Raw genomic sequence first — 72,089 nt, forward strand, 5'->3', positions numbered from 1 at the left:
TATATATATATATATATATATATATATACGCACATCACTATAAAACACAGAAGTCAGTATCACGCTAGAACAAAACAAAAGTATTAAGATTGTTGGATAGCACGATTGGGCTTAGAGACATATAGTCACATTTGGGGGGATGTAGCCTGATCAACTACGTTTTCCTGGAAGTGACTAGCATGTGCCTAAGTTTGGTTGTGGTGTTGCAACAAGTCTAAAAATGTAACAACCCGAAGTTGTTCATCGCCAAAACCCGTTCTACCCGAAAAATTCACCGTTATCAAATTCGTTCCGTTTTCACTTTGGATTAAATTATTTAGACTTATATGTTTATTATAATTTAATGAGTGTCCAAACCCCTTTGGAATTCATGAAATTAACCCAAAAGTGTTTATTTCAAAAAGTTAGAAACGTTCCCGTCGGGTTACGGTAACTTAATCGGGTGCTACCAAAAGCCCCGTTTAATGTCGGTATCGGGTAGAATTTCACCGTGTCCAAGTTTTAGGACCTATATAAATGTGTTTAAACACCCATTTGAAGCTTTTTCTTCCTCTCTCTACTCTCTCTCTAACATCTCTCCTAAATCCAAGTTTAAGGGTCCAAAACTCAAATTTAAGACCTCAAATCTCTAAGGTACTTTCCCTAGCTTGTTATGTAACCTCCCTAGCCTTCAAATTCGAGTTCAAAGCATGGAATAAGACCACATTCATGAGTTTACGGCCATGGAACCATCCTAGGCTGTAAACTCATATAATATGGGTTTTGGAGCACAAAAACCCTTCCTAAACACAAGTGGACCTTAGATATGGCTAGATGGCTTCATGGAATGGACTTATAACATTTAAAACATGGATTTTGAGACATTTGAAGGAGTTTACGGCCAAGGCACATGCTTGGGCCGTAAACTCATGTATAAGGGGTTTTTATGACCTTAAACTCTTCCAAAACCTCAACAAGACATGGATATGACTTCTAGAATAATTGCTTTAGCCTTGGAACACTTTAAACATGATTTTTGGGGGACTTATATGATTCTGCAGCCATGGCTTGTGCTTGGGCCGTAAACTCCTTAAAAATGGGTGTAAATTCAATTTCAAGGTGTTAGAAAGCCATCCAACACCACCAAAAGCCTTGGAATAAATCATAGGACCAACCAAAAATAGTTTAAGGACCTTAAACACATCAAAACCCTTCATTTTAAGATTTTACGGCCATAGATGGTGCCCCATGGCCGTAAACTCCAAAAACCCCTTCAAATCATCAAGCAAATGCATGTAAGGCTTAGGAATAAATCTAGCAATCACATGTGATTAGTTTGGAATCCAAAAACACAATTTTTCATGGGTATTTAGGAGTTTACAGCCAGGAGACCATGCTAGGCCGTAAACTCCCATAAATGTGTCATTTTGATGTTAAAAATCCATTCCAAGACTTTGATCCAAACCTAGAAAAATTCCCCTAAGTGTTTGAAGTCCAATTTGCACCATAAACCACCCACCATGAGTTTATGGCTGTAAACTCGTGGGGAATGGGTGTTTAGGCCGTAAACATCATTTAGAAGTTTACTCTTGGGGAGTAAACTCATTCCCTAAGTCCCTCGCACCATTACATGTCCTTAAACGCCACCCGGGTCCCTCCAAACACTTGTATCGGAGTGTTTTCGCGACTAGAAGTAATTGTCCTTATCAAATAATCAATCTAAATCCTAATTTGATACAAATGTGTATCTTTATATTATAATTAGGAACCTCGTGCTTTTGCAAGCCCCAGACCAACGTTTAGCATCCGAAATCGTCACATTCTCGTTCGGTGAGTTCATACCCCTACGCCCTTTTCCGTGTTTTTCAATGTTTTCAGGGGGGAATACAAGCAAACTATAACTGTTTTCAAATCATAATATTGATATGTTTCAAATATATCTGACAAACTTATAAACTCTTTTACTCCTTATGTATTATGTTGAGCATAAGGAATGATTTATCAATTACAACTAAATGTACTTTAGTTAAGAAAATAACCAAACTAATCAAATTATTATGGGAATAATTTGGGGTTCTTTATTGTTCGTTTTATCATGTACTGGTATCTATATAAAGTTATTAGATAAACTATGTCTGATTCAGTTTATCTCCATATCATTTGAATGTATTGTCAGATATTTTCACTGTATGTATCTATATTCACTGTATTACGTTTCATAATCCTTTGTATGTTGATATTGTATGAGAACCCTGTGAATAGTTTAGTACTAGTTTGTGAGATAGTCACTACCCTTTATGGATGATCAGTAAATCCTCCCCGGAAGTGTAACCAGAGTCTCCTGGAGGGAGAGTGAGGAATTTGTGAATAGATCTATTCGGGACTGACAATCCCACACCTTAACTGCTAGCTACAGTTAGGTGGGCACGCCTGGGGTGACAAATTTCTGGATATCATTCGACATCTGACAAGCGTCAAGGAGGTCTCGTTGTCGTATTAGCATGGTTACCCAACTCACAACATGTATTAATATAAGTTTATTCACAGCTTGGGTTTTAAAATCTTATATGTTGTTCGGGATAATGATCCCATGGTTTTGTCAAACTATTTTGTATCTAGTCTGGGATAGTAGTCCCATGGTTTTCAGTCTATTGAACTTGTATCTGGTACGGGATGTTATTCCCATGGTTTTCAATATGTATATATCTTATATCTTATACGGGATAGTAATCCCATGATTTTGTATCTATAACTTGTACGGGATGTTTGCCCCATGGTTTTTAACTATATCATATACGGGATAGTAATCCCATGGTTTTGAATCTATAATCATTACGGGATAGTAATCCCATGGTTTACACTTATATCTTGTCCGGGATAGTGATCCCATGGTTTCCAATCTATATCTATTTCGGGATAGTAATCCCATGATTTCGAACTATATTAAGTACGGGATGATAATCCCATGGTTTAAATCTATATCTTGTCCGGGATAGTAATCCCATGGTTCCCAATCTATATTTTCATATATATCAAATTATCTTGTGTCTAGTCCGGGATGGTCTTAAATCTGTATCTTCATATGTACCGAACTATCTTATATCTTGTTCGGGATAGTGATCCCATGATTTCCAATATATAGTTTTGTGTATTAAACTATACTATGTGTTATTCAATCTTACATTTAGGAAAATATGGGATTTTCATAGGGTAAAATACATCACATAATCGAATTGGTAACAAATGATAACGAAAGTAAGTTTACATAAGAAAATATGGGATTTTCTTGGATAACAAACCTTTTCGGAAAAATAAAGGAAACCGATACATTTTCATAACACAAAACCGCTTATGAACTCACCAGCTTTATGCTGATTTTCAAACCGCTTGTATTCTCAGGTCCACGTTAGACAGGTACCCGGTGATCTCTTTTGGTGAAGACGGAGTGCTCAGAAGACTCGTCTCAACTTTTGTTAATATGATGCATATGTATATCTTGTATAAATTTACTTTTGAAACAAATGTAAACTTTCATATATATGTAATGTAATGGTTGTTTACTGTGATTACTATGTACATTGGATTTGATATACAACGTGGAGTCCACCCCGGAAATGTTTCCGCCTTTGATTTTCTGGGTGTGACAGAAAACTTACCAACACCATCACAATAATGTTACCATAAGAATACTATAGGAGTAAAACATACGTATGTGAGAACTAAAAAGGGTCATTACTGATGGAGCAATAGTTGCTAAATGGATACTTTCCAGTTACATGTGACTAGGGCGTTATAGACTTAGAATATGTGATCTTTTCTTTACTTCATGTTCCTTGTTTGGGTGTGGATTTAAAGTTAGGGTCACTTATTCGATGGACTATCCTGCCCCGGTCACATGTAATTAGTATGCATTATGCAAGTATTGGTCTAACTCGTGACGATCATCTTATAAGTAATTTAGGTTAGTGCGCCTATTAATCTTCTTTTCCTCTTTTCTCGCATAGATATCATGGCTGGCTTCCACCTTCCAAGCGACCCGTACTACCCAAACCAGGACAATGGAGGATGGCTCAGCGAAGAGTCGGACGATGATCTCCCAATCCCTCTGGATGACCACCGAGCAGAAGGCTTTTCGGATAACTCCGACTCCGAGCCAGAAGTTAATAACCTACCTCCCGGAGCTCCGAACCCCAACCCTCGTCCGACATTTTGGGGTCCCACCCCTATGTGGGACATATCCTTGCACCGATGGAGCGAGGAGCAGGGCCAGCCCTTGCCTTACAATGGAGATTGAAGCTTCTACAACATAAACGAAGGAGGATCAACGGACCGAGTTCTACCCATCATGATCCGAAGGATCGCCAGGAATGTTGAGCAGGATCAAGAAGCCATTGGTCGAGTTGTAGAAGTGGATGCCAACTCGAATCTCAACACTGCCCACATCCGCCAACTCGAAGAAGCCGTGGACAGGACAAGGAGGACCAACGAGGCTCTGCAGCATCAACTAGCTGCATCTCGAGCCGAAGTTAGAGAACTCCGAGCACGTTAAAGGATTCATGATCGACACCTTCAAGAAGTTATGAGTCAGCTAGTGGATCTGAGGGTTCGCCCAACAAGTAACCGTCGCCAGTAGAAGACGTCTAGTACCCCACTCTTTTGTTTAAAGGACTAGCCTTTCCTCTCGATGTTCTGTAGATCTCTTGTCTGTAAACATTCCTAGCTTAAAAGTACTCTAACTAGACCTCTAAACTGCCAACATTTTCTCTATGGTTTGATGTGAGACCTACTGTTAGGTCAATTTTCATGAACTTGTGTTACATCATTTATACCAGTGTATTGGCAGTTGACTACTCTATTGCTATAACTCTCATTCTGATCTTGAATTATGTGAATTAATCCATGAAACCCTCTATTCATCCTCGCAATAGACTCTTACTATTACTATCATTTTTATGATTTTCCAGTGAATGATGCCTCCACGAAGGCGTTCAAACAGAGGAAGACCAGCAACTCAAACCTCTCCTCCACCACCACCTCCTCCTCCACAGTTCGATCCAGTGCTGTTTCAAACGGCTGTGATTGCGGCTGTAACAGCAGTCATGGCCCAAATGAACTCGGGTGATGCGAGCGGTGGAAATTCTAGATTTGGTGAAGTTCACCAACATATGTAGGGATGTACTTATAAGGATTTCATGAACTGTAAACCTACCTTCTTCAATGGTACCGGAGGAATTCTGGCATTGTCCCAATGGTTCGAAAGAACCGAAGCTGTATTTGAAATGTGCTCTTGCCCCGAAGAGAGCAAAATCAAGTTCGCTACTGCTACCCTCACTAACAGGGCCTTGACATGGCGGAACGGCCATGTCAGTGCACTCTCCTTGGTCACAGCCAATGCCATGGGCTGGGACACTCTAAAAGATCTCATGAGAGGGGAGTACTGCTCTAGGGGCGAAATTCAGAAACTCGAGGAGGAACTATGGAACCTCAAGATGAAAGGGACTGATATAATAGCGTATACAGCCAGGTTCAGTGACTTGGCGGCTATGTGTCCCAATATGATACCGTCCGAAAGCAAGAAGATTGAACGGTAGATCTGGGGTTTAGTGCCCCCGTATCGAGGAAATGTTCTAGCCTCACGTCCTACCACCTTTGACAGCACCAAGGAATTGGCCCAGAGTCTGATCAACCACGAAATCTCCTCCGCTCCAGCAACAGCAACCGCAACAACCACTGCACCGCCCGATGCATCTGATAGAAAGAGGAAGCGTTGGGATAAGAAGAAAGGCAAGAAAACTCAAACCCCCTCCAAGGACCAACAAATCATGACGGTCCATGCTGTCACCACTCCAGCCACCCCTGCACCACCAAAAGCTTATAGTGGGAATCTGCCCAAGTGTCCCAAGTGCCCTTTCCACCACAACGGCCCCTGCCGTGAATTGTTGTGTTCCAACTGCAGCCGGAAGGGCCATACTGTCCGATTTTGCAAGGCCCCTCCCAAACCTATCACCTAGGTTCCTGGTGCAGGAGTGACACCGACTTGTTATGGTTGCGGTGAAGCTGGTCATTTTAAGAAGAACTGTCCGAAGGCTACACATGCTGGGGGGAACTGGAAGATTACTCGCTATCGGTCACAATGAAGCGGTAGCAGATCCCACGGTAGTCACGGGTACGTTTCTTCTCAACAACTCCTATGCCTGTGTCTTATTTGATAGTGGTGCAGAAAGAAGCTTTTGTAAATCATAACTTTAAACACTTACTCAAACAAACCCCTCAACCACTATAAGAAACATTCTTCGTAGAAATGGCTAATGGGAAGACCGAAAGCTCTAACGAAATCTACGTAGGTTGTATCATCACGTTAGATGATCACTCATTTCCAATCGATCTCATACCAGTCTCAATCAAGAGTTTCGATGTCATTGTTGGTATGGACTGGTTGAGTCTTTATCGTGCCGATATCTTATGTTTTGACAAAGCCATTCGCTTAAATCTTCCGAATTGCGAAACTCTATTGATCTATGGAGATAAACCCGATACGAGTCTTCGTATCATCTCCAGTATACAGGCTCAGAAATACTTACGTAAGGAATATCGTGCCTTCCTTGCTCACGTCGTCGACACAAGCTAGAAATCGAAAGATCCAAAAGACATTCCCATAGTTTGTGATTTCCCTGATGTTTTCCCGGAGGATCTTCCAGGCCTACCTCCCAAACGTCAGGTTGAGTTCAAAATCGACCTAGTCCTAGGAGCTACCCCTGTAGCAAAGTCTCCCTATCGTCTAGCACCCGCTGACATGCAAGAACTATCCGGTCAACTCAACGAACTGCTCAGCAAGGGTTTTATAAGACCGAGCTTCTCACCTTGGGGAGCTTCGGTCTTATTCGTGAAGAAGAAGGATGTATCGTTTCGAATGTGCATTGATTATAGGGAACTCAATAAACTCACGATCAAAAATCACTACCCTCTCCCTCGTATCGATGATCTATTCGACCAACTACAAGGAGCGAGTTACTTCTCCAAGATTGATCATAGGTGCGAGTATCATCAGTTACGGGTGCTTGAGGAAGATGTTCGGAAGACAGCCTTCTGAACCCGCTACAGACATTTTGAGTTCGTAGTGATGCCCTTTTGGCTGACTAACGCCCCCGCAGTATTCATGGACTTAATGAATAGGGTGTGTCGACCATACCAGGATCAATTCGTTATCGTCTTCATTGACGATATCCTCGTCTACTCTAGGAGCGAGGAAGAACACAGGGATCATTTACGACGAGTCCTGGAAAAGTTGCGATCCGAAAAGCTATATGCGAAGTTCTCTAAGTGTGAGTTTTGGATCCGAAGAGTTGAATTCTTAGGTCACGTGGTTAGTGAAGAAGGAATCCACGTGGATCCCTCCAAAATTAAAGCTATTGAGAACTGGTCAGCACCGAAGATGCCTACAGAAATTCGTCAATTTCTAGGCCTCGCTGGCTACTACCACAGATTCATCCAAAACTTCTCTCGGATTGCAAAGCCTCTCACTATGCTGACACAGAAGGGTGTATCATTCGACTGGGAAGAGAAACAGGAGAAGGCATTCCAGACTCTGAAGCGAGCCCTATGCACCGCACCAGTATTATCCCTTCCCGAAGGGACAAAAGATTTTGTTGTATACTGTGATGCATCCAATCAGGGGCTCGGTTGTGTCTTGATGCAACGAGGTAAGGTTATCGCCTATGCCTCGAGGCAGCTAAAGACCCATGAGGTGAACTACACTACTCATGACCTCGAGTTAGGAGCGGTTGTCTTCGCACTAAAAATCTGGAGGCACTACTTATATGGAACAAAGAGCGTGGTGTACACTGATCATAAAAGCCTCCAACACATACTGAACCAAAAAGAACTCAACATGAGGCAACATCGATGGGTCGAGCTACTTAACGATTACGACTGTGAAATTAGATATCACCCGGGGAAAGCCAACATAGTGGCAGACGCCCTAAGTAGGAAGGAGTATTCTGGTCGAAGGACCAAGTCATTGACAATGACTATCCATTCACATCTATCCACACAGATCAAAGAGGCTCAGTTGGAAGCCTTAAAGCCTGAGAACGTGATAGGAGAATCCCTGCGCGGAACGGATAAAAATTTGGAGGTTAAGGGTGACGGAGCCTACTACTTCATGGATCGAATCTGGACTCCAAGCCATGGAGGTTTCAGAGACTTGGTCATGAGGGAAGCACACAACACTCGCTACTCCGTCCACCCGGGTTCAGATAAGATGTATCTGGATCTCAAAAAGTTATACTGGTGGCCGAACATGAAAGCGGAGATCACTACCTTTGTGAGCAAGTGCCTTACTTGCGCGAAGGTCAAGGTCAAATATCAAAATCCATCAGGACTCCTCCAACAACCTGAGATACCGGAATGGAAGTGGGAGCGGATCACAATGGACTTTATAACCAAACTGCCCAAGACAGCGGGTGGGTTAGATACCATTTGGGTCATCATCGACAGGTTGACTAAGTCCGCACACTTCCTACCCATCAAGGAGACGGACAAGATGGAGAAGCTCACTAGAACATACCTTAAAGAAATAGTACGACTGCATGGCATCCCTATATCTATTATCTCAGACAGAGATAGTAGATTCACCTCTAGGTTTTGGAAATCATTGCAAAAGGCACTAGGGACGAGGTTGGACATGAGTACAGCCTACCATCCGCAAACCAACAGACAAAGTGAGAGGACGATCCAAACCTTAGAACATATGCTGCGAGCTTGTGTGATCGAATTCGGCAAATCATGGGACACACACTTACCTCTTGTGGGATTTTCCTACAACAATAGTTATCATATGAGCATCAAGGCAGCTCCATTCGAAGCCCTCTACGGTCGGAAGTGCAGATCCCCTCTGTGCTAGGCTGAGGTGGGTGACACTCAGTTAGCTAAAGGGCGAGTTCCCGATAGCGCCCTCACTGGTCTGGAGATCATTTGAGAAACGACTGAGAAAATTGTACAGATACGTGCACGATTAAAAGCCGCTAGGGATCGACAGAAAAGCTACGCCGACAAACGAAGAAAACCCTTGGAATTCCAGGTGGGGGACCGAGTCCTTTTGAAGGTCTCACCCTGGAAGGGCACGATACGCTTCGGAAAGCATGGAAATCTGAACCCAAGGTACATAGGGCCTTTTGAGATTCTCGCTAGAATCGGCCCTGTAGCCTACAAACTTAACCTACCCCACGAGCTGAATAACATACATCCTACCTTCCACGTCTCAAACTTGAAGAAATGCCTGTCCGACGAGACTCTCGTGATTCCCCTTGATGAGATCGAGGTCAATGAGAGCCTCAACTTCGTGGAAGAGCCTGCGGAGATTTTGGATCGGGAAGTAAAACGAACAAAACAAAGCCGCATCCCAATTGTGAAAGTTCGGTGGAACGCCAAGCGGCGACTGGAATTTACTTGGGAGCAAGAAGATCAAATGAAACTCAAATATCCCCATCACTTCACTTAGAAGTATTGTAATTCTTACCTGTATGAATTTTAAATTTCGGGACGAAATTCCCCTAACGGGGGGATGATGTGACAACCCAAACTTATTGCCGTTACATAATCCCGTCTTCACTAACGGAATTCGTCGTTATATATTATTTTCCCGTAATGATTGGAGTCGTCAATAATTAAATATCTAGTTATTTATATTTCTTGATATTATCATAAGTAATTATAACTTGTAAGTGTTAACCCCGTTCAACCAAACAAAGCTATATACTTTTAACCACTTCACCCGGGTAAAAAGTTTTAACTCCGTTAAACTTTAGCATCAAGTAGCCGTGTACCGAGTGCAATACCCGAGGCATATAAAATAAGAGTGAACACCATTTGGACACTCTTTTACCACCCTGTCACACTCTCTCACTATTTTCTCTCTCTAGACCCGAACTCGACTCCAAAACCGCGAATTCTGACTTCCAAACGTAAGGGTTTCTTCCCTATCTTGTTCTAAACATACTTCATTGTAATTAGAGGCCAAAAATCATAGGATTTAGGAAACAAAAGGGAGTTTACGGCCTAGGAAGCCCCTTAGGCCGTAAACACCTAAAACTTTGCTAAAAGCCCCATTTTTCCTTCCTTTAAGCTTGTGTACTAATTAAGCGATTTACCTAGCTGAGTTTGGACATGAAAACTTAAGATTTTGAAGCCTAAAAAGGAGTTTACGGCCCAAGCTTATGCTTAGGCCGTAAACACCCATAAACCCTTGGTAAAGTCCCAAAAACTCATCTAGGGCATGTAGGAATTTAGCTATGACCCTAGGAAATATTTAAGGCCATTAAACAACACAATTTAGAGACAAAAAGAGGATTTTACGGCCAAGACTAAGCTTGGGCCGTAAACACCCAATAATTATGCCAAAAAGTCCCCAAAAACCCATCTAAGGCCTTCAAAAATTTATCTAAAGTGTAGGAAAGAGTTTTGGACCATTTAACGTGTCTTTCTGAAGAACAAAATGGAGTTTATGGCCCAAGCCTAAGCTAGGACCGTAAACTCCCCAAAATGTCACAAAATGAGGATTTTAACCCTCCAAATTGGTCCTAGGCACTTGCTAGAAAATTAGGGAAGTGAAATAAGGCCTTAAGTTGCACTTTTGGAGGAATACATGAGTTTACGGCCAAGCCTAGGGGGCTTATGGCCGTAAACTCCCAAGGAGTGGCCTTTGGGTCATAAACTCCAAGGGAGTGAACTCATGGACTCCCCCGCAAACCCCTCTTGGCCTCGTACCACTCCCGGGAACCCCTTCTAGGCCCTAAAACCCCGAATCGATGCTAGAATGCCTAAATACTTTAATGAAAAGCATAAAATGATTCAAATCTAGTAAAATACATATTTCATATGACATTAGGGTCCTAAAAGGTTCACAAGTCGTTATTTGGTACAAAACGCTCAACCGACACGTCCACCCGATTTACCCGATTCACTCGATTTACGCGATTTCAGGTGAGTTCATACTCCTTAAATGAACCTTTCAAATGTTTTTATATGTTTTAGGGGGGATACAAGTTGATTATACATGTTTATGGAAATTTATACAAGACAATTATTCATGTTACGGAAATTAATTACATGTGATTTACTATCCCTAGTTCAAATCACATGTGATTTATCACTATGCCTTAAATAGATTCTACATTTTCAAAACTATTTTGGGTAAATAATCAAGCTTTTAAATGCTTCTTTTGGACAATACTTTTATTAAAAAATATTCTTATAAAATGTAACCACGCTAATATAATTATATAAGTAAGACTTGAAGGACTTAGGACCGATAGCTCGCCTTATTTCCTGTTCTTGTTTCATTGTGGGCTTAGGGTAGTGGTTATCCGTCCGAATGTCATTGATTTCTTAGTTATATATCTTGTATATTAATATGTGATACGGTTATTTCTCATTTGATTAGATGCCCAAATCACTAACATGACAAGAACCATACACACTAAGTTAACTATAATAGGTATAGTTAATGCTACTACTACTACTCCTACTCACTATAGCTATTACTCTCTACACTATAATATGCACTATTACCAAACAATACACTAGTAAGAGAACACACTATGAACTATACTAAAAGACTACTACACTATAACAAAAGAGAAAGCACTAAACAGACGATAACACACTAACTCACTACGAGATACTCTACTCGCTACCCACTACGCCCAGAGTTTTCCGACAGGAAGACGATGCTATATGTATAGATCTATACAGGGTAGATGCTATTACATCCCGACTGTTAACTTCAGTCCGAGCCGCACAGGTCCATGGATGCCACTACTTCACTAAACTGTGCATGGCCGGGAAGGTCATGGGGTCCGCTATTACTCACATCATTGGTAACATACAAGAAATACACTATAACCGCACTAAAATACTAAAGTAAAGGTTAAGTTAATATCCCGAAGTAAACAAGCATCTAACACTAAAGGAAGTTGGTACCACTATTATTGACTTCAGGCATAACTTACTATATTGCATTATTTATTGGAGAATCACTATTATACTTTTACGATAAATGGTTTTCAAAGATGAAAATGACATATTTCTTAAAGGTTTTCACTTACAATGCATTTCTGGAAAATATAGGATTTTCTAGGTTTTACTACTACTTATGACTGTAAATTTCAGCTTTTCATACTATCAGTTCTAATGCTTTTTATACGAAAACTCACACTAAACTCTTATGAACTCACCAGCTTTATGCTGATATTCGTTTTCAAAATAACTTGTATCCTTTGGTCAAAGATAGACAGGTACAGGTGCAGCATTTTGGAGAAGGTGGAGCATACAAGATCCATCTCTTATTTTTGTATTATTTTTGGTGTTTTTTGAACATTACGAAACACACTTGTAATTAAACTCACTATGTAATTGAAATGGTTGTATGTTTCTTGTATTTACTATTATGCAATTGTGATGATACTGTACACTATGTCCTCCACCCCGAAACGTATTCCGCCGCTATCGGCTTTGGGGTGTGACAGCCCTAAACTTTAAAGTCTTTGTAAAGGATGAAGTTTCCTATTTCCTCGCCTATCCCTACCTTTGAGCTTGCACCGACGGCTATTGCCAACTAAAGCCCTAAGTTGATAAAAAGCAGGTGAAAGAGAATCCTAAGCATGATGTCTATCTCAGGGCCTTCAGTTCGTTTACCTTTTAGCCCTTTTATCTATTATGAGACTACCTTCGCGCCTAACCTCTTCAATTAGCATTCTTATTCTTTGTGTCACCTGCTGGAATATTCGAAATGCGAGGAACAACGTGAAAGGACTCTAAACAACCGGAAAAGACAAACTGAGGCTTATTGCTCAATGGAAAGCGAACTACACAAGACGAAATCATAGCCCAATATTGCTCTTTGCCATAGTAGGCCCAATTTTCACCCCCTTTGGCAAGACGAAGAGGGACAAGAGGTTATTCATAGTAAAGATATGGAGAAAGACAGACAGTCGGTCCATCCCCGACTCCTAAAGTGCAGATGAGGCACGAAGCGGCGAAGCAAGTGAATGCAAACTTTGGTAAGGTATGGAGTCCCTAGTCATTCGATATTCTTTTCGCGACAGGGAGAATTCATTCTTCTTTGGATGGACCAACCTAAACCCTAGAAGTTAAAAGCCGAGAGACATCCGTCTCAACATATACACGAGAAAACATAGGATGATCCAAGGCAAGAGTGCGCTCATCTGCATCAAGGAATCGTCCAAAGGTTCCCACAAGACCTTTAAGGTATGCAAGACTCAAAAATGGAAAAGGAAGGCAAGGAAGCCGAATCCAAACAGCAGAGAGAGGAGATTCATATCTAGGATGAAAATCAGGCAACCAACGAAATAACCTAAACAACGAGCTGTCAATAATATGAGATTCCATACTCCATACCTTAACCATATCCTCATGAGAGGATAGGTGGATCATCACATGCTTGGGATCCAAAAGCCCCACCACCGCATGCTGGGAAAGCCCCCAAGAGGTATTAGAGAAAAAGTAAAAAAGTCAATGTTGCATCCGCTTGTCTCATTATTGTCGAAATAATGGCCTACTTCTTCATATCCACCGCATAATGCATGCAATTATTGATAGACAGAAGAATCATGGTATACACTTTACTTGTGTGTACTAGCTAAAGAGTTACGTATGTATGGTGGAGATCATATTCACTCTGGTACCATAGTAGGTAAACTTGAAGGGGAAGAGAGACCTCTTTCAGTTCCTTTTTGCTATCTCAGAAGAGAAGGAAGGGTAGTCAGTTGGTTAACTTCCGACTCCTATACTTTCGTCAAGCAATTAGATCATTATTAAAGGTAATCTCTATTAAGATAAAGGCAAGGGTTGGTTTTCGTTTTCTCTTTATCGCACTTGGTTATTCCTCGTAAAATGAGTTTGGGGAGGGACTTAAATGTGAATGCGACCCATTCTTTGCTCTCCTTAGCATTAAGAAAATCGCAACTAGACCCACTCTCGCCCTATCTCATCATTCCTGGATTGACCAAATAGCTTACCTTCCTGCATGAAAGAATGGCTAGGCAATCAAAAATTCCATCTTTAGCCCAAGTTTGTCCATGAAGTGCATCCCTGTGGTTCCTAGGCGCACCACTGTCATATCCATTCTCTTCATTCCAGAAAACGAAAGTGTGAAGGGGCCCATCTCACTCATCTTATCTCCCCTTCCTCCAACTGCGCTTAGACCAACAGTGGCAAGAGCTTCTACTTTGTTCACAGCTTGAGCGGAATCAATTTCGAACCTTTTTTAGTAACTATGGTGATTCCTTCCCTTTATCTTCCTTCTTTCCTAGAGTTACTGGCTCATTTCACTCTCTTTAAATAAGAAAGACAGGGAGTCACTTGCTTGCTTTCCTCCAAATTAACTCGCTACCGGGTGTATGTAATTGAGTTGGTTCTGTATAAGCAGGGGTAGGGATGACGTTCGTATCCCGTAACTTATCAATAGAGTCATTCATCCCTATCTTGGTTGCATTCTTTATCCTGGAAAGCTAGTCTAGTCTTCGCCCCTGTCTCTGGGCAGCCTTTCATCATCTCGATGAGCCTTCCCCTTATACATGAGAGAGGTCATGATAAGAGTTTCCGAGTGAGGCGAGGGGCTCCTCTCAATCGACGAAGGCTTGAGTCCCCTACGGCCAGTACAATGCACTAGCCGCATCTTCTATAAAGCTAGCATCTATAAAGAAAGTTGTCCTTGTGGACTTCGTCTCATCTTTTTTTTATTAACTATATTCATGCTTCATGAAAAAAATTGAAGCAATCCACTTTGCACCTTTATCCCTTTCTTTTTTTGGGGGAAAATGCATTCTCACAACTTCCTATTGAATCAAAAAATTCCTACACCCATGCTCTCTGGAAAAAGTCTTCTCCAGAAGTTTTATACTAAGCCCACTTATTCTTATCCCCCTGTGGCTACCTTTGCTTTTCCCACAATCACAATCCCACTAGGCATAAAGAAAACAAAGGATCCTCGTGCCAAAGTAGACATCTTTCTTGGCTCTCCTTTTGTCCAAATCTTTTCTCTCTCATATATGATTCTTCTTTCAAACCATTTACACTTCCAGAGGTATCAGTGCAGCTTCGATAGGATAAGGTTTGAAGAGCTCTTACGCGGGAAGTCTTTCTCTCTCTCTTATTCAGCTCGAATCCTCGGTTATTTGATAAAGCTAAATTCGAGAATAGAATAAAGAATCGAATCATAGAGTTAAGATCTCTACCGAAAGGGAGAGGAGAACAAATCAAGATCGACTGACTTACAGGAAAGAAGTGAAATTAGACTACTTGGACAGGCCGATAGAGTGGGATAGATCTATTTCCAGAGGTGGAGACGGATAAGTAGCGAAGAGTGTTCAGTTAGATGTTTTAGATGCTGGAGTGAGTTCTTGAGAAAGAACAGAACTAGACTTCAAAGGAATAGTCGGAAGAAGATCAACCGAGAGTCCCCGTCTTTCATATACTCTTTATAAAGTAGTTTGAGGGCCTTAAGAAAGGTAGATCGTCGGGGTAAGGAAAGGGTCGATGTAAATTGATTTTTCATATATAGAGGCATTCCCCTTATAGCTAGCCTTCTTCTTCAGCAGATACTCTGCGTAGTATACCTATGGGCGGTGCATTTAATCAAACAAAGCCTCTCGATGTGCTTGTTGGTCCGCGTGTCTGCTTCTCTTTTGAACCGCAGTCTGCCACCGATAGGTGACCGATCGTGTTTCTTTAGAGGGTTGTATTCGAGTTATTCCACCAGGATTTATCCGAAGCGGTTTGTTTCCTATTATCTTATCTGGTGGTGAATTTCATGCCCCGTGGGTGACGACCCCGAGCTCTACTATCAGATTTCTGAGTGAGTACTCGTAGGGCTATCTTGCTGCATGGCCTCTTTTTTGCATTCTCCCACCACCTAACTATTTGGTAGTGTGCAGAACTTGTGTACACGGGAAGGGTGTTTACCAACTATGTCGTCCTCGGGGATGACATAGTAATCGCGGATGAGAATGTCGCAACCTGTTACAAGGAGTCCCTTGACCTCCTGCAGGTGGTTATTTCGAAAGAGAAATCACTAATATCAAGGAGTGGGTTCATGGAATTCACGAATAACTTTAGGGTTCAAGATTTGACAGTAGATCTCCCCCAGGTATCCATTAAAAAGCGTTATTAAACACTTTCCACCCCTATGGGTTGATGGTTATTTCTCACCGTTATTCGGTTCGTGATTTCCGTTTGCTTTGTAGGCTGGTTGGGTAAGAGATGACCACTCAGTCCAGAAGCTCATGGGTGTTTGGTGAGACTCCTTCGAGCCAAACTTAAGCCCCGGGAGCTGATATTACCCCTCGATGAGTTGTTCGAGACTGAGGAATCTAGATATTTCCTAGATTACTCTCTCCTTTATGGATGGATGCACCGGTGGTTAAACTACCTTAAATGATATCACCTTACCGCACTTTCTGCTTGGGTTACCCTCGAGGAACTGTTAAGGGTCCGATTGTCTCGTACTCCTGGAAGATGGTCGCGGTAGACGAAGACCTTATTCGCTTCTCTCTGGAAGTTGTTTATAGAAGTGTGCTTTTCAAGTTCATTAATCAGGCTGTGAAGTGAAGGTCACAGGGGCTATGACACCCGACGTAGTAATTTGGAAGCCCTAGTAGTAAGCAGAAAATAAAAAGCTTATTCATAAGCTCAAGATAGCCATGATGGAGTAGAGCTAGTCTAAGACAAGACAGACCGATCTATATTCTCTTGCTCGCGTTTACAAGGTTTCCTACTTACTCAATTGAGTTACAGTCGGGTTCTGCAAGAAAGCATCTCGACAGGCCCACAACCAGTGGTTGATGCCCCACCCGAGCTCTCCATACTCTATTTATCGGATACTTTTACCAACCCTGACATCCTAGAACATTAGCATACAAGAAGGGCATTTCTCAATTGAGTTAGTCACACATGGAGTCTCAGATGTGGAAGTTTTCTTCTGATTTCTTTGTCGTTTAGTTGGCTGCACTATAGGTCTCACCTAAGATCCTTAATCTATTTGAGGCTCTTGTTAACTGGTGCATGATAGAATCGATGGTCAGTACCTCTTTACTAGGGAAGGGGTTCCTGGGAGAGAGCTCTAGTTTGTGTGCATTTGAAGTAGACATGAGTGGTTGTCTTAGCGCACATCGTAAAGACCTTGCCTCAGTGCCTTTGAGGGATTCCTTCTCGCTTGCTTGCTGTCTAAGATCTTCGATCCTGTCCTTCTTTGATTCTTGCGCTTTGTCACACCCCCAAACCAAGGATGGCGGAAACATCCGGGGGTGGAGGACTTCATGTATAGTATCATAACCACAATTTCAATAGTAATTTAAGCAAACACAACCAACATATATATAATTGAAAAAGTTACATCACTTGTATGAATTACATGTTTCAAAATCAATTACAATATGAATTACAAGTTTGACGCCTTAACGTCCCATCCTCAAAAGCACTTCATTACCTGTTTAGTAATTTCCTGATAATACAAGTTGTTTGAAAAGTGTCAACACAAAGGTTGGTGAGTTCATAAGTTTTTGCTATAAAACTTAATAGAAGTCTTTCTCTTGTAAATGTCGCGTTTGTTTCAGAAAAATCCGATATTTTCCTTAAAATCCGTATAACGTAGCCTGATGACCAAAGACCAAAATGTATAAGAAATCATTCTTACTTAATAGAAATGTCATGAGTTTGAATTGATATAAAAAGTGAATTTAAATCAACCTAAAACCTACTTAGGTTTTATGAAATCCCATAAACTTTATGAATTGTTATCTCCCTATGTGAATCGCTATAATCATACTATGACTATATGAACCTGCCACGACGTTTCTCAGGCGTCGCGAAAATGAAATGACATTTGTCACCCGTAGACCTGGAGGTCCCACTGTTGCTAGCATCAAGTTGTGGGGTGTCAAACCCAATATAGATATATATACAAGTATCACGTTCTCCCTCCAGGAGATTCTGATTATAACTACCAGGAATTATATTCCGCACTCGGACGTACGGAGAGAGAATGTCTCACAGTATAGGTTAACAAGTTTACGTATAATGTGTGTGAGTGTAAACCTTTTCTGTATGAATGTACTCTTTTAGTACGAGTGTGTTATGCAATATATCATAAACTATACCTATTATAGTTTATCTAAAACGTTTGTAATATGTAAGAACTCTTTTATGGAAATGTATTAGTGTTATGAATTTATTAAACTATACTTTTTATAGTTTAATATACGTGTTCTAAAATGAATGAATAATATTTATTATGAATGACTTAGTTTCAGTTCATGATGATAAACTAACAAAGAAACACATTCAATAATTAGAACTTATGATTATACACTTTGCTCAACATAATACAAAGTGTTATGATATTTACATGCTGTTGGCTAACTTTAGCCATTCTGCACTGTTTTGGAAAAATCATAGAAAAATCATACGAAGTCGAAAACTAGATCCGTAAATTCTGACAGTTCACAAAATGTGTCTAGTTTACTCATAATTTTTATCACGATTTTTAATGACCTCCAACTTGGGTGAATAAGTCCATAATCACAGACTGGTCCGGATTGTTGTTTGAAATGATAGGCAGTTTTGTAAAAATCACCATAAATTGTAGAGAAATCGTATGGAGATGTGCAAGTAGTCATTTTAAAGCTAAGAACTTGAACTATTTGCACCTTATACAGTTTTGAAACCAAAAATGTTTAAGTTTCCCAAAACAGTCCGTGAATGGAGTTGAACTTTTCTGATGAAGGCTGTTAGAAAAACTTAGTTATGTTCTTGGTGTTTTAACTTGTATTCCCCCCTTAAAACTTGAGAAAACATGAAAATGTAGGGGTATGAACTCACCTTAAGTGATTTCAGTAGATGATGGTTGAAGAATGGAAGTGTTTAACTCAAGAACACTTGGAGATGCCTTGAAGATTTTCGAGAATCTAACATCATAGTTATGGAGTTTGTGTAAGCAATCAATGATTTGAGTAGAATGAAGTGAAATAATCATAAGGAGGATGAATTATTACTAAGAGCGGAAGAACACTTGAAAATCAGCCTTGAATCTCGAATTTGGTGGAGAAAAAGTTTGAGAGAAAAGTGGTGTTTGATACTTAGTGAAAGGAGAGCAAATGAGAGAAATGAGGAGAGAGGATGTTTGTTCCAGCTCTAAAAATGTGGGAATGAGTGGGAATTGAGTGTAAGGGACATTGAAGTGACCTAGGTAAGGTGGGGAGGTATGGCTGGTCATAGAGTGGGTGTGGGAGTGGTTGCTTGTGTCATAAGGTAAAGCTAAGTCAACACTCCACCTCTTTGTACTTTACCCACTTGCTTTCATCATTTAAATAAAGATTTTTATGAAAATATGATTAAATTGTGAATATTTAGGGTTTATTATGTTAAAATATGATTTTGGGTGAAAATCCCGCGTTAAAATAATTAAAAACGGGCCTTAAACGCAAAACTACACGAAAACCGGAAGAAAATGGATTCCCAGCGAGACCTCTCAGTCCTAGGCCGAGGTTCGGTCCCTAGGCTGAGACTCGGTCCTTGCTGAGGATTGTAGCCGGAAACGAATGGAGGCGAGGAAGCGAAGGGTGCGAACCGGAAGTGAGAGGAGAAGGCGAGGGGTTCGGTCTGGAGATAAGAGGCGAAAGTGTCAGTCCCGAAATGAGCCGAATGAACAGTAGATGAACAGTAGCTTCGGGTTCGGATGGTGCGCGAGGTTCAGCCCCGAGGGGACCTTCGGGTTTGGTTCCTCCTGGGCTCGGGTTCGGTTCCTCCTGGGCTCGGGTTCGGTTCCACCTGCTCTCGGGTTCGGTTCCACCTGCTCTCGGGTTCGGTTCCTCCTTCTCTCAGGTTCGGTTCCTCCTTGCTCTCGGTCCCTAAGAGGCTTCGGCTCTTATAAGAGGGTTTCGGTTCCTAAGGTCCATTTTTCTCGTTTTTACCCCGTTTTAAGCCGTTTTTGACCCGGTTAAGGGTCGGAATGACCCGAATGATTCTAAAAAGTTACGGGAAACTTTTGAGAGAGATTTCACATACATGGAGAGATTTGGGAGAGATTTGACATTCTTGGAGAGATTTCTCATACAAGGAGATATTTGAGAGAGATTTCACATACTTGGAGAGATTTGGAAGAGATTTGACATTCTTGGAGAGATTTCTCATACAAAGAGATATTTGAGAGAGATTTCACATACTTGGAGAGATTAGGGAGAGATTTGACATAGAGAGAGATAGAGTGAAAACGATTGAGAGAGGTTCCATGTGTGACAATTGTGAGTGTTTGGCTTCGCAATGCAAGGTTCTTGAGCCCCGTTAAGTCATGATTAAGGATCCTACACACCCCCGATGAGTATGCAACTTGGTTTTTATCAGTTTAGTTCATTGATTAGCACTAAGGCTCAGGAAATTTGTCACACCCCCAAACCAGAACGGCGGAAATGTTCGGGGGCGGAGGACGTCATATTCAGTATCATAACAGTTCATAGAAAGGAAAGTACACACCACCATATATATTAAAGTTTCCAAGATGTTTACATAATTGTATTCATTACATGTTCAAAAGATAAATACATAAACATCATTCAAAAGAAGTAATTAACGCCAGCGCGTTAATCCCAAAAGTTGATTCCCAAACCTGCTTAGCGGATTCCTGAGAATACAAGTTAATTCAAAGAAAAAGTGTCAACAATTAAGTTGGTGAGTTCATGAGTAGTGTTTTGAGAAAATGTACGCCATTCGAAAGTTCGTGTATGTTTTCCAGAAAGCGCAGTATTTCAAATGTAAAGAATGGTGATTTGTTGTGTTGAAAGTGAATGTATTAGATCCAGAAAATCCCATATTTTCCCTAATGGTTGAGATACGAATTGTTGTGTTTTCCAAGAAAAACCCTTATTTTCTTATAAAAGTATGAAATGCATATGAATGTTTGTGTTATAAGTTGTAAATAGTTGCACTAGGAAAATCCTTTATTTTCCTATTAGTTGTTTGGTTTGTATGCAGGAAAAAAACCCTTATTTTTCTAACATAACTGGCAGTCTCTAAGACTGAAAATCGCAAGAAACCGACGTTCTTGAAAGTTGTGTCATAGTTTTATATAATAAAGCTATACGAAGATCGCATTTGTTAGATGAAGAATAGTTTTAATAGCTACTCGTTCATAAAAGCATAATACCATAATAATTGTATATCCGATGAGTTTTATAACCATACTAAACATAATATGCATGTAACGGTGTTCTTCAGGCGTCGCAGCGTTATGACAACTGTCACCCCAAAAGACGGACTGTAGCTAACAGTCAGGGCGCGGGATCATGACTTCCTGTATAGATCTATACACATTTGACACGTTCTCCGAACGGGAGACTCTGGATATAGACAGGACTTGCAGCATTACTTTCTAATAAAGAAAAGTAACGTTTGTAGATATACACGTCTCATGGATTCTCAACTAAGTCTATATTAAAGTGATAGTTTTGTATGCAAAGTTTATCCTTTTTCACAATGTTTGACAAAGCAAAATCATAAGTTTTTAGAATGTATAAAACGACTTAACAATGAAAGGTACTTTGAAATTATTAGATACTTTGTATAATGTCTAATGCATGGAAAGTATGACAAGAGTTTTCCCATAATAGTGATGAGTTCCAAGTGATTTATTCGATAAACAAGTGAAGTGAAACTTTATAAAATACACGATAATACTCGTATGTTTACTTGTATCCCCCCCCCCCCCTAAAAGAGTATAAAAGCATTTGAAATGTATTTAAAGTGTGTTTGAAAGGGGTATGAACTCACTTGAAAGTTTGAAGATAGCAAGATGGAAAACCGGGCAGAGTTTCGTCTCGGGAAATGGATTTTCCTCGGGATTCTCAGGATTCCTCGGGAGTAAAATCGACCATCGGGACTTGCACAAAATGACCAGGGCTTCGGGGTAGTGCGAGCACGGAAAACGAGGTAAAACGCAAGAAAAAGGAGAGAGAATGAGCCCTTTTCCCAGGAACCCTCGCATCCTTTTTATAGGGGGCTGAGAAGCATGCGTACGCGGGGCGTACTCCCATACGCGGCGCATACGGGACGTCACTGCTGACCGCATCCTCGGCTGCAGCGCTTCGGACGGGACGGGGAGGGGGTAGCTCGCATAGGGGCGACGTGGACGATCCGAGACCGTGGCCTCGAGTACGCAGGGCGTACGAGGGTACGCGTTGCGTACTACAGCCCTAGGCTGACTCCCCTTCGGATAATACCGAATTTTTAATAAAAATTATATATAAATTATTTATCAACTTCAAAAATTCATATCTCCTTCATACGAACTCTGTTTTTGACGTTCTTTATATCCCCGCGAAGGTGAGACTACGATCTACAACTTTCATTTAGATTCCGTTGGCAAATTCCGAAATTATTTTTATTATTTATTTATTAAAATGACGTGATTAAGGAATTTCTTTAAAATTTCATAACTTATTCATACGATGTCCGATTTGGGCGTTCTTTTTATGCATGTTTGTAGTTCAACGACATCTATGACTTTCATTTAGACACCTAAGGTCAGAAAGCGTTTTATTGAAACTTTGCTTTTTACGCAACTTCGTATTGCCGGTTTTTGTCGGATAACTTAGAATGGTCATAACTTCTTCGTTATAACTCGGATTTTTGTGTTATTTATATGTTTGGAAACCTTAAGACGATACCCACCACATAGTGTACTCCAATTAGAGTGTTTGAATACTTCATTTTTCGATGATATTCTAATTCCTTTCTCAAAGAGGTTACAAGACCCGATTTTTTACTGACTTGAAATGACGGGCTGTTACATCATCCCCCCGTTAGAGGGAATTTCGTCCCGAAATTTTAATACAAAAGAAGAGTTTTAGGGGCTGAGGAAGAGATGTGGATACTTCTGTTGCATTTGATCTTCTCGTTCCCACGTGAACTCAGGTCCCCTCTTAGCATTCCATCGGACCTTTACTATTGGAATGCGACTCTGTTTAGTTCGTTTAACTTCTCTATCCATGATCTCGACGGGTTCTTCCACAAAGTTAAGATTTTCATTAAGTTCGATCTCATCGAGTGGAATTACGAGTGTTTCGTCGGACAAACACTTCTTCAGGTTTGATACGTCGAATACTAGATGTATTTTGTTGAGCTCAATTGGAAGTCGGAGTTTGTAGGCTACTGGACCAACTCTTGAAATGATTTCAAAGGGTCCAATGTACCTAGGATTTAGCTTCCCACGTTTTCCAAAGCGTATCATGCCCTTCCAGGGTGAGACCTTCAGTAGTACCCGATCGCCAATCTGAAATTCCAAGGGTTTACGTCTTTTGTCGGCATAGCTCTTTTGCCTATCCCTCGAGGATTTCAGTCGTTCTCGTATTTGCACGATCTTTTCAGTAGTTTCTCTGATGATCTCTAGACCAGTGAGGGTGCTATCAGGGACTAGACCTTTTGCTAATTGTGTGTCGCCCACTTCCGTCCAGCACAGAGGTGATCTGCACTTACGGCCGTAAAGGGCTTCAAATGGAGCAATATTGATACTAGTATGATAACTATTGTTATAAGAGAACTCAACCAAAGGTAAGTGAACATCCCATGCTTTACCGAAGTCGATTACACATGCTCGTAACATGTCTTCCAAGGTTTGGATCGTCCTTTCACTCTGTCTGTCAGTTTGGGGGTGATAGGCTGTACTCATGTCTAATCTTGTTCCCATGGATTTTTGCAATGATTGCCAGAATCTAGACGTGAATCTGCTGTCTCTATCCGAGATGATAGATATTGGCACTCCATGGAGTCGTACGATCTCTCGGATGTAGATTCTCGATAGCTTTTCCATTTTATCAGTTTTCTTGATCGGTAGAAAATGAGCGGACTTGGTTAATCTATCGACGATTACCCAAATAGTATCTTTGCCACCCTGAGTTTTGGGCAGTTTCGTTATGAAGTCCATGGAAATCTGCTCCCATTTCCATTCAGGAATTTCAGGTTGTTGGAGTAGTCCTGAGGGTTTCTGGTGTTCTATTTTGATCTTGGCGCAAGTCAAACACTTGCTCACATATGTAGCGATCTCTGCTTTCATGTTTGGCCACCAGTAGAGTTGTTTGAGATCTTGATACATTTTGTCTGACCCGGGGTGTATGGAGTATGGAGTCTTGTGTGCCTCTCTCATAACTACCTCTCTAAGTCCACCAAACTTGGGTGTCCATATTCGGTTCATGAGGTAGCGTGCTCCGTCACTCTTGATTTCTAAATTCTTGTCCATTCCCCTAAGGGTCTCACTTGTCACGTTTTCGGGTTTCAAGGCCTCTATTTGAGCTTCCTTGACTTGTGTTGACAGGTGCGAATGGATCGACATGGCTAACGACTTCACTCTTCGGCCAGAGTACTCCTTACGACTAAGGGCATCTGCCACGACGTTAGCCTTTACTGGATGATAGCGAATCTCACATTCGTAGTCGTTAAGCAATTCGACCCAACGTCGCTGTCTCATGTTCAACTCCTTCTGGTCGAAGATGTGTTGTAGGCTCTTGTGGTCTGTAAAGATAGTGCATTTGGTACCATATAGGTAGTGTCTCCAGATTTTAAGAGCGAAGACTACCGCCCCTAGTTCTAAATCATGAGTGGTGTAGTTGACCTCATGCGTTTTCAGTTGTCGTGAGGCATATGCAATAACCTTTCCTCTCTACATTAGTACACAGCCCAGCCCTTGCTTCGAAGCGTCGCAATACACCACAAAATCTTCGGTCCCTTCTGGGAGAGAAAGGATGGGCGCACTGCAAAGGGCCTGTTTCAAAGTCTGAAATGCAACATCTTGCTTTTCTCCCCAATTGTAGGTCACACCTTTCTGGGTTAAGGTCGTAAGAGGCTTTGCGATGCTGGAGAAATTCTGAATGAACCTTCGGTAATAACCAGCAAGACCTAGAAATTGGCGAATTTCCGTTGGTGTAGTTGGTGCAGACCAGTTTTTGATAGCCTTGATTTTTGATGGATCCACGTGGATTCCTTCCTTGCTGACCACGTGGCCGAGGAAGTCCACCTTTATAATCCAAAACTCACATTTTGAGAATTTTGCATATAGTCTCTCAGTCCGTAACGTCTCTAGAACTTGCCTCAGATGTTGACTATGCTCTTCTTTATTCTTTGAATAAATGAGTATGTCGTCTATGAATACTATCACAAATTCATCCAAGAATGGATGACATACCCGATTCATTAGATCCATGAATACGACTGGGGCATTGGTTAGTCCGAACGACAGCACTACGAACTCGTAATGTCCGTATCGTGTTCGGAAGGCCGTCTTGGGAACATCACTCTCCAGGACTCGCAACTGGTGATATCCTGACCTCAGATCGATCTTGGAGAAGTAGTTGGCTCCTTGGAGTTGGTCGAATAAGTCATCGATTCGGGGTAGGGGGTATCGGTTCTTGATGGTAAGTTTGTTGAGTTCTCGGTAGTCGATGCACATTTTGAATGATCCATCCTTCTTTTTCACGAACAGTACGGGTGCTCCCCATGGCGAGAAGCTCGGCCTGATGAATCCTTTTCCAAGTAGTTCATTCAGTTGGTTGGATAGCTCTTGCATCTCTGCCGGGGCTAATCGATAGGGTGCTTTGGCTACTGGGGTAGCTCCGGGAACCAGATCGATTCTGAACTCAACTTGTCTCGTGGGAGGTATTCCCAGAAGGTCCTCGGGAAAAACATCGGGAAAATCGCATACGTCGGGCACATTCTTGATGTCCTGGACTTCGCGTTTCACATCTACAACATGTGCCAAGAACGCGTGACACTCCTTGCGTAGGTATTTTCGAGCTTGGATACTTGAGATGATACGAAGAGTGGTACTGGGTTTGTCGCCCAAAACAATGAAAGTTTCGCCGGTTGGCAGATTAAGGCGAACGGCCTTATCGTAACATAGAATGTCCGCATGATGAGAACTCAGCCAATCCATGCCAACGATGACATCGAAACTCTTAATCGAGACTGGCATGAGGTTGATTGAAAAGGGATTATCGTTTAAAGTTAGGGTGCAGTTTACATATATCTCCTTAGTGCCTTCGGTTTTCCCGTTGGCCATTTCTACTATGAATGGTTCACTTAATGATTGTGGTATTGATTTTAGCAGGCCTTTAAAGTCGTGACTCACAAAACTCCTTTCCGCTCCACTATCAAACAAAATGCATTCATACGAGTTATCGATAAGAAACGTACCCGTAACAACAGTAGGGTCCGCAATGGTTTCATCTTGTCCCATTGCGAAAACTCGGCCCCTTCCGCCAGTATTTCGGTTGTGTGCCTTTGGGCAGTACCTGCGGTAGTGCCCCGTATCTCCGCACTCAAAGCAGGCGCGGCTTACCCCGGTATTAGTAGTGGGGACGGATGGTTGGGTTGGCTCTTTGCAATAGCGGGCTGTATGTCCCTTCTTATTACACTTGGTGCATTGAAGATCATGGCAAGGACCGTGGTGGTGGAAGCTGCATCGGTTGCACTTAGGAAGTTTCCCATTATATGAGTTTGTGGGGGCAGGGTTGATAGGTGCAGTCATAGCGTGGGTCGCTATTACTTGTTGTTTCTTGGGGTTTTCCTGGAGGGTTTGTCCCCTCCTTTTGTTCCAAGGCCTACTCTGGCCCTGAGCTTCCCTAGGTGGATTTGTAGTTGTTGAAATGATACCGTGTTTTACTCCGTGGTCGATGAGTTGCTGAGCCAGGCGTTTAGCACTGTTGTAGGTAACAGGGCTGGAAGCTAGGACATGCCCTTGAATCTGGGGTGACAACCCCTAAATGTACCTTTCAACCTTCTTTGATTCTGGGTTGACCATGGTAGGGCACAGTGCAGCGAGGTCGTTGAACCTAGCTGTGTAGGTGACTAGGTCAGACCCAGTCATTTTCAGATTCCAGAGCTCCTGCTCAAGCCTTTGCACTTCGCCCCTTGGGCAGTATTCTTCCAGTAGTAGAACCTTTAGATCGTCCCAACTCATGGCGTTGGCGACAGTGAGCGTCACTGAATTCACATGGCTTTTCCACCAAGTGAGGGCTCGATCTACGAAGGTGCAAGCAGCGAACTTGACTTTGCTTGCTTCCAGGCATGAGCAGATCTCGAAGACCGTTTCGGTCTTCTCGAACCATTGCATTAGTGCAATGACTCCCCCAGTTCCATTAAAAGTTTTTGGCTTAGCGTTAGAGAACTCCTTGTAAGCACATTCTCTTACTTGGCCATGACCAGTGCCATGATTTGGATGATTCGTGCTGCTTCCCGCCCCTCCATTTCCGTGGGAGTTTATTTGCGAGAGGGCTGCAGTTACTGCTGCTGTGATAGCAGCCTGGACCATGGCTGGATCATAAGTTGGTGGTGGAGGTGGTGGTGGTATCGTGCCCGGCCTGGGCCTTAGGTTTGGACGAGGTGGCATCGCACTGCCAAAAGAAAAATGGAAAATTTATAAGTTTTGGCAGTTCAGAGTTGAATGATATTGAGTTAACTTCTAATAGTTCTAAGAAGTTGGGTTTGACCGACACAATGTTTTGAGCTTGAAAGTAAAGTTTGAATAGATGTACCAATGAATTGAACGAATTGCGCATGATTAACAACAACAAGAAAAGGGATATACCCTTATATATATATATTAAACATATAGTTGTGTTACAGTGGGGTCTAGACAAAAGTTCTTGGCCTTTCTAAAGGCCTCCGATTACAGAACAATTCAAAGAAAGTAATACTTTTATCCGAAGTCCTAATTTATAAAAAAATTTGAGAGTCGGGCAAGTACTACTTGCGGCGCGCTTTGCGTTTGGAGCTCGACTCCGTGTCGGACTGCTTCGACTCCATGAGGCGTCTATCAAACGCAGCTTGTTGTTCTCTCAATTCTGCGAAGGCCGCATTTGCTTGTGCTTGAAATGCTTCAGTGCGAATGTGGATGTCTTTCTGCAACATCTCTAGGCGGTTGATATCGGCCGTGTGGATTTGTACTTCCACATTGACCTCTCGGATTCGGTTGGCTTGCACTCCGGATTGATAGCACTGGTTGGCGTGTTTGCCAACCATGACCGGAAGTGCTCGGTCGGCTGATCCCCCGCCTCTCACATCATAGAAGTCTCGGCACATGCCGTAAGGAGGGTGTAAGCTTTGTTGTTGGCTCCAATGATGGAGGTGACTTCCCCACACAGGAGTGGGTCCTTGGAAGTTCCTCACGTGGATGGGAGGTTGTGGGATTGGTGGATTTATAATTTCTGGCTCCGAATCCGTGCCAGAGTCATCCCCTCCCTCCAACTCTATAGGCTCTTCGTCTTCTTCAGGATCTTCTTCGATCCATCCTCCATTACCTTGGTTAGGGTAGTAGGGGTCATTGGGGTGATGGAATCCCGCCATTTAGACTGTACGAGAATAGAGTTTAAAAAAATTTACTATAAGCTAGAGCACATGAAACTTACCCTTAGGTTTAATGGTTGATGGCACTCGAATACTCCCTTAGTATTCTTTAACGATATGCTTTTGGTAAGTTTTTAAATTTGTTGTCCATTGCAGACACTCCTTGGCATACGTTAGTCGGCTCTTGGACAAATATAGTTGATCAGGCTATATCCTTCCCAGTTCCGATTACATGTCCCAAGGCGTGCCTGTACTGCACAACTTATTTATAATACTTCTAAAGTTATTTACTATGAAATTGTTATTAGTATAAAATGAGTGCATGCTTACCTTAAAACTAATTAAATTTAATTTCAATGGTATGACTTTTCTCAGAGTGCTTTTGCCCAGTTGAGTTTATAGTTGTATACCAAAAAGAAATGGTTTTGATATACTTAATTCCCTATAAACAAAGCTCTGATACCAATCTGTCACACCCCCAAACCAGAACGGCGGAAACGTTCGGGGGCGGAGGACGTCATATTCAGTATCATAACAGTTCATAGAAAGGAAAGTACACACCACCATATATGTTAAAGTTTCCAAGATGTTTACATAATTGTATTCATTACATGTTCAAAAGATAAATACATAAACATCATTCAAAAGAAGTAATTAACGCCAGCACGTTAATCCCAAAAGTTGATTCCCAAACCTGCTTAGCGGATTCCTGAGAATACAAGTTAATTCAAAGAAAAAGTGTCAACAATTAAGTTGGTGAGTTCATGAGTAGTGTTTTGAGAAAATGTACGCCATTCGAAAGTTCGTGTATGTTTTCCAGAAAGCACAGTATTTCAAATGTAAAGAGTCGTGATTTGTTGTGTTGAAAGTGAATGTATTAGATCCAGAAAATCCCATATTTTCCCTAATGGTTGAGATACGAATTGTTGTGTTTTCCAAGAAAAACCCTTATTTTCTTATAAAAGTATGAAATGCATATGAATGTTTGTGTTATAAGTTGTAAATAGTTGCACTAGGAAAATCCTTTATTTTCCTATTAGTTGTTTGGTTTGTATGCAGGAAAAAAAACCCTTATTTTTCTAACATAACTGGCAGTCTCTAAGACTGAAAATCGCAAGAAACCGACGTTCTTGAAAGTTGTGTCATAGTTTTATATAATAAAGCTATACGAAGATCGCATTTGTTAGATGAAGAATAGTTTTAATAGCTACTCGTTCATAAAAGCATAATACCATAATAATTGTATATCCGATGAGTTTTATAACCATACTAAACATAATATGCATGTAACGGTGTTCTTCAGGCGTCGCAGCGTTATGACAACTGTCACCCCAAAAGACGGACTGTAGCTAACAGTCAGGGCGCGGGATCATGACTTCCTGTATAGATCTATACACATTTGACACGTTCTCCGAACGGGAGACTCTGGATATAGACAGGACTTGCAGCATTACTTTCTAATAAAGAAAAGTAACGTTTGTAGATATACACGTCTCATGGATTCTCAACTAAGTCTATATTAAAGTGATAGTTTTGTATGCAAAGTTTATCCTTTTTCACAATGTTTGACAAAGCAAAATCATAAGTTTTTAGAATGTATAAAACGACTTAACAATGAAAGGTACTTTGAAATTATTAGATACTTTGTATAATGTCTAATGCACGCAAAGTATGATAAGAGTTTTCCCATAATAGTGATGAGTTCCAAGTGATTTATTCGATAAACAAGTGAAGTGAAACTTTATAAAATACACGATAATACCCGTATGTTTACTTGTATCCCCCCCCCCCCTAAAAGAGTATAAAAGCATTTGAATTTATTTAAAGTGTGTTTGAAAGGGGTATGAACTCACTTGAAAGTTTGAAGATAGCAAGATGGAAAACTGGGCAGAGTTTTGTCTCGGGAAATGGATTTTCCTCGGGATTCTCGGGATTCCTCGGGAGTAAAATTGACCTTCGGGACTTGCACAAAATGACCAGGGCTTCGGGGTAGTGCGAGCACGGAAAACGAGGTAAAACGCAAGAAAAAGGAGAGAGAATGAGCCCTTTTCCTGGGAACCCTCGCATCCCTTTTATAGGGGGCTGAGAAGCATGCGTACGCGTGGCGTACTCCCGTACGCGGTGCGTACGGGACGTCACTACTGACCGCATCCTCGGCTGCAGCGCTTCGGACGGGACGGGGAGGGGGTAGCTCGCATAGGGGCGACGTGGACGATCCGAGACCGTGGCCTCGAGTACGCAGGGCGTACGAGGGTACGCGGTGCGTACTACGGCCTTAGGCTGACTCCCCTTTGGATAATACCGAATTTTTAATAAAAATTATATATAAATTATTTATCAACTTCAAAAATTCATATCTCCTTCATACGAACTCTGTTTTTGACGTTCTTTATATCCCCGCGAAGGTGAGACTACGATCTACAACTTTCATTTAGATTCCGTTGGCAAATTCCGAAATTATTTTTATTATTTATTTATTAAAATGACGTGATTAAGGAATTTCTTTAAAATTTCATAACTTATTCATACGATGTCCGATTTGGGCGTTCTTTTTATGCATGTTTGTAGTTTAACGACATCTATGACTTTCATTTAGACACCTAAGGTCATAAAGCGTTTTATTGAAACTTTGCGTTTTTACGCAACTTCGTATTGCCGATTTTTGTCGGAAAACTTAGAATGGTCATAACTTCTTCGTTATAACTCGGATTTTTGTGTTATTTATATGTTTGGAAACCTTAAGACGATACCTACCACATAGTGTACTCCAATTAGAGTTTTTGAATACTTCATTTTTCGATGATATTCTAATTCCTTTCTCAAAGAGGTTACAAGACCCGATTTTTTACTGACTTGAAATGACGGGCTGTTACAAAATTTTAACACAAGACTTTTCCCAAGTGATGTTTTCCATTAATATAGCAAGTTATACAGTATGGACATAACACAAACCCTAATACACAAGGTTTAATCGAGTTGACCGGTTTGACTTGATGACTTGACTTGACTCAAGATTGACGATTGTCACATGCTTGCTTGTGCCCCATTCTTTCTTTGGCACTTGCCTGGATCGCAATCTTACTAGCAGTAGAGTTGTTTTCTATTTGAGCTTCCCTTTTTCTTTTTATTGAGCATAATTATTCGAATCGGGCTTTTTGGTAAAATTCTTTGCCGAAAGAGTTCTCCCTTATCGGATGGCATCAGATGCCGATGGAGGTTGGTGTTCTTTATGGGTATTATTCGGTGCTAGTGGCCTTTTAGCTTTGTGGGCGATATCGGTATCTTATTACATAAGTGTCAGGGATGACGTAGTTCATTAGTGCTTTCCCGAGGATGTCTGTGTGTGCTCTCCCGTCTTTAGTCTTTCTCGGCGTCAACCTCAAATACAAAAAATAATTTGAGCATTAGCCACTCTATCAGATAGGACGACCCACTCATCTATCACACCCCGAAAACCTAAGGTGAAAACATTTCCGAGGCAGACTCCACGTTGAGTATCAAATCCAATGTACATAGTAAGAAAAGTAAACAACCATTACATTACATATTCGAATTTACATTTGTTCAAAAGTAAAGTGTTACAAGTGTTATACATATATCATATGAACAAAAGTAAAGACGAGTCATCTGTACGCTCTGTCTTCTCCAAAAGGATCGCTGGGTACCTGTCTAATATGGACCTGTGAATACAAGCAGTTTGAAAAACAGCATAAAGCTGGTGAGTTCATAAGATGTTAGTTTTCTGAAAATGTACAAGATCCCTTCGGTTTTCCAAAAAAGTTTGTTATCCAAGAAAATTCCATATTTTCTTATTTGTAGAGTTTGATTAACTGTTTTATTACACGAATCTGGTTATGTACAAATGCTATCCCAGGAAAATCCTATATTTTCCTAAAAGTAAGTTTAGTTATTGAATCCCAATGTAATGTTCGATTATCTATCGTACTTGTCATATTAGCTAGATACTCTGATATCCTAATTGTGTTACGCTTGAATGTACCTAGGTGCATGCCTTCGTATTCGTATTCTTATTCTTAATCATATTCATACTCGTATTTTATATTTGTATTCGTATTCATATTTGTGTTCCTATTCGTATTCGTATTCGTATTCCTAGTCCTAATCCTAATCCTATTCGTATTTGTATTCGTATTCACATTCGTATTCATATTACTAGTCCCATTCCTAATCCTATTCGTATTCGTATTCGTATTCATATTCGTATTCGCATTCGTATTCGCATTCGTATTCGTATTCGCATTCGCATTCGTATTCGTATTCCTACTCCTAATCCTAATATTATTCGTATTCGTATTCGTATTCACATTCGTATTCGTATTCCTACTCCTACTCCTAATACTATTCGTATTCATATTCGTATTCGCATTCGTATTAGCATTCGTATTCGCATTCGTATTCGTATTCGTATTCGTATTCCTACTCCTAATCCTAATACTATTCGTATTCGTATTCGTATTCGTATTCGTATTCGCATTCATATTCGTCTTAGTTCTAATTGATGATTAGTATGAATTATTTGTAGATTATGAAATATAATTTAGATTGTAACACTTATCAAGAAATCTATGATTATTTTGAAAGCTAACTTCGTAATTCGAACTATTTGGTTAACATAGTTTTTGATATTAAAAACATACAGAATATAGACATTCAAACTGAAGACAATAAGTTTGAGTACAAGGTTTCCTTGTACTTTTGCTTGTATCCCCCCTGAAAACATGTGAAAAACATTTGAAAAAGGGTAGGGGTATGAACTCACCGGTCGAGAAGCGTGTCAGATTGGATGCTAAGTATCGGTTCGGGGCTTGATAACACGTGAGGTTCATATGTAATATGAAATGATATACAAATGTATCTAATTAGACTTTAAATCACTAATTCGATATGATTATACACTCCAAGATGCGAAAACACTTCAAATCAAGTGTTTGGAGTGACCCGGGTGACATCTAGGGATGTATAAGGCTCGGATATGGAGTTTACTCCTCAAGCGTAAACTCATAAGAGGGTTTACGGTTCTACTGACTCATTCCCCATGAGTTTACGGTCGTAAACTCATGGGTGGTGTGCTCTTGGATGCCTCAAAGTCTTACAATGCACACGGGAAAGTTCTAGGGTTGATTCCATGGCTTAGGAAGTGATCGGGACTTGAAATGGCCTTGGAATTGGAGTTTACGGTCTATGAAGGTGTTATTGGGGAGTTTACTACCTTAAACACATGAGTTTACAATCGTAAACTCATGTTTGTCCAAGATCCATGGGTGTTGGTGTTTGTAGGTTAATCACATGTGATTCTAATCCAGCTTACAAGTCATTCTAGGTGATAAGGGAACTTAAACACCCATTTGAAGAGTTTATGGTCTAAGAAGATGAGTTTACAGTCTAAGAATGTTCTTGGACCATAAATTCTAGATTGTCCCATTTATGAATGTTTTGGTGCATTTCTAGAAGGGTTATAAGGTTATAAGCACTCACGGAAGTTCATTGAAGGTGTTTAGGGGCAAACTAACATCCTAAAATGTGTTTAAGGTCTAAGAATGAGGGTTTACGTTCCAAGCATGTTCTTGGACCATAAACTCATGTTTGGTCCCTTCTTGTATGATTTGGTGCTTCAAATGATGGAGTAGAGGGTCCTAGACACGTTTGGAAGCTTGTGGTGGTGTTTAAGGGAAATTTTTAACACCTTAAAAGGAGTTTATGGTTCATGCATGGGGGTTTATGGTTGAAGAAGGTTCTTGGGCCGTAAACTCATGTTCATACATCAATTGTCAAGATTTTGGGGTCCTTGGTTCATGCATGCAAGTTTCTAAGTCGAATCTAAGCCCTAGAAGTGTCTTGGAAGTGTTTTATGGCACAAAACCCCATTTTCATGAGTTCACGGCCTAGGGATGTTCTAGGACCGTAAACTCATGCTAATGGTCCTAATCCTCATAAAAATCTCAAATTTGTAGGCCAAAGATGCTAACTCATGAGTTAGGGAAGTTACCTTAGTGATTTGGAGCTTGTTTTGGATGATTTTAGCTAAGTTTTGGATTTTAGAGAGAGAGAGAGAAAGAGAGAGAGAGAGAGTAGTGAGAGAAAGTTTTTAGAGAGAGAGTAAAAGCCTCAAAATGATGTCACTCAATCCCTTATATAGGGGTTGAGTTTGAGGCCCGGAGGAATTCTACCCGATACTGTCGTTAGACGGTGCTTTTGGTTGAACCCGATAAATTTGCCGTAATCACGATTTAGATGAAAATAATAATTTTCCAAACAAATATGGAAAATATTTTAATGATTATAACACATCCTGACATTTACGAAATCAAAATAAAAGTCGCGATAAAATTAATTTAACGCAAAGGTTAACGGAACGAATTTAATACGACGAATTTTTAATGACGTATCGGGTTACGACGACGGAACGAACTTCGGGTTGTCACAATTTCCCCCCGTTAGAGAGAATTTCGTCCTGAAATTCAAACTTTAGATGCGACTCGCGTAATTGGAAAGGAGATACGGATACTTTTGTTCTATCGGATCATCACGCTTCCGGGTGAATTCGGATTCTCGCATGGCATTTCGTGGAACCTTTCACTTATCGGGCGATGGCTTGCTTCATACATTTAATCTCTCGCTCTATGATTTCGATTGGCTCTTACCATGATATTTAAACTTTTGATGATTTCGATCTCATCATAGGGATTACTATAGTTTCATCGGGTAAGGCACTTCTTAAGGACAGAGGTGTGGAATATCGGGTGGATGCTACTAAATTCTGAGGGTAGTCGAAGTTCGTAGGTTACGGGATCAATCCTAATGGGGATTTTGAAAAAGTTCTATGTACCTCGAGATGCGCGTTTCAAAATGTGACATGCCTTCTTTCTCATCGTTGACTATCTCAAAGGTAAACAATTCGGTTACTAGTTGAGGACTATGTTTATGAAGATGTTCGAATGAATAGCTATCAGCTTATCTTTCAGTACTAGAATTGAAAAGGATTACAAGTAGAAGGGTTGTCGAAGAGGAGTATACCTGAAGCAACGGTGGGATCGGCGGCTGTTTGACCTTGTCCTATAGCTAGAACTCTTGAAGTGTTGCCAGTTCTTGCTGCATTGGGGCAGTTTCTGTTGTAATGCCCAACTTTACCGCAACCAAAACAGGCTTGACTGATGCCCAATCCGGAAGCTTGATTTGTTGGTGTTCTGCAACTTCGCGCAAGGTGACCCTCTTGGCCACAATTTTTGCAAAATTTCACACAACAGGGACCGGGGATGCGATGGTGGTAACTGCACTGGTTACACCACGGAAGAATACCGGCATATCCTGTGACAGCCCAAAATTATTCCGTTACATTACCCCGTTACCGTTAACGGAATATTCCACTGTATAAAAGTTCCGTTAATTATAGGTTGTCAATTACATAAACATTTATTTTGTTTATATTTAATATGCCGTTAAGTCGTGATAAAAGGAAATAAAAGCATATAACACACATAGTCCATTTATTTGGAAAAAGTTAGTTTTATTATTACGACCACTAAATCGGGTGCGATCAAAAGCCCCGTATAATGGCAGTATCGGGTAGAATTCTACTGAACTCCAACTCCCAGCCATATATAAAGGGGAGTAAACTCCATTTGGAGACTTTTTACCCTCTCTCTCTCTCTATACTCTCTCTAGACTCGTTTTCGACCCAAATCCACAACCAAACGCTTCCAAATCGTAAGTCCACTTACCCTAGCTTACTCTCAACATTATGATTCGTGTTTATAGCTTAGAATTGGACCATTTAAGCTATTGAAAAGGAGTTCACGGCCTAAGCTCCTCCTTAGGCCGTAAACACCTAAAATGAGGCCAAAATGACCCCAAAATATCCCTAAAGGCTTGGAAATAAATTAAGGGATTTGCCTAGGAGTGTTTAAACATTAAATCACATGAATTTAGGGGGTAAAAGAGAGTTTACAGCCCAGGCATATGCCAAGGCCGTAAACACCTCTTAAACATGTCAAAAAGCCCCAAAAACACTCCCAAACCACCCTTGGACTTAATACATAAATTAGGGGCTTATCATTTCGGGTTTAAACCATTTAAACACATTAAAATGGAAGGACAAAAGGAGTTTACAGCCCAGGCATGTACCAGGGCCGTAAACCCCCCTAAACATACCCAAATGATGGCTTTAATCCCCCCAAATGGCTTCACACTTCATTATAAATTGCTAGCAAGGTATTAGGGGCTTGAAACTTCAATAAACTCAAGGAATGAGAGTTGACGGCCATAAACTCCCTTAGGAGTTGTCCCTGGGCCGTAAACTCCATTACGATGCCCTTAAAGACCTTAAACCCACTCATACTATATAGTTTTCGACCTAGAATAATTCCATGAATAAGTAAGAAGCCTTAAAACACACTAGATCCCCTCACCATGAGTTACGACCGTAAACTCATGGTGGGTAGTCCCTGCACCGTAAACTAAGTGATAAGAGTTTACTCTCGGAGAGTAAACTCCATTCCTAAGCCATACACACCTTTAGACGCTACCCGGGACACCCCAAACACTTAACCAAAGTGTTTCCGCTCCTTTTAGTGCCTATACTTGTTTAATTAGTATTAAATATACTAATTGTATGTGAACATATGTTATCATATGTTAAATAGGTCTCTAAGTGTGTCCAAGTCCTTACGTGACACCGAACACCCAACCGGCACCTCCGTCGGACCTACTTACACCAGGTGAGTTCATACCCCTGAATGAACCTTTTAAATGTTTTTACATGTTTTATAGGGGGGAATACAAGTTAAACATGCCAGTTATCATATCAATCACATGTGATTGATAACCCGCATGCACGACATTTTACCACACTGTACACTATTTTACCGAGTACGATACTATAATGGTTTTCAGAAAGGTTTTCAATTGTTTCAAAACTCTTACTTATACTGTTTTATCTAAAATTAATTTTCAACGGGTTTATAAAGGTTCCAAGGATTTATAAAGTTTTTCAAACTTAATTTACCAAAGAATACCAAATGTGATTTTCCCTGAGTATGAAGGTTTTTCCAAGGTTTTCATCGAAGCTCCCTTTTACGATGTATACTTGTACTTGTTTATTACTGCTGCTCCGCTTTACTTATTTAAAACTCCTACTTGATAACGCTTTCACTTCTTGATACGCTTATACCTATTATTGCCTCTATTTCTCTTATACTTGTAGTCACTTATACTTGTTAGACGTTCTACTTCATCAGTTGTCGATTTCACTTCGTGATACACTTATACTTGGTGCACTTATACTTCACGAATCAATTATTCCACGCTATTCGCTCACACTGTATGATTCAGTTATTCCACACTATTTGCTCACACTTTACGATTCAGTTGTTCCACACTATTCGCTCACACTATATGATTCCGTATTTCCACACTATTCGCTCACACTGTACGTTATACATCACGATTCGGTTATTCCACACTCAATCGTAGTTAGATGTATGTCTGTACTTGTATAGGTGCATATAAATAATGATTGAAGGACTTAGGAAGGTTTGTCCGCACTATTTCCTTTTCTTCATTGAGATGTGGTCTGGTGGGATCGGATGGCCGTCCGAAGTTCGTTTGATTCATTAGTTGTATGTTATGTATACGAGCATAGACATCTAGGTTTACTCTAGTCAATTCTGTTAAGAGTCTCTACCTCTAGTTCAACACTTACATTAGAAACACAGTACCCACTATTTGGAAGTCTCTACCCACTATTTGGGATGCATCTTCAGGACACCGCCTTCTTCGTCGTCTAGTTGGTAACCAGAGTCTCCTGCAGGAAGAGCGGACATTGTGTGTATAGATCTATATGGGATTGACACCCCCGCACCCTGACTGCTAGCTACAGTCCACGGCCCACTAAGCCAAGGGGTGACAAATGTCGTATTTTATAGACGCTTGTACGGCGTCAGGTACTCTAGTGTCGGTTAGTATGGTTACGAGTATCCCAGCTTGCCTTATAATTCATGGCCTTAAGGTAACGGTATTTCACCGGTAATTTACACTGTATTGTGGTAACTCATTCTTAGAGTCACACTGTTTTGACCGTACAAGATGTATCTTTCATTTGATACTGTCTGCGGTCTGTACTCTCTGTTTTGACCTTGCAAGATGTATCTTTCATTTGATACTGTCTGCGGTCTGTATTCACTGTTTTAGACCTTACCAGCTGTACCTTTCATTTGGTACCTTCTGGGGTCTGTGTCTCCATTTCTTAGACTGAACCAGGCGTGTCGTTCGTTCGATACTGTAACAACCCGAAATTTCCGTACCATCATTTGTAACTCTTTCGTAGTACAATTTGTACAACCAATCGTTGTTTCCAAATTCGACTTCCGATCTTCTGTTTAATTAAGTCATTAGTTGTACATATTTAAAATGACTTAATGGGCATCTTAATACATTTAGAAAATCTTTTTAACACCCAACTTTAGTGAATCGGAATATTTCTAGAAATTACCGTATCGGGTTACGGTAACTCAATCGGGTACGACCAAAAGCCTCGTCTAACGCTGATATCGGGTAGAATTCCACTGTGTTTAGGTTTTAGGACCTATATAAACGTGTTTAAGCACTCATTTGAAGCTTTTTCTTCCTCTCTCTCTACTCTCTCTCTAACCTCTCTCCTAAATCCAAGTTTAAGGGTTCAAAACTCAAATTTAAGGCCTCAAATCTCTAAGGTACTTTCCCTAGCTTGTATTGTAACCTTCTTAGCCTTCAAATTTGAGTTCAAAACATGGATTAAGACCACATTCATGAGTTTACGGCCATGGAACCTTCATGGGCCGTAAACTCATATAACATGGGTTTTTAAGCCCTAAAACCCCTCCTAAGCAATGTTGGACATTAGATATGGCTTAATGACTTAATGGAAAGGACTTATGACATTTAAAACATTGATTTTGAGCCATTTGAAGGAGTTTACGGCCAAGGCATAAGCTTGGGCCGTAAACTCATGTACATGGGGTTTTTGAGCCAAATAACCCTTCCAAATCATAGTTGGGACTTAGATATGATCTTAAGGCTTGCAAATCTAGACTTGGAACACTTTAAACATGAATTTTGGGGGAAAAAAGTGATTTTACGGCCAAGGCACATTCTTGGGCCGTAAACTCCACTTAAATGGGGATTTGGTGCCTTAAAACATGTCCAAATGCCTTGAAACTCAACCAATGGCCTTGTGGTAAAATCTAGATGCATCTAAAAATAGTTTAAGGGTTTGAAACATATCAAAAATGTCATTTATAGGAGTTTACGGCCTAGGAACATACCCTTGTCCGTAAACTCATAAAACTTGTTAAATGATGCATCAAATACACTCAAAAGGCTTGGAAAATTAACTAGAATCACATGTCATTGTCCTTTGTAGCTCAAATCAAAATTTTTTGGCCAAAGGTGAGTTTACGGCCGTAAACTCTTATGGTGTGGCCGTAAACTCCCATTTAAGTGTTAAAATTTCATACAATCAATTCCAAGGCATTTTAGAAATCCATTCCAACAATCCTCATGTCCATTTAAGCCTTTAAACACCCAAAATCACACCCACATGAGTTTACGACCGTATACTCATGTATATGTGTGTTCAATGGCTGTAAACTCCTTCAAATGTTTACACTTAGGGAGTAAACTCATGTCCTAAGTCCCTAGTGCCATTACACGTCCGAAAATGTCACCCGGGTCACTCCAAACGCTCGTTTTGAGGTGTTTAACCTCATTGGAGTGTAATGTTCCATATGATTAGTGAATGTATCCCTAATTGTATATATATGGACATTATTTCATTTTACATAGGGACATCGCGAGTAATCAAACCCTGAACCAACGTCTAGTATTCAAAACCGACACGTTTCCGAGTCCGGTGAGTTCATACCCCTACCCTTTTTCACTGTTTTCACTGTTTTCAGGGGGGAACACAAGCAAAGTACAAGGGAATTCTTGTACTCAAAACATGTTTTCGAATGTGTGTTTCATATTTCATATGCTTTTATTATTGATTACCGTAACTGATAACCAATTGAACATGCAGATCACGTAACATATATTTGTGAAATAGGTCTTTAAACTGTTATGTTTTACATATATTTCACAAATGGATTTCCATATTTTATCAGTTAAAAGCATAACATTAAACATTTGAATAATATTTGTACACTGTTTTGTCCTCGGTAACACTCCACACATATACGCGAGTGGAGGACTATTATATTATTACTAGTAAATTTGTTAACCCTGTATGATTGGAGACACGTCCTCGGCGAACACTCCACCGAGATACGCGAGTGGAGGAGTACACCCATAACCAGAATCTCTGGTATTTAGAGAGCATGACTTGAGTGTATAGATCTATACGGGGCTGACTACCCCACACCTGGCTGCTAGCTACAGCCGAACCGAAATGGTTCAAGGGTGACGAAAGTCATAAGTATGTGGACTACTTATTGCCACATGTGGACTACTTATTGCCACAGGTTTCAGTCTATCGTATGGTTATGGAACTTGCAATTAGGATAATAGAGATTTACTTATAGTAATAATAATAAACCACTTTATACATCTTTTACATCTTTTACATCTCTCACATACTATAACTATCATTCAGGAAAGTACGGGACTTTCCTGGGGAAAACATGGAACCTAATCACGTTTGAATCTTATACATCTTTAACATCGTTCACATTTAAAACCAACATGCAGGAATGCATGGGGCTTTCCTGGGTAACCCTTAAATAACTAGAAAGAGTAACAAACTGGATAACATTACATCTTTTACAATTGGTATTATACAATAAGGAAAGTATAGGACTTTCCTGGGAATACATGACAAGTAAACAGAACAGTTTAACAAGTCGGATAATCAACTATACATTTTCATATGAGCAGACATGTTTTCAGTGTACAAACTTACTATACATTACATTTGTGAAACAATAACCAACTTTTAAGAAAATACGGGATTTTCTTGGTGTACATAACATTTCAGAAACAGAAAGGAAACTTGAAACATTTTCACAAACAAAAACCGCTTATGAACTCACCAGCTTTATGCTGATTTTCAAACCGCTTGTGTTCTCAGGTCAGCGTTAGAACAGGTACCCGAAGATTCCTTTTTGATCAGAAGACGGAGTACATGAAGATCCATTTCATTTTGTCTATATATACTATGTATCACAACTGTACAAACTTTACTTTTGAAACAACTGTAAAACTTTTATTATGTAATGTAATGGTTGTTTTACTTTACTTACTATGTGCATTGGATTTGATACTCAACGTGGAGTCAACCCCGGAAATGTTTTCGCCTTCGGTTTTCGGGGTGTGACAGATTGGTATCAGAGCCCTTGTTTATAGTGAATGAAGTATACCAAACCTTACATGGTATAAAACTATAAACACTAAAGGGACTAAGTGCTCTGAATTAAAAGTATCTTCAAAGTACAAGTATTTTCAAAAGTATACAAGTATACCGAACCGTCGTCATCCGTAACCACAAGTAGAACAGAACATAAGTAATTGGGTGTTGTGTACTATGGTTAAACCTGGGCAGTTATGTAGTCGTGTCTAGGGTCAATATAGCCTGGCCAACTATATTCATTTGAGACACGGCCAACATGTGCTTGGGAGTGACTGTGGTATGTGGCATGCCTAAAACTTACCCTAATATCCCAAACATCGAATCATTGTCGTAAACAATTCATGAAATACTATGGGAGTATTTCTTGATCCCAATCCTTTGTAGAAATCCTTATTCGAGTGGCTTTATGTGATTATTCTTAGCGATAAATTATCTGTTTCGATAACTCTTTCCTGTTTTATCGCTTATTCAGATCATATAACTGCCATCTCTATCGATTCAATATAGACGACTTACCATCCTCTCTTTCTTGCTCTTATTAGATCAAGATGCCTCCCCGAAAGAGACCCAGCTCAAAGAACAACAACAATCCTTCTTCGCCGCTACCTCCTCCCCAGTTTGACCTAGCATCACTCCAGACAGTCATGACAGCTGCAATGGTGGCAGTTATGTCACAAATGAACCCTAGTGGTTCAGGAGGTGGTCCTCATTCTCAAAACCCCGAGGTTAGCCAGGGACACCAAAGAGGGGGTTCCTACAAAGATTTCATGAACGCAAAACCAACATCCTTCAATGGCGCTGGAGGTGTCATTTCCTTATCTCGATGGTTCGAGAAAATCGAGTCTATCTTCGAAATCTGTGCTTGTGCGGAGTCCGATAAAGTTAAATCCGCGGCTTGTACCTTCATTGATAAAGCCTTGACTTGGTGGAATGGCGAGTCAAATCTCTGACCCTACCCGTAGCCAATGCCATGGGCTGGGAAGCCATGAAAGAACTTCTTATTACTGAGTACTGCCCCCGTGGTGAAATGCAGAAACTAGAGCACGAGCTTTGGAACCTGAAGATGAAAGGTTCCGACATTGCTGTATACACGTCCCGATTCGATGATCTCGCACTTCTCTGCCCGGGATTAGTCACTCCTGAAAACAAAAAGATCGAAAGGTTCCTTTGGAGGTTATCTCAACCGACAAAGAGTCATGTTTTGGCTGCTCGCCCGGATACCTATGATAGTGCCAAAACTTTAGCTCAAACCCTGATTGATCACAACGATGACGTTAAGGAAATCACTACCACTTCTGAGCCGACTCAAAGGAGTGGCGAAAAGAGAAAATTCTGGAAGAAGAAGGGTCAATCTTCTCAAGGATCTTCCAAGAAACAGCAGACAGTAGCAGTCCATGTTGCTATTACCCCTGTTGATGCTGCTTCTGTTGTGGGATCCACAGCCCCAACTCCTACCAGTAAATATGCTTGTAATCTTCCTCTCTGTGACAAGTGCAAATACCATCATCATCCTGGTCCCTGTCGAGAATTTTCCTGTACCAACTGTGGTAAGAAAGGGCACACAGTTCGATTCTGCAAAACTCCTACCCAATCGGCCAACCAAACATCGGGAGCAGGTGTTAGTCAAGCCTGCTACAACTGTGGAGAAGTTGGGCACTTTAAAAGGAACTGTCCCAAGAAGTCAACTGCTGATAACACTGGAAGGATTCTAACCATGGGACGGGAGGAAGCAGTTGCTGATCCCACTGTTGTTTCGGGTACGTTCCTTCTCGACAACTCATATGCTAGTATTCTTTTCGATTCGGGTGCTGAAAGGAGTTTTGTTAGTCATGCATTCAAACATAATCTAAAACGTAATCCCCAACCACTAACTGAAACGTTTACCGTCGAGATGGCTAACGGTGAGAAAGAAAGCGCTAACGACGTATTCATAGGTTGTACGCTTACCCTAAATGATCACTCATTTCCTATAGATCTCATGCCCGTTTCCATTAAGAGCTTTGATGTTATCTTTGGAATGGATTGGTTGAGTCCCAATCATGCTGATATCCTTTGTTACGAAAAAGCCATCCGTCTCAATCTTCCTTCGGATCAAACTCTCGTAATCTATGGCGATAAACCCAGTTCCAACCTTCATATCATTTCCTGCATCCAAGCTCGAAAGCTCCTACGAAAGGAGTGCATTGCATTCTTAGCCCATGTGATCAACGAGAAACAAGAAGTTAGAGACCTCGCGAGCATCCCCGAAGTCTGTAACTTTCCTGATGTGTTTCCCGAAGAGCTTCCAGGAATCCCTCCCGAACGTCAGGTCGAGTTCCGTATTGACCTAATTCCTGGAGCTACCCCCGTAGCAAAGTCTCTGTATCGCTTAGCTCCGGCAGAAATGCAGGAGTTATCCAGTCAACTCAATGAGTTGCTTAGTAAAGGATTCATTAGACCGAGTTCCTCACCCTGGGGAGCTCCGGTTCTGTTTGTCAAGAAGAAAGATGGATCCTTTCGGATGTGTATCGACTATCGTGAACTGAACAGGTTAACCGTTAAGAACCGATATCCTCTTCCACGAATAGACGACCACTTCGATCAACTCCAGGGAGCCAGCTACTTTTCAAAGATAGACCTTCGATCAGGGTACCATCAGTTACGAGTTCAGGAGAATGATGTTTCCAAAACAGCTTTTAGGACTCGGTATGGACACTACGAGTTCGTAGTGATGCCCTTCGGTCTAACTGTCACACCCCCGGCCGAGGCGGCGGAACATGCCGGGCTGTGCGACTAAGTTCATGGATCACAGATAAATTGAATATACAGCACAAGTACAACAATAAACAAAACAACATTTCATTACATGTTTATGTTTTCATACATGGTTCTTACAGATAGTAATAAAATAATAATACGAGTTTGCCTTAACAGTGAGGCATAACAGTTCAAAAGTAGAAAATTAAAGTACTTGCGAGCCATGTTTTCCATCGTCTGAGTGTGCCCGAAATTTCACTGATTTCCTGAGAATACATGTATTTTGAAAGTCAACACGAGGTTGGTGAGAGTCACAGGTTTTCTGTTAACGCAGTAATAATACTTTCAAAAGTCCAAGAGTATATTTTTCTTGTATAATGATAGTTGAAACAATGCTTGTCATGAGTCTTTAAAAGCTAAAAAAAGTAATTTTATAAATAAAATTATGCTTTTAAAGAAAATGTGTTTGTAATAACTTCATGAAAGTTTAAATATATCCATTGTATAAGTAACCACTGTACTTTAAAACAGTTCTAAAAGCAACCAAACATATGGTTGTAGTGAAAAAGTAAGAGAGATTCGTGTTAACGTTTTTAGTGAGTTCTATAATCGAGCTATAGACGAAAGGCACCCCTCCCTACGATGCTTCATTGGACATCGTAGTAACGATCGTAGACACATATCACCTGCTTCGATTGATCAGTCGATGGTTGTAGCTAGCAACCGTAGGTGGGGTTGTCAACCCTATATAGATCTATATATATGTAACTCGCTCCGAAGATTAACGATTATAGCAGTGTGGGGTAGGCTAAGTGATTAAACCCAGCTAATGAATAGTAGCGTCTCACTCAAAAACCATTAACGCAAAGTTTGTGAATAACTCTCAGCCCTAACTTAATTATAGATAAGTACCGGGCATAATGAAACTCGTAGTATAGTATTTGTAAAGTCGAGTATGGTTGATGTATTTATAAAAGTATAAATTACTCGCTTTTATAGAGATATGTATTTTAACATAACGATCTTGTATAAGTGTGTAAAGTCTTATGCATGATGGAAGTATTTATAACTTAAATTTGTAGCATGCATATCATATAAGACTTATATATTTGTATCATAAATAATATATAGCACATGTATTCTCCCCCAAAACAAATAAATACAAAAAGAGGGGCTGTAACTCTCACCTTATCGAGTGGTAAACGAGTAGTTCTGAAGACCAGAATGTATTGCCGTGAGGTCGTGATCTCCGGGATTAGTTCAATTTCCTAGAAATTCGATATATATTAATATTTGGACATGATTAAGTATTATAACAATTTCTTGAATAATTCCCAAATTTTGCCAATTTAAAATTTATAATTATTTTAAATAAATTTTAAAATTTAATTTATTATTTTTCCGCAAGTTTTTAAATAACCAAAATTAATTTATTTGAAATCAACTTTAAAATTTCTAATATATACGTATAAACATTATTCATTTAATTTTGTATTTAAAGTTTGATTTGTTTTGAAAAGATTTGTTCAGTTTAGGGTATGTTTTAAATATTTTGATTAAACTTTCATTGTTTAACAACTAGATTTGAGATAATTCTAAATAGGGAGGGACTAAACTTGGGCAAAATCGAAAGAGAGGGACTGCATGTATTTATTTGGTATCCTAATTTGCACCATATTCATCTTTTACACAGGAGGTGAACCTCCTGTGTTTTTCACCATCTTTACGTAAATACAAAAAAAAAAAAAATGAAATGAATGGTCTCGTGATTCCCAGCTACGTAGATGTGCATAATTTGTTAATTCAAGGATGTTTGGAGGTTACCTATGGCAACAAGTGGTGGCCGGTGGAGGTAGCTTGCAGCAGAATGGTAGTTCGGTGATGATGGGTGGAGGCCGGCAGCCTCCTGATGTTGGTTTTCTGCTACTGTTTTGATGAAGACGAAGGAAGAAAAGGATGGAGGGTGTCACAAGGTAGTACACAGTAGTGGTGGAGGTGGTTTTTTTTTTGTGTGGGTAAGGGGAGGGTGACAATGGAGCGACGGGATGGCAGGGGGTGGCGAAGCTGTGATGGTAGCCTCCTGCTACCTCCGTTTTTTGGTTTCAGTTGAGTCTTGTGACGAGAGGGAAGGTTGGCTGGAGGTGGTGATCTACTGTGGGGCTATAAGAAGACATTTGGGTGGTAAAAGAAGGTGTTTTAGGGTGGTTGAGGGTGTAGCCGTGAGTGTAGGATGAAGGATTTAGAGAGGAGTTTTCAGAGGATTTAGAAGAAGAGGAAGTTGTTGGAGATTTGTGAGTGAGTTTGAGGGTTCCTCAAGTCCCTTTTTATAGTGTAACATACTCCCTCACAAACCAATGGAAGCCATACCTATGCCCCATCAATTGTACTTTTTGGCAAGCCTGCACACCAAGATGAAGAGTGAAGGAGAGGAAAGGCACGTGGGTTTGATACTAGCTGGAAGAAGATCAGGTTTTTGCAGTTTATCATCCCATGTGGGCCCCACATGGGGTTATGCTCCATTACATGCCCAAAACACACCAAAACCAGGTGCCTCGGGATTCGTGCATTGGGGATTTTTTTTGAAAACACCGTTAAATAGATTATAATTCAAGGATTCCAGAACATCAAACGGATTAATTTTTGGAGTTACGGATCTCCGGAAAATTGCGTTTTAAGTTTTGCGTCTTAACGGCTCGCGGTGTCCGTTTTCGCGACTTGTGTAAATATTTTTGTAAAAATTATTTCGAGTGTGGAATTAAATAATATACTATATCCTGATTCTAAAAATGCTCTCATAATTCCCATCGGCAAAGCGTAAGTGCCTCAACGGAACATTTTTGTTTACGCGATTAACGAATAACAGTGTTTTACTGTCCATTTTTCTTAAAGCGGTTGTATCTTTTGCATACGAACTCTGTTTTGGACGTTCTTTATATTTTTGGAAATGGGGGAACATGTACTATCATATTTTTGTGTTTATTTTGCTCAAAAATGATTAATGTTAAACTTCAGTTTTCAGACGCATTAGTCAGCGCTGCAGTTGAGCGGTTTGATTTGGTTACCAGTTTACACGTTTGGGCATAAAAATATCATCAAATATTATATAATAATTGAAATTAACTCATTTATATTTCATTAGATGCAGTTAAAGCTGAATAAATTAATTACAAATAGATTTGCCGTAATTTTGTCGTTTGAAATCTAGGCCCTAAATTTCGGGATGTCACATTACCTCCCCGTTAAGAGAATTTCGTCCTGAAATTATTACATTCTTGGCTACTTTACACTAGTAGTTAGTTCTTTCACTGGTGGACGGGGCATCATTGAATAAGTGTGGGTACTTTTGCTTCATTTGGTCCTCGCGTTCCCAAGTAAACTCTGGCCCTCTACGAGAGTTCCATCGGACTTTTACTATAGGTATGCGGTTTTGTTTAAGTCTTTTAATTTCCCGATCCATAATCTCCACTGGTTCCTCCACGAAGTGAAGCTTTGTGTTGACCTGGATTTCATCGAGTGGTACCACCAAATTTTCATCGGCTAGGCACTTTTTGAGATTACACACGTGGAAGGTATCGTGAACCTTGTTAAGCTCTTGAGGTAGGTTGAGCTTATAAGCTACCAGACCAACTCTTGCTAGGATCTCAAAGGGTCCGATGTAACGTGGGTTTAGCTTTCCTCTTTTTCCGAATCTAATGACACCCTTCCATGGGGCAACTTTTAGTAGGACTCGGTCTCCTACTTTGAATTCCAATGGTTTGCGTCTGTTGTCAGCATAACTCTTCTGCCGACTACGTGCGGCTTTTAGCCGTTCTTTTATCTGAACAATCTTTTCTGTTTGTCTCCTGAATGATTTCAGGTCCAGTGAATAGTATATCTCTAATATGTTTTCCTGCTAGTTGGGTATCTCCAACCTCTGCCCAACATAATGGTGAACGACATTTGCGCCCATACAAGGCCTCGAATGGAGTGGCCTTTATACTACTGTGATAGCTGTTGTTGTAAGAGAACTCAACTAATGGCAAGTGAGTATCCCATGCGTTACCAAAGTCTATCACTGTGACAACTGCCAATTCAGGTCATTCTTGGACTCATGCATCTTTATAATAACCATTCATGCACAACATGCCATGACCTAGTAGTATAAATTAGGTCAAAAATCTTGCATAAACTAGGATCCAACTAAGGTCTAGGACTAATATACTTGATACTTACAATTCTAGTAAGTTGCTTAGCTACAATAGGAAATGCCAATACTATAATTAGAATAAAGCTTCAAGCTTTGTTATAATTGAAATAGGGTATAAAACTCTAAAAATAAATTAAAACATTCTAATTATACTTCAACATGTTGTTGAATATCAAACAATATTCCAAAAACCCTAAAGAGCCAAAAATCCAAAGTTATAAATTATAAAGCTTAAAAACTTTATAAAATTTGGCTATAAACTTCCTAATAACAAATTTTATTAATCAAATTATGGATTATACCAATGAACTAGAAATATAAATTACAAGTATTAATCATAAATTATTTGTTGAAAACAAGATTTTTAAATAAATCAAATTGCTTAATAAACATTTTATAAAAATGAATGTTTTTATATAAAATATAGGAGGGAAGTTTATAAAGTTTAAAATTTAGGAGAGAGGAGGCCAAAATGCATGCAAAAACCGGCCATCACCTCTCCCCATGCCCTCTCTCTTCCCCAAAACACAATCATTAAGCTTAAACCCTTACTCCACCTCTTCCCTCTTCACTCTCTCACTTCACTCTCTTCACACACTTCACTCTCTTCTTCCCTCTCTCTAAACTCACGAAAATCCTCTCATTTCTCTGCAAAATTTCGAGATTGTGAAGCCCTTGAAGTGTTCTTACTTCTCTCAAGGTCAAAACCAAGGTAAACAACAACATCTTCTTCCATAGTTTCATGGTTAAACCTCTTTTTCTTCTTAGTCTTCTCTACTTTTCGGATTCTATGCCTTTCCATGGCTAGAAATCTTTATTCTCCCCTTGTGGTTTGTAGATTCTCACCATAACACAATGCATGTGTTAGAGATGGTGAAAATCCGGGATCAAACCCATGCAAGGAGTGGAAAAGATGCACATATGATCATGTGACATCAAAACCTAATATTTCATGTTCTTCTCCATTTCTTTTGTGTTCATGTATGAACAAAAGCATTTAAACCATTTCTAGTACATCTTGGATGCTCATTCATTCCATGCATGTGTTAGAAATCGGGCCTTACCAAAGACATGCATGATGTTCTTGTTGAAATACCCTAATAATGCACACAAGCAAACATGCAATCTGCCAGATTACTTTGTTCGACTTTGAACAGTCATAACTCAGTCATTTCTTAACCAAATCATGATATTCTTTTTTTATTGGTTAGTTCCACGAGTTAACTTTCAAACCCAACTGGTCTCACTGTAAAATATTAAATATCCGATTTTTAGCAGATTTTACAAAAAGGTTGCGCATACAGCTCTTTTTCTGTGATCACTATTTTTATCTTGCTTAAACAATGGCCTTAAACCCAACCATAAATCTGAGGAAAAATACCTTAGAAACTTAACATATCTAGTGAATTATGGTTGAAATCTCGTGGCTTAAAACCTCACTGAATGGGCTACACAAATTCATGAACTTCAGCCACATTTACACTTCATGCATTATTGCATGCAACTTTTCTTAAATTGTTTGGAATCATTACCCTCATTTCTCTTCTGAATACATTTTTTTACATTTTTCCTTTTGAAAGACCTTGCATGCATGAGATAATCTGGAAAATTTCAAGAGCTTTTGTTATTTCTTTGATTTATTAGAATTATTGCTAAAACCAAGGGCATAAATCATATAAAATACTTCCAGAGGTCAATAAATCCTAAATAAATTCATGGATGATCCTTATGGGGAATAATGACCCCTCACCAAATTTCAGCAATTTTTGTTACTGTTTCATATGATTTTTAATTTTCTTTTATTTAGGACATGATAAATTACAAACCCACTTTATAGGATGTGAAAATTGTATCTAACAATTTTTGCATACCTTACCTGTGATGGGTGACTCTAGAAAATAATTTCAAGATTTTCTATCATGTTTTACTATTTTTCCCAATTTTTGGTAATTATAATGGTCTAAAAATGGGAGAAATAGTTCTGATTATCCAAAATTCATGAAAATTTACCAGGATATAATATTATAGAGTAGGAGGTTACATAAAAATTTTGAATATTTTTCTCTACTGTAAACTATTTTTCTCTTATTTTCTAAAGTTAATTGCACTAAAATACACTTAAATATACATAAATACCCAAAACCAGTTTATACATTATGAAAACCACTTTTGATATTTTTTCCAGGATATTTATACTGTAAATGATGTTACAAAAATTTATGGTGATTTTATTTAACTGTTTAATATTATTTCTTTAATTAATGACTATTTAAAGGAATAAAGCAAGGAAAAATAGAAATACCCACTGAAAAATATCTTTTATATTTTTCCCAGCCTATTTATGTATAATAACAATTAAATAAAAAGTTTGGGTAATTTTGGAAACTGTTTTCTATTTATTTCAATTTTTATTGAAATAAATGCTCAAAAATCATAAAATATAATTAAACAGCTTGGAAATCCATTTTTATAATTTTCCCAGCTTAGTATTGTGTAATAACAGTTAAATAAAAAGTTTGAGAATTTTTATCCCTCGAATGCTATTTTCGTGAATTTATGTTGTAATAAGGACTTAAAAATTTGGAAAGTTGATATTCCAAGGTTGTAATTAATCGCCCGATATATAGAATTTCATTACTTCAGAAAAAGTGTAACTAATTGATATAAAATCCAATACTAAAACATAAATTGGCATTTCCCTATATGTAGAGTTTAGTATATTAGCATTAGATATCGACATGGAAACTCACTAGTGCGTGTGTTTGATGTCGTAGGATCCCGGTAGTAAGATGTTGGTGCATCCCAAAGTATCGCTTGTGTCTACACAAAACATCGTGAGTATTCACGCACTCCCCTATTTTCGGTGTTTATGTTTTGGGGTGGAAAAGCATGTCCAGAAAAACTACTGTTTGCATGTTGTATTTAAATTGAATTGTATCAAACATGATTGCTATTGTATTGCTATGTTTCTTTATGTATGTCTATGCAACACGGAACATGAGAACTTATCGTACTAAGGCCCTTCCCTTATCTCTAACCATTAACTCTTTGAGCCAATGGTCGTTATGGATAGCGCTATTAGGAATTGACAACTCCTCACTCGCCCGAATCGCTGGAGTGCATGATACCATATTCATCTATGGAACGATAAGCATAGATCTCGATAGGGCTTCAGCCATAGGTTTGGTTGAGACTCATTGTTTGCTCATACACATGCAAACTCGTTTCTCGTTATAGCAATAAACTTGTATTCATTAATAGCAATCAACTTGTTTGTCATTGAAGCAATGTACTTGTATTTACGAAAAGCCTTATTGTACGCTCGATTTTTATAAACTTGTGATACTCACCAACTATTTTCATAGTTGACGCTCGTTTTACATGCTTTTTCAAGAAGTAATTAGTAAGTGGATGTAAAGATTCATCATCATAGAGCATGCTGCATCGTGTTGAAGCTATTATGAAGCTATATTTTGAACAATGTTATTTTGAAAAACTTGTATTTTGTTTCTTTTGAAGCTATGGGTTGTAAACTTTTAAATACTGCTATGGTGATGTATCTTTATCTTTTGCATTGAAACCGTTATCGCTGTCATACCTTGCGTTTCCGCTTTAGCGGGGTGTGACAATCACACAAGCGCGGAGCATATCTTCCAGAGTTTGTATTGTCCTTTCGCTCTGGCCATCCGTTTGGGGATGATATGTTGTACTCATGTCGAGTTTTGTGCCTAGGGATCTTTGCAGTGATTGCCAAAATCTGGAAGTGAATCTACTATCTCGGTCCGAGATGATAGATATTGGCACACCGTGTAGTCTGACTATCTCCTTGAGATAAGTTCTGGTGAGTTTTTCCATCTTATCAGTTTCCTTGATGGCTAAGAAGTGAGCGGACTTGGTCAAACGGTCAACCACTACCCATATGGTATCGTAACCGCTTGATGTCTTGGGCAACTTTGTTATAAAGTCCATTGTTATTTGTTCCCACTTCCATTCTGGAATTGATGGTTGTTGTAGCAGGCCAGACGGCTTCTGGTACTCCGCCTTGACCTTGGAGCAGGTCAAACACTTACCAACATAAGTGGCAATTTCTGCCTTCATATTGGGCCACCAATAATGCTTCTTGAGATCGAGATACATCTTGTCTGATCCTGGATGTACTGAGTATCTTGACTTGTGAGCTTCATTTAAAACCAAATCTCTGACTTCTCCAAATCTTGGAGTCCAAATTCGGTTCATGAAGTATCGCGTGCCATCATCTCTGAGGTCGAATTGTTTGTCCATGCCTCGTAGGTTTTCTTCCATGATGTTTTCAGGTTTAAGTGCTTCTAGCTGAGCATCACGAATTTGAATAGTAAGGTTCGAGTGGATGGTTAGGGTTAGAGCCTTTACACGAAGAGGTTTTGCTCGTTCCTTCCTGCTTAAGGCATCTGCCACAACGTTTGCTTTACCGGGATGATAATGAATTTCGCATTCATAATCATTTAGTAATTCGACCCATCCCCATTGTCTCATATTGAGCTCTTTTTGATCAAAAATGTGTTGGAGGCTCTTGTGGTCTGTGAATACAATGCACTTTGTCCCGTATAGATAGTGTCTCCAAATCTTCAGAGCAAATATTACGGCTCCCAACTCTAAGTCATGGGTAGTGTAGTTTGTCTCATTTGGCTTCAGTTGTCGGGATGCATATGCAATAACCTTATTCCTCTGCATCAGTACACACCCTAACCCTTGACGTGAGGCGTCACAGTATACTACAAAGTCTTCTGTTCCCTCGGGAAGAGACAAAATTGGTGCACTGTATAACAATTGCTTCAATTTTTGGAAGGCAGATTCTTGACTGTCTCCCCAGTTGAACTTTTTGTCTTTCTGGGTTAGTGCGGTGAGAGGCTTGGCTATTTTGGAGAAGTTCTCAATAAATCTCCGATAATAGCCTGCAAGCCCTAAGAACTGACGTACTTCGGTTGGTGTTGTTGGTGCTTTCCAATTCTTGATAGCTTCAATCTTCGCAGGATCGACATGAATCCCTTTACTGCTGACCACATGACCGAGGAAATGAACTTCGTTAATCCAGAACTCACACTTAGAAAACTTTGCATAAAGTTTTTCTTTTCTTAGTAGTTCTAGGATTAAAAGAAAGTGCTGGCCATGTTCTTCCTTGGTTCGTGAGTATATTAATATGTCATCGATGAAGACAATCACAAATTTGTCCAAGTAGGGTTTACGCACTCGATTCATAAGGTCCATGAATACGGCAGGTGCGTTGGTCAGTCCAAATGGCATCACTAGAAACTCATAGTGACCGTATCTAGTTCGGAATGCCGTCTTTGGAATATCTGCTTCTTGAACTCTAAGTTGATGAGAGTCGGACCGTAGGTCGATCTTTGAGTAGTAGCAGGATCCTTGTAATTGGTCGAACAGGTCATCGGTCCTCGGGAGTGGATACCGGTTTTTGATAGTGAGCTTATTCAACTCTCGATAATCGATGCACATCCTAAAAGAACCATCCTTCTTTTTGACAAACAATACCGGGGCTCCCCATGGAGAGAAGCTTGGCCGAATAAATCCTTTGTCGAGAAGTTCTTGAAGTTGACTGGATAGTTCTTGCATTTCAGATGGAGCCAGGCGATAAGGAGACCGTGCCACTGGTGCTGCACCCGGGATAAGGTCGATTCGAAATTCAACCTGTCTGATAGGAGGTACTCCAGGTAGGTCTTCTGGAAATACGTCTGGGTAGTCACACACTTGTGGTATGTCTTTGATTTCCTTACCCTTGCCTTGCGTATCCACCACGTGGGCCAAGAAAGCGTAGCATCTCTTCTGCAAATACTTCCTTGCCTTCATGCAAGTAATGACTCGTAGGTTCTTCCCTGCCTTGTCTCCATAAATCACAAGGACTTCATCGTTTGGTAAGGGTAATCGTACAGCTTTTTCGTAACATAGAATCTCCACTCGATGGGCTGATAACCAATCCATTCCGATGATTACATCGAAACTTCCAATGGTTATGGGCATTAAGTCGACAGGGAACACGTGATTATTCAGGGTGAGAAGGCAGTTGGTGAGTATTTCTAAGGTGCTTTCTATTTGACCGTTGGCTACTTCTACCGTGTAAGCATTATTGAGTTTGCATGATTCATGATTAATCATTTTTCTAAATTTGTGGGAAATAAAACTCTTATCAGCACCAGTGTCAAATAATACAGAGGCATAAATATTGTTGATAGGAAACGTACCAGTAACCACAGTTGGTTCCTGGCGTGCGTCTCCCGCACCTATCACAAACGCCCTTCCTTGACCACCCTGTCTCTTCATCTTAGGACAATCTTTCCTGAAATGTCCATGTTGGTTGCACTCGAAGCAGGTTTGACTTTCTCTTGCGGTAGTAGTTGAGGCTGTGTTGCTTGGGTTCTTTTTGCAAAATTTGGTGGTATGACCGCTTAATTTGCAGTTGCTACATATCCTGCAGTCTCCAACATGATGATAATTTCACTTAGGGCAGCGAGGTAGAGTTCCAGCATAGGGTTTTACTGGAGTGGGAGTGGTTGTGACTGCAGCATACACCGTTACAGGCTCTGGGTTTCGCTTACGGTGTTTGAAGTTCCCTTTTGGCTTTCCTTGGAACTTTCTCTTAGAATTCCCAGTTTGGTTCTTTTCTTTTGCAGGGGCCATGGTGCCTTGTCGGATACATTGTTCAGTCAACTCATAGGCCAGTTGCTTGGCACTATCAAAAGTTGAGGGTCTGGATGCAGTAACCAGACCTTGGACTGGCGATGCTAATCCCCAAATGTATCTCTCCGTCTTCTTGTCTTCTGAAGGTACCATTCCGGGACAAAGAGTTGCAAGGTCTTCGAATCGAGAGGTATAAGCAGCTACCTCTGATCCTTGCATGGTTAGGTTCCAGAGTTCTTGTTCTAATGCCTGAATCTCCTGCCGTGGGCAATACACTTTAGTCATCATTAGTTTCAGCTGTTCCCATCCCATGGCATAGGCTTCCACAATTCCCACGGTCTTGGCATGGTTGTTCCACCAAGTTAAGGCAGCATCCATCAGTGTGCAGGTAGCGTACTTAACCCTGCAGTCATCCGGGCAAGAGCTGATGCAGAAGACAGCTTCAATCTTTTCTATCCATCGGGATAGGCCAACAACTCCTTCAGTTCCGTAGAAGGATCGGGGTTTACAACCCATGAATTTTTTGTATGAGCGGTGTTTGGGATTTCTTTGGGCAACTACAGGAGTACCACTTCCGCTATTTCCAGTATTCCCGTTTCGAGCTGCCTCATAAGTCGCCAAGGCCATAGCAATCCCTTGTGCAAGCATGTTCTGCATCATGGTGGGATCCATCTGGAAATTCTGGTGGTTATTTGTAGCACTTGGGGCTTCTTCAGGGTCTGGAGTTTCTTCTGTTGTTTGAGTTATCTCTGGAGCACTTCTCCTGTTAGTTCGGGGAGTCGGTGGTGGACGAACTTGTGGTTCTTTTCGTCGAGGCATTATCCTAATACGTTAGATAAGTAAGTTAATTTTTTTTAAACCATATAGTTATAATGTGTGTGTATTTTGTATTTGTTCAATTTGTTTTTCTTGCGAAACCAGAAAATGAAAGCTTTTCCTGATATATAGAGTTTTGCAAGCAACACATAATAAATACAAACATTTAACAAAACATTGAAACATTGTCATCATAACTGCTTGTTTTGGTTACAAAGTTTTAACCATATAAGGTTAGAAATAGAAAAGCTTTTCAAAAGAGCTATTACAAACCAGGCAGTGATAAACACTTGCAATACAAAAGCTATTCCTCAAAAGTCCTAACCTTATCCTAGGATACAAGCTGTCCTAGATATCTGCCTCCCAAATCGAGTCATCACATAGAGGACAAAGTCCTCGAACTGGTCCAATATGTAGCGTCGTTCCTGCGCAGAGATAACTAACTAATTTCGCTGCGCAGCAAGCTCGCTCTCCATGATCTGAATCCGGTAGTTCTGTGCTCTAACCTGAGCACTCAAGGCATTCACTGCATCGTGATCAGCACCCGAGAGATGATATAATATCTGGATCGCATCAGAATTCTCCTTCTCCTCTTCCTCGAGTGTCTCAACTCGATGGTCGAGGGAAGTAGAGCCTGGACCTCTCACAAACTGCTCCAAGGATCTAATCCTATCCTCGGTCTGATCAGTCTGAGTCATCAAGCGAGGTATCGGATCATCCTCAGGATTAAACCTGAGTGGTGCTCGTGAAGATTCACCAACCTTAAACCGTGGTGGTAGATCAGTAGCATCCCTCCTGCTAAGGAGGTCTGTGAGCCAAGATGGCTCACTGGGTCGATTCCGTTTCCCTAATACACCACTAGTGGGTCGGGAAACCTGAGCAGCTAGGTCCAAGTGGTAAATAGGAGATATAGTAGTTCCTGGGGTCCTCATCATACAAGGGCCCTTGCCGCGCAGAAGGTATGGCTGGTAGTAGGGTCTCGGTGGTGAGTCTGGTGGGGTAAGGGGAGTAGGTTCCTCTTCAGAGAGGTCTCCCTCATCCTCTGCAGGACCATCATCATCAGTCTCTTGGGCATCCTGAAATATGCCCTCATCCTCGAGCTCCTCCTCATCGGGATCCTCCTCAGGATCCTCTTCGGGACCCTCCTCAGGATCCTCTTCGGGATCCTCCTCCTCAAGACCGTCATGGAGAAAGTACGGATCCCCCGCTAAGTGTAGTGGATGTGGATGCAAAGGAACTCCAAAAGGCTCATCAGGATCCTCAAGTCGAAACCAGTCATCAGGGTTATTCGGTAGTCCAGCCATCTACATAAAAGGGCTTCAAGCGGGTTAGTAAATTTGTATAAGTTTTTTTAAGAGTTTTAAGGTTGATAAAAGGATTCTAAGGTATTAAGCTTTAGCAACGAATCTGATGGATATTCTTCAACTTCTAAAACTCTCAACCGTTGTAGCTTGTCAAACTCCTTGCTCAAGGTTGGTTGTGCACCGGCCCGACCATAAATAACATAGGCGCGCGTTCCAGGTTTATTTGTGGTATGGCTTATGTACGATACTAACCTTTAATTGAGGCGTTTGACCTAAAGGGTTGAGTTGGTAGTTTTAGTTGAAGGGATGTTTAGAATTTTTATTAAGTGTTCTCATCGTGGGTCAGGGTATATATATCAACTCTTACATATTAAGGTTGGTGGGGTTTGTAGTATTATTAATCTTTGTTTTGTACTTCCCAACTACCATACTGTAAGTAGTCGGGAAGTAGTTTTATTATTGATAATACTTTTATAAGAAGCTAGTTGCTATAGTTGTATTCCTCTTTCGAGGATACGAGTTCTCTATAGCCAATTTAGCTCTGATACCAATCAGTCACACCCCTGGCCGAGGCGGCGGAACATGCCGGGCTGTGCGACTAAGTTCATGGATCACAGATAAATTGAATATACAGCACAAGTACAACAATAAACAAAACAACATTTCATTACATGTTTATGTTTTCATACATGGTTCTTACAGATAGTAATAAAATAATAATACGAGTTTGCCTTAATAGTGAGGCATAACAGTTCAAAAGTAGAAAATTAAAGTACTTGCGAGCCATGTTTTCCATCGTCTGAGTGTGCCCGAAATTTCACTGATTTCCTGAGAATACATGTATTTTGAAAGTCAACACGAGGTTGGTGAGAGTCACAGGTTTTCTGCTAGCCGCAGTAATAATACTTTCAAAAGTCCAAGAGTATATTTTTCTTGTAGAATGATAGTTGAAACAATGCTTGTCATGAGTCTTTAAAAGCTAAAAAAAGTAATTTTATAAATAAAATTATGCTTTTAAAGAAAATGTGTTTGTAATAACTTCATGAAAGTTTAAATATATCCATTGTATAAGTAACCACTGTACTTTAAAACAGTTCTAAAAGCAACCAAACATATGGTTGTAGTGAAAAAGTGAGAGAGATTCGTGTTAACGTTTTTAGTGAGTTCTATAATTGAGCTATAGACGAAAGGAACCCCTCCCTACGATGCTTCATTGGACATCGTAGTAACGATCGTAGACACATATCACCTGCTTCGATTGATCAGTCGATGGTTGTAGCTAGCAACCGCAGGTGGGGTTGTCAACCCTATATAGATCTATATATATGTAACTCGCTCCGAAGATTAACGATTATAGCAGTGTGGGGCAGGCTAAGTGATTAAACCCAGCTAATGAATAGTAGCGTCTCACTCAAAAACCATTAACGCAAAGTTTGTGAATAACTCTCAGCCCTAACTTAATTATAGATAAGTACCGGGCATAATGAAACTCGTAGTATAGTATTTGTAAAGTCGAGTATGGTTGATGTATTTATAAAAGTATAAATTACTCGCTTTTATAGAGATATGTATTTTAACATAACGATCTTGTATAAGTGTGTAAAGTCTTATGCATGATGGAAGTATTTATAACTTAAATTTGTAGCATGCATATCATATAAGACTTATATATTTGTATCATAAATAATATATAGCACATGTATTCTCCCCCAAAACAAATAAATACAAAAAGAGGGGCCGTAACTCTCACCTTATCGAGTGGTAAACGAGTAGTTCTGAAGACCAGAATGTATTGCCGTGAGGTCGTGATCTCCGGGATTAGTTCGATTTCCTAGAAATTCGATATATATTAATATTTGGACGTGATTAAGTATTATAACAATTTCTTGAATAATTCCCTAACTTTTGCCAATTTAAAATTTATAATTATTTTAAATAAATTTTAAAATTTAATTTATTATTTTTCCGCAAGTTTTTAAATAACCAAAATTAATTTATTTGAAATCAACTTTAAAATTTCTAATATATACATATAAACATTATTCATTTAATTTTGTATTTAAAGTTTGATTTGTTTTGAAAAGATTTGTTCAGTTTAGGGTATGTTTTAAATATTTTGATTAAACTTTCATTGTTTAACAACTAGATTTGAGATAATTCTAAATAGGGAGGGACTAAACTTGGGAAAAATCGAAAGAGAGGGACTGCATGTATTTATTTGGTATCCTAATTTGCACCATATTCATCTTTTACACAGGAGGTGAACCTCCTGTGTTTTTCACCATCTTTACGTAAATACAAAAAAAAAAATGAAATGAATGGTCTCATGATTCCCAGCTACGTAGATGTGCATAATTTGTTAATTCAAGGATGTTTGGAGGTTAACTATGGCAACAAGTGGTGGCCGGTGGAGGTAGCTTGCAGCAGAATGGTAGTTCGGTGATGATGGGTGGAGGCCGGCAGCCTCCTGCTGTTGGTTTTCTGCTACTGTTTTGATGAAGACGAAGGAAGAGAAGGATGGAGGGTGTCACAAGGTAGTACACAGTAGTGGTGGAGGTGGTTTTTTTTTTTTGTGTGTGGGTGAGGGGAGGGTGACAATGGAGCGACGGGATGGCAGGGGGTGGCGAAGCTGTGATGATAGCCTCCTGCTACCTCCGTTTTTAGGTTTCAGTTGAGTCTTGTGACGAGAGGGAAGGTTGGCTGGAGGTGGTGATCTACTGTGGGGCTATAAGAAGACATTTGGGTGGTAAAAGAGGGTGTTTTAGGGTGGTTGAGGGTGTAGCCGTGAGTGTAGGATGAAGGATTTAGAGAGGAGTTTTCAGAGGATTTAGAAGAAGAGGAATTTGCTGGAGATTTGTGAGTGAGTTTGAGGGTTTCTCAAGTCCCTTTATATAGTGTAACATACTCACTCACAAACCAATGGAAGCCATACCTATGCCCCATCAATTGTACTTTTGGCAAGCCTTGCACACCAAGATGAAGAGTGAAGGAGAGGAAAGGCACGTGGGTTTGATACTAGCTGGAAGAAGATCAGGTTTTTGCAGTTTATCATCCCATGTGGGCCCCACATGGGGTTATGCTCCATTACATGCCCAAAACACACCAAAACCAGGTGCCTCGGGATTCGTGCATTGGGGATTTTTTTTAAAACACCGTTAAATAGAGTATAATTCAAGGATTCCAGAACATCAAACGGATTAATTTATGGAGTTACGGATCTCCAGAAAATTGTGTTTTAAGTTTTGCGTCTTAACGGCTCGCGGTGTCCGTTTTCGCGACTTGTGTAAATATTTTTGTAAAAATTATTTCGAGTGTGGAATTAAATAATATACTATATCCTGATTCCAACAATGCTCTCATAATTCCCATCGGCAAAGCGTAAGTGCCTCAACGGAACATTTTTGTTTACGCGATTAACGAATAACAGTGTTTTACTGTCCATTTTTCTTAAAGCGGTTGTATCTTTTGCATACGAACTCTGTTTTGGACGTTCTTTATATTTTTGGAAATGGGGGAACATGTACTATCATATTTTTGTGTTTATTTTGCTCAAAAATGATTAATGTTAAACTTCAGTTTTCAGACGCATTAGTCAGCGCTGCAGTTGAGCGGTTTGATTTGGTTACCAGTTTACACGTTTGGGCATAAAAATATCATCAAATATTATATAATAATTGAAATTAACTCATTTATATTTCATTAGATGCAGTTAAAGCTGAATAAATTAATTACAAATAGATTTGCCGTAATTTTGTCGTTTGAAATCTAGGCCCTAAATTTCGGGATGTCACACTAACCAATGCACCTGATGTGTTCATGGACCTGATGAACCGGGTGTGCCGTCCTTTCTTAGACAAATTCATCATCATGTTCATTGACGACATCCTTGTCTACTCCCGAAGTGAAGGAGACCACAAGCAACACTTGAGGTTAGTGTTGGAAACCCTTAGATCCTAAAAGCTATACGCGAAATTTTCCAAGTGCGAATTCTGGATACGGAAGGTAAATTTCCTCGGTCACATAGTAAGCGAGGAGGGTATTCACATAGATCCTTCCAAGATTAAAGCGATAGAGAATTGGTCGGCACCGAAGACACCCACAGAAATTCGTCAATTCTTGGGTCTCGTCGGCTACTATCGACGATTCATTCAGAACTTTTCCAAAATCGCCAAACCTGTAACCACTCTCACACAGAAAGGTGTACCCTTTTGTTGGAGTGATAAACAAGAAATTGCATTCCAGACGTTGAAGAAAGCCCTATGCAGCGCGCCTGTTCTGTCTCTGCCCAAAGGGACAGAGAATTTCGTTGTCTACTGCGATGCGTCTAATCAAGGTTTAGGTTGTGTGCTTATGCAAAGAGGAAAGGTGATTGCCTATGCCTCAAGACAACTGAAAGCACACGAGGTCAACTATACTACACATGACTTGGAACTAGGAGCAGTAGTCTTTGCGTTAAAGATTTGGAGACATTATCTCTACGGAACCAAGTGCACGATCTTCACTGATCACAAGAGCCTGCAGCATATCTTTGATCAGAAAGACTTAAACATGAGGCAACGGCGATGGGTAGAATTACTCAGTGATTATGAGTGTGAAATCCGTTACCACCCCGGCAAGGCCAATGTGGTAGCAGATGCCCTTAGCCGAAAGGATAGTGCAGGCCACAAAGTGAAGAACCAGACGATAACCATCCATTCCAATCTACCCATGCAAATCCGAGAAGCTCAGTTAACAGCCCTCAAACCCGAGAACATGTCAAATGAAGCTTTGAGAGGAATGGAAAAGAAACTTGAGACCAGAGGTGATGGAGTTCACTGTTTCATGGATCGAATCTGGATTCCCAAGTCCGGATGATTAAGGGAAATAGTCATGGAGGAAGCGCACAGAACCAAATACTTTGTTCACCCAGGTTCTGACAAGATGTACCTGGATCTCAAGTAACAATACTGGAGGCCAAACATGAAAGCTGAGATAGCTACATTCGTGGGCAAGTGTTTGACTTGCGCTAAAGTTAAAGTTGAACATCAGAAACCCTCAGCTCTGCTCCAACAACCCGAGATCCCTGAGTGGAAATGGGAGATGATTACCATGGACTTCATCGCCAAACTACCCAAGTGTTCTAGTGGGTACGATACCATTTGGGTAATTGTCGATCGTTTGACAAAATCCGCTCACTTCATTCCGATCAAAGAATCATACAAGATGGAAAGACTCGCACGAATCTACATTCAGGAGGTAGTACGTCTACAGGGTGTACCTGTATCCATTATCTCTGATCGAGATAGCAGGTTTACCTCCAGATTCTGGCAATCCCTTCAGAAAGCCCTTGGAACCCAACTAGATATGAGCACGGCATATCATCCTTAGACCGATGGACAGAGTGAGAGAACAATCCAAACCCTGGAGGACATGCTTAGGGCATGTGTCATTGACTTTGGAAAGTCGTGGGAGACACATCTATCTTTGATCGAATTCTCATACAACAACAGCTACCACACCAGCATTAGGGCTGCTCCGTTTGAAGCCCTATACGGTCGTAAGTGCAGATCCCCTCTATGCTGGGCCGAGGTGGGGGATACACAGTTAGCCAGGAGTCGAGTCCCCGACAGTGCTCTCACTGGTCCTGAAATCATCCGCGAACTTGCCGAAAAGATCATTCAAATCCGTAACCGACTGAAAGCCTCACGAGATCGCCAAAAGAGTTACACTGATAACCGTCGGAAACCACTAGAATTCTAGGTTGGAGACCGTGTACTGTTGAAGGTCTCGCCCTGGAAAGGCACTGTACGCTTTGGTAAGCGTGGGAAACTTAATCCAAGGTACATTGGACCCTTCGAGATCCTCTCCAGGATTGGTCCAGTTGCCTATAAATTACCTCCCAAACTCAGTAACACTCATCCTGTCTTCCATGTTTCAAATCTCAAAAAGTGCCTATCCGATGAAACCCTAACGATTCCCATAGACGAGATCGAGATCAATGAAAACCTCAACTTTGTGGAGGAATCGATCGAAATCATGGATCGAGAAGTCAAACCTACAAAGCAAAGTCGCATCCCGTTAGTGAAGGTTCGCTGGAATGCCAAGCGGGGACCGGAATTCACTTGGGAACGGGAAGATTCAATGAAACAGAAGTATCCACAACTCTTTTTCTGATCCATGATTTGTATCTTGTCTTGTATTTTAAACTTTGAATTTCGGGACGAAATTCCCTTTAACGGGGGGATAATGTAACAACCCGAAATTTCCGTACCATCTTTTGTAACTCTTTCGTAGTACAATTTGTACAACCAATCGTCGTTTCCAAATTCGACTTCCGATCTTCCGTTTAATTAAGTCATGAACTGTACATATTTAAAATGACTTAATGGGCATCTTAATACATTTAGAAAATCTTTTTAACACCCAACTTTAGTGAATCGGAATATTTCTAGAAATTACCGTATCGGGTTACGGTAACTCAATCGGGTACGACCAAAAGCCTCGTCTAACGCTGATATCGGGTAGAATTCCACTGTGTTTAGGTTTTAGGACCTATATAAACATGTTTAAGCACTCATTTGAAGCTTTTTCTTCCTCTCTCTCTACTCTCTCTCTAACCTCTCTCCTAAATCCAAGTTTAAGGGTTCAAAACTCAAATTTAAGGCCTCAAATCTCTAAGGTACTTTCCCTAGCTTGTATTGTAACCTTCTTAGCCTTCAAATTTGAGTTCAAAACATGGATTAAGACCACATTCATGAGTTTACGGCCATGGAACCTTCATGGGCCGTAAACTCATATAACATGGGTTTTTAAGCCCTAAAACCCCTCCTAAGCAATGTTGGACATTAGATATGGCTTAATGACTTAATGGAAAGGACTTATGACATTTAAAACATTGATTTTGAGCCATTTGAAGGAGTTTACGGCCAAGGCATAAGCTTGGGCCGTAAACTCATGTACATGGGGTTTTTGAGCCAAATAACCCTTCCAAATCATAGTTGGGACTTAGATATGATCTTAAGGCTTGCAAATCTAGACTTGGAACACTTTAAACATGAATTTTGGGGGAAAAAAGTGATTTTACGGCCAAGGCACATTCTTGGGCCGTAAACTCCACTTAAATGGGGATTTGGTGCCTTAAAACATGTCCAAATGCCTTGAAACTCAACCAATGGCCTTGTGGTAAAATCTAGATGCATCTAAAAATAGTTTAATGGTTTGAAACATATCAAAAATGTCATTTATAGGAGTTTACGGCCTAGGAACATACCCTTGGCCGTAAACTCATAAAACTTGTTAAATGATGCATCAAATACACTCAAAAGGCTTGGAAAATTAACTAGAATTACATGTGATTGTCCTTTGTAGCTCAAATCAAAATTTTTTGGCCATAGGTGAGTTTACGATCGTAAACTCTTATGGTGTGGTTGTAAACTCCCATTTAAGTGTTAAAATTTCATACAATCAATTCCAAGGCATTTTAGAAATCCATTCTAACAATCCCCATGTCCATTTAAGCCTTTAAACACCCAAAATCACACCCACATGAGTTTACGGCCGTAAAATCATGTATGTGTGTGTTCAATGGCTATAAACTCCTTAAAATGTTTACTCTTAGGGAGTAAACTCAAGTCCCAAGTCCCTAGTGCCATTACACGTCCGTAAATGTCACCCGGGTCACTCCAAACGCTCGTTTTGAGGTGTTTAACCTCATTGGAGTGTAATGTTCCATATGATTAGTGAATGTATCCCTAATTGTATATATATGGACATTATTTCATTTTACATAGGGACATCACGAGTAATCAAACCCCGAACCAACATCTAGTATTCAAAACCGACACGTTTCCGAGTTCGGTGAGTTCATACCCCTACCCTTTTTCACTGTTTTCACTGTTTTTAGGGGGGAACACAAGCAAAGTACAAGGGAATTCTTGTACTCAAAACATGTTTTCAAATGTGTGTTTCATATTTCATATGCTTTTATTATAGATTACCATAACTGATAACCAATTGAACATGCAGATCACGTAACATATATTTGTGAAATAGGTCTTTAAACTGTTATGTTTTACATATATTTCACAAATGGATTTCCATATTTTATCAGTTAAAATCATAACATTAAACATTTGAATAATATTTGTACACTGTTTTTTCCTCGGTAACACTCCACACATATACGCGAGTGGAGGACTATTATATTATTACTAGTAAATTTGTTAACCCTGTATGATTGGAGACACGTCCTCGGCGAACACTCCACCGAGATACGCGAGTGGAGGACTACACCCATAAACAGAATCTCTGGTATTTAGAGAGCGTGAGTTGAGTGTATAGATCTATACGGGGCTAACTACCCCACACCTGGCTGCTAGCTACAGCCGAACCGAAATGGTTCAAGGGTGACGAAAGTCATAAGTATGTGGACTACTTATTGCCACATGTGGACTACTTATTGCCACAGGTTTCAGTCTATCGTATGGTTATGGAACTAGCAATTAGGATAACAGAGATTTACTTATAGTAATAATAATAAACCACTTTATACATCTTTTACATCTTTTACATCTCTCACGTACTGTAACTATCATTCAAGAAAGTACGGGACTTTCCTGGGGAAAACATGGAACCTAATCACGTTTGAATCTTATACATCTTTAACATCGTTCACATTTGAAACCAACATGCAGGAATGCATGGGGCTTTCCTGGGTAACACTTACATAACTAGAAAGAGTAACAAACTGGATAACATTACATCTTTTACAATTAGTATTATACAATAAGGAAAGTATGGGACTTTCCTGGGAATACATGATAAGTAAACAGAACAGTTTATCAAGTCGGATAATCAACTATACATTTTCATATGAGCAGACATGTTTTCAGTGTACAAACTTACTATACTTTACATTTGTGAATCAATAACCAACTTTTAAGAAAATACGGGATTTTCTTGGTGTACATAATATTTCAGAAACAGAAAGGAAACTTGAAACATTTTCACAAACAAAAACCGCTTATGAACTCACCAGCTTTATGCTGATTTTCAAACCGCTTGTGTTCTCAGGTCAGCGTTAGAACAGGTACCCGAAGATTCCTTTTTGATCAGAAGATGGAGTACATGAAGACCCGTTTCATTTTGTCTATATATACTATGTATCACAACTGTACAAACTTTACTTTTGAAACAACTGTAAAACTTTTATTATGTAATGTAATGGTTGTTTTACTTTACTTACTATGTGCATTGGATTTGATACTCAACGTGGAGTCAACCCCGGAAATGTTTCCGCCTTCGGTTTTCGGGGTGTGACAGATACTCTCCTCGAGTCTATGATTCCTTTGCCTTAGTCAGCAGTCCTCACTACTGAGGCATATGTTATTTCCCTGACTTCTCTTGCTTCCTTTAATAATCAAATTCAGCATTTTGATAATGATAGCGATTAAGGGAAAACTACTTTTTACCACATAACCTCCGTCTAGTCCTGGTAGAAGGCTGCTTTTATTAAAGAAAATATAGGATTTTCTGGAAAGAACTCTAATACACTGTATACTTTTTAACTACTACATTATAAAGTTATTTGAATAAAATGTCACTAATTACTTATGAACTCACCAGCATTTGTAAAAAATACTGATACTCGCTTTTCAAGTAACTTGTATTCTCAGGTCAGCATTAGACAGGTACATCCCCGGAGCTGTTGATGAAGATAGCTTAGTACCATGCTGTGTTTATTACATTTCCTTGTATTACTCTGATATATTGTGATGTAAACAATGTAAAACTATTACTATTAATGCAATGTTTTGTTGTACTCTGATTACTATAATGCATGTCTTGTGATACTTGACATGACGTCATCCACCCCAGAACATTTCCGCCGTTCCAGTTTTGGGGTGTGACAGATTGATATCAGAGCATTGTTTATAGTGAGCTAAGTATATCAATTCATAAAAGATATACAACCTATAAATACAAAGGGATAAAATACTATGACCAAGAATTATACTTTAAAATATAACCATATTTTACCAAAGTATAATATCATCCAGAATCTAAACACTTGAACACAAGTATCACAAGAAGAACAATAATAAAAGTCTTCGGATGTTGAGCACTATAGTCAAATCTGGGTAGTTATGTCATCGTACACTGGAATAAATGTAACCTGATCAACTACATTTATTCGAGATGCGATAAACGTGTGCTTGGGAGTGATAGTGGTGTTGCAACAGGTTTGAAACTTACCAACTAGGAATGCTAGAGCCAAACATAAAGTTAAAATACTATAGGAGTATTTTGGAACACTAAAAGACTCACATAAATCCCAGAATCATATTCAGAAGATAAGAAAACAAACAAGAAATTAAAATACCATAGGGGTATTTAGGATACATAGATAACCTTGTGTGAAGAACTAAAAGATCCTTATTGATATATCTACAACTACAGAGAATATACTTCCAAGGTTATATATAATAAGGATCCCATAGGCTAAGAATGTGTGGTTTCGCCCTATTTCCTTTTCCTCGTTGGGATGTGGTTCTAGAGTAGTATCACATTTTCGAAGGCCTAACGGATCTAAGCTATATATGATTTGTATACCCTATGTAATCGTAGCACGACTCGATATGGATCACTCAATGAAATGTTAATAATCTGTTAGGATTCTTTAGACATTTCCATTGTCGCACGAACCCTGTAGAAAACCCTATCCACTTCAGTGCCTGATAGAAGAGTTGATTCCGACCCGAAGAAGTTCATTGAGAAGATTTCTAGCTCGGAAACGAATGAACTAGGTTGAGACTATTGAATTCACCAAGTGCCTATATCTTTTTAGGGACACCGGTGAAGAAATTCGCCTAAACTTTCGAGATTCGAGTCATCCATCCTGAAGTGATGACACCCAGAGTCGGAATCAGAAGGAAGGCGGAGTAGAAATGCAATATGTAAATACGAGGAGAGAACCCTAGGTATCTACCCGAAGGAAACCAACGCCGATACCAGTCAAAGATACGAGGCAGACAGAGGGAGCCGATACATGGAACCCGAGAAGTGTCTTACCCTCTTGTTCGTCATGCTAATACACCCTTAAAATAATACAATTTAGTGAGTTAGTGGTTACACTACTCATGCTATGTGTTAGGTAAAAATCTTCGTTTTTCGTTGCCAGTTACACGATTAGAGCGGATCCCCGCACCTCTATTGAGAATATTTAGCCATAAGTCTTCATAAGCCTCTCTTTCCATGGTGTTCATTCCAAACTGTTCTCAAATCTTTCCAGAACGGAGAGTGAAACCTTCCCAGTATAAAGGTAACGTAGTAGGAATGACTCGCATCTTATGGCCTTTTTCCGATACTCACACTCTTACCTTGTACACCAGGACTACATCATAGGGATGTAGGTCGACACTCAGACAACCAGTACTCTAGGCACGGGAAAAATTTATGCCTAATACAGTTAGGGCAGATATGTCCAGGGTTTAGCCACCGTCTCTTATTTTCATGCGTTCCTTTCCGTGTAGGAAAACCATGCCTCCGAAGAAGCGTAAGCAGTGCACAAGCAAGAAACCTACTCTCTTATTCGATGAAGCTACGTTCCAAGCTGCAGTCTCAGCAGCCGTAGCAGCTGTCATGGCTCACCTAAATGCTAACAACGCCAATGTTAGCAAGGTGCCTATTGGGATTTCCGATCCTAGCAATGGACAGCAGCAACCAACACCTTCATACCCAGCCACCCAAGAACCTCACTCAAATCCGCTGAAGAGAAAGATCAAGATCGAGGAGGGTAGTACCTCGGCTCAAGGACCTTCTGAAGGGCAACGAGCTGAGACAGTCAAATTCCCTACCAACCCTTCCATCCCTACACCTAGGAGACCATACTTAGGAAACCTTCCCCATTGCAGCAAGTGCAGCTACCATCATCATGGTGTTTGCCGGGAGCTCTATTGTGCTAGGTGCCACATGTTGGGGCATCCTGCTCGCGTCTGTAGAACCCCGGTTGAGTTCATTACATCAACCACCAATGTGGCGACCCGTACAGTTTGCCACCTATGTGGTGAAATGGGACACTTCAAGAAGGACTGCCCAACCGAAGGGAAAGACAAAGACACAGGAGGAATCTAACTCTAATGCTTAGGGAGAAGCATCAAGGAACCTAGTATATTTTGGTACGTCTCTCGATCTCGGATACTAAACTGAAAACAATAAAAGGCTAATTCAAATGTAATTTTCTTCCCCATTAAGGCGAAAGTCGCAGCACTGTTATAAAATATAAAAATTCATCAGGTAAAACTATAATGGCAAAACATATACGTTACGGCCATGTATAGTTAAGATGGATAGACCTAGAGCGAGTGAATACTGCCCCATTTCCTGTTCCTCGTTTGGTTGTGGATTTAGGCCTGAGTCACTCAGTCAACAGTCCTCCCCACCTTAATTATACATGACTAGTATATGTTAGGCGATTATAGAAATGCCTCGTGAGAATCAATTCATGAAAAGGTACTCCACTCAGAAACCCTTAGAACAATCTATAGTTTCGCGTCGACTCTATCGGTCCAAGTATCCGTGATAGTGATACACAGGACGAAACCCGAGACGCCTAGAACTTGTGTGTCGGTTCGGTGCATGACTCCATTGACCCTCACTTTATATCATGTCGGAGTGTGCCAACTTCGATGACTCTATCGATCATGGTTTGACTTCGTTCAACCATGTGTTCATCGCTAGTGCTGCGTAAAAAGAACTTTCTCCGTAGCCATATCGGTAAATAAAGGTTCTTCCAAACCTAAACATAATACGAATAATCAAACCTAATGCGATCCGTCAGTCACCCCTCTTATCTCAAACCTTCCGAAGTACCCAGGACAGGGGTACCGCGCGCTAACCAACCCTCCTTAGACAGATAAGAACCAAAGCGAAAGACACTGCATGCATTCCAGAAGACGATAACCACCCGAAGCATACCTAGTAGATTCCCTAGAAAGACCTTTCATCCTACAGAGTGAGCTACTGTAATGACCACAAATCTGAAGTTGTTGTCATTCCAATTAAGCCAACATAGTAGCTAACACCCTCGGTTGATAAAGAAACCTGAGTCGTAAGAGTCAAGGACATTGACTACGACCATCCATTCACGCTTAATCACTCGAATTAAGCATCGCAGTGAATATCCTAGAAATCCGAGAGCTACGATAAAGTAAACTCTAAGAAGAGTGGATGAAAAGATTAAAGTTTCGAGTGATGGGAACCTATACTCACTAGATTTAACCTAGACCGAGAAGACTCAGAACCTTCGGAAGAGTAGTTGCAGTAGATGCTCGCACTACTCAGGCACTTCGTCCATCCTGTTATAGACAAGTAGTGCCTATCATCCTCCACCCTCTCGCATGGAGGAAATCGTCGTCGCCTTATAGACGATAGAATTCATTCTCCGAAGTATACACTAGGATACCGAGAACCACAGGATAACCTTCTCAGCCGAGAATACTTGATCAAGTGCCAAAGTAGTTGCCTTAAGCCTCATGACCCATATCCCGAAGAGATTAGAGACTTGACACCAGCCTTGGTGTTAGTCGAGGGGTTATGCAGGAACATGCGTTTTCCGCACTATAATAAACCAAAGTCTTAGAGATTAATTGGACTATTAGGTGTTCCACGAATACTATCTCACCTAGAAATAGTAGAACCACCTCCCGAGATAGTCCAACACTTGTCCGGTGAAACCGTGTCTCCCGGACCATATGGGTTTCCGTACCTCAAGAATCGTTAATGCAAGTTCATTTTGCACGAACTTGAGATAGACACTCTACAGCAGACAGATAACCATAGTCACGCAACCCACTCAACGATCTAGAGAGTCTCTAGCAGCCAGTTGACAGGAAACACGAAACCAAAGACCACTCGAGCTTCCTAAGAACCAACCTGAAGGACTACACTACCAGTACGAGAGAGAACGTTAGGGAGTTCGGAATAGCGATCACGCCAGTGATGATCTTGCCATAGAAGTACACTATGTTCTAAATACTGAAAGGCTCTACCCTTCTCAGAGCTTAGGACCATCCGAGAATCCTCGCAGAGATTTGGTCCAAACCCTCGTCAGACCACTACTACTTTTGGATATTCCACAAGTTTCACACCCGATTGATCCACTCCTTAGACTTGATATGTGTTCACCCTAAGTCACTCTTTGTACCCCACTCATCTTGATAGAAACCATTGAAAACCCTAATCTCGAAGATACACCAGGTGGAACCCACTAGCTACACGAGACGGAATCTGCATCCCGTACATGAGGGTCTGTTGGAATGACAAACACAGACCAGAGTTCACTTGGGAATGCGAGGACATGCCAAATAGGAAGTACCCTCCTGCCTCTACTTGGCCATTCATACCTACTTCCTTACCTAGATCTGAATTTTGGGACGAAATTCCCTCTAACGAGAAGATGATGTGACAACCCAAAGTTATTCCGTTACATTACCCCGTTACCGTTAACGGAATATTCCACTGTATAAAAGTTTCGTTAATCACAGGTCGTTAATTACATAAACATTTCTTTTGTTTATATTTAATATGCCGTTAAGTCGTGATAAAAGGAAATAAAAGCATA

Source organism: Lactuca saligna, chromosome 9 (assembly GCF_052625555.1).
Source record: "Lactuca saligna cultivar CGN05327 chromosome 9, ASM5262555v1, whole genome shotgun sequence".
Taxonomy (NCBI): Eukaryota; Viridiplantae; Streptophyta; class Magnoliopsida; order Asterales; family Asteraceae; genus Lactuca; species Lactuca saligna.